The sequence below is a fragment of the Carcharodon carcharias genome, chromosome 3 (genome assembly GCF_017639515.1).
Source record: "Carcharodon carcharias isolate sCarCar2 chromosome 3, sCarCar2.pri, whole genome shotgun sequence".
NCBI classification, from domain to species: Eukaryota; Metazoa; Chordata; class Chondrichthyes; order Lamniformes; family Lamnidae; genus Carcharodon; species Carcharodon carcharias.
This window is the reverse complement of record NC_054469.1, coordinates 163,233,648-163,305,736: the sequence shown is the minus strand read 5'-3', so window position 1 is coordinate 163,305,736 and position 72,089 is coordinate 163,233,648.

The window sequence follows — 72,089 nt, the reverse complement described above, 5'->3', positions numbered from 1 at the left end:
TAATACAATTTCACATAATGTTTCTTGTAAAATTTAGGGAGATGCTTCTTTTGTTGAAGAAGAGGTTAATTCTCCAATCATGATGCCTGATGAACCCTAAACTGGGCTACTAAAATTTCAGTGCAAGTCTGAAGGGATTCCCATAAAGCAATTTCAAGCATCTAAATTGGAACTTAAGCAGTTTAAGTGCTGAATTTTCCATTCATCCATGTGAAACATTATAACGTTTAGCAAAAATGGCACTTCAAAGATGTAGAAAAAATCTATTTCACTGAGCTGTGCATGGAGGTCCTTAGAATTAGAGTTCAAGAAATGTGTGCTGGGAGCAGCCCAAAAGCTCAAGCTAGACACAAAGAACACGACAGCAGGCTGTTGCCAGGTCAACTCAAGGTCGACCATTGGGACAACCTCGGAGAAAGTTTCACGATGAATAAAGTGAAACATGCAATAGAGTGTTGCTCCCATGATATGTTATACAATTCATTTCTGTCTTTATCCTGTTGAAGCTTTAAAATCTTGTTCTTCCCTTGTACAACGAACAGGTCCAAATGAGTGGAATTCAACTCCTATGGCTTATTTCATACGCTGAACTGAATATGTTTCCCTCGATTCTGAGGCACATTTTTTAAGGGACTAACTTTCATACACATACATCAGCCAAAGGTTGAGATATGCATATGTGGTAGAAATTAAAGTAAACTTTTAGCATTTTCCATTACTGTCGCATCATTGTTAATTCCCATCTACTTCATCATTACTGTGGTGCATCTTTTTTTGGCTGTTTTGCCACAAGTCATTTCTATCCAAACAGATGAAAAGGGACATAGGATTCAGTGTTCTCTCCTCAATTCCATTTTTCAGATTATTTCAGCAAAGTATTTGGTGCCTAAATCTCCTCATACAATTTGTTATTATATAGAATTGTATGGAAAATATGGGGTTGAAAATACTGTCCAATGGCAGCATGCAATGGTGAAAGCAAATTGGCAGCACATTTTATTCTACATTCAGTTTTTTTTCCTATTATAGCCAATTGAAAGCAAAACTAAAATGGGCTGCTGTTTCATGATAGCTCATTTCATGCTTTCACCTGAGTCTAATTTCAGGATGGTGCAGTGATATGGAGCAGTGAAGAGGCAGCTAATTGTACTTGCAAGTCCTCATACGGTGAGTTAGCAATTTACCTTTCAGAATCCAGGTTGAATTCCATAGGATAGGAAAACAATAGGGGTAAAATCATGCTACGTCACTTCATCAACTCAAACGATCTTGTTAATTTATTCATTTTCAGTTACTTCATTTTATGACATCCTTTTAAAAAGTACTGCTATTTTCTTTCAGAAGTGATTTATAATTATGCTCAAAAATAAGTAGAGGGTAAGAACATTAAGTAGTCACATGATATCCTATGTAAGTAAGGGCTAGAACTTCACCCCAGACAGTGGCACAAAATGGTTGGCATTGGATAAATCACCCATTCTATGCAGTGCCTTATATTTAAACCTGTTGATTGCAGTGGAACTGAATATAAGGCATTGCATCTAAGGGGCAGCCATTTTGCACCATTTAAAGACAAATTTCTAGTTCATTTTGTTTTCACTCAATCTAGCATGTGCATTTTTTGTTTGGAGGCAATTACCAATCGTGATACAATTGTCACAGATATCTCTCTTAGGGATAATTATTTTTTTTGCTGATTTGCCTAATCATCTTCTACCCTAAATAGGCAGCAAAGTGTAACCAGTGACATAGGAAGGAAGTCAATCTTTGTCCTTTCTTGTTGCTTCATTTACTTAAGGACTTTGAAGTCTAAACTCACCTGCATAAATTTTTGCAGCTAATATTTTCGTATATTGTCCTATGTTTGCACCCAATAATATTCCATGATGACCATTACCTTCGAATGGAAGAGGTAGGGATATTCCCTAATGTGAAACAAACCAGAAAAATAAGTAATAAGGAGAAGAAAGTGGGAGCTGAAGAATGGAACCAGTAAAGATAGACAGGATTTTCCAGCCCCACCTGTTGCAGGATTATTCGATCCTGCTGAAATTCAATGGACTTTTGGCTGGGCCGCTGAATCTCCTGAGGTGAGTTCCACCACGACGGGGCTGAAAAATTCTGGCCCACGGGCAGGAAGTTCCAGTAGGCGAGCGGGGGCGGGGCCTGCTCGCCGACACGTAAAATGATTCAGGATGACATCAGGTGGAACTCTCAACGTCACCCTGCATCACTTCCATTTTCAGGTCAGCGGGGGCACAGCTGAGTCAGCTGATTGTCCACCGGCCTGTCGTCGGCCTATTGAGGCCATTGAAAATCTAATTAAGGTAGTTAATGGACCTGCCTGTCCAACCTTAAAGTTGGCGGGCATGCCGGGAACCCTGGCAGGCTTCACAAAAAGCATGAACGCTCATCCATGGGCGGTGTGAGGTTTCATGAGGGTTTTTAAATTTTTAATACAAGATTTCAATAAAAGTTATGGACATGTCCCAATTCATGTGACAGTGTCACATGAGGGGACATGTCAGGGAAATTTTTCTATCATTTGTATTACAATTTTTAATTCAGAGTCGATCTCCCTGAGGCAGCACTTATCCTCAGGGAGATCTGTGTGCTCTTTCGCGTGCATGTGTGAAAGAGCGCACTCCCGGCTGAGGGGATTATCCCCCGCCTGCACAGGGAGCACAAAGCGTTTCCTGGCGGACGTCATGCTGGACGGGCCTTAATTGGCCCGCCCATGTAAAATGGTGGTGTGCCCCCAATCGGGGGCGCCGATCGGAGGAGTGCCCACTCGTGCCTGCTCCCGCATATCCCCCCCACAGGGGGAAAATTTTTCCCCATGTATTTGGGGCCTTGAAATATAAACCGTGGCTGTTCCATAAAGGACATCTTTGCTTTCATTTTAGAAGCCACAGCACTATTTAATTTCTTTGTTTGTACTTCTCTTGCCCTTTAATGTTTGTTTTTATAATTCAAACCATTTTAAAACTTCCATCTTTCGTGTTTCACTTTTTAATTTTCCTTTTGATGTTTTAATCAAGAAACCAAGGTAATTTTATTGCTCACCCTAATGAATCATCACTGACATACTTATCAATGGGTAAATTTTTCAGTTATTAACAAAAAATAAACTAAAAATAGAAGGTCATTCCCTTTGCAAATATATTTTGGCCACGAAATGGATTTGGGAGATAAATTTTGAGGTGCAATCTCCTGCACCCAATGCCCTGGAAGTGCCTGGCGTACTCATCTAAAGTAGGCTTTAAGCTTCTCATCTATGCTAATGATATGATCCACTTAGAGACCAATAACTTCTTAAAAAATAGGAATCCCCATGATACCAATGGAAAGAAAACCACTGGACAGGAATTCACTTTTTAAAACTTTTACTGTAACAAACTAACTACAATTAACAAATACAAACATTAATTAACAGGTGAAAGACATTTCAAACAAAGATTAACAAGGGGGTTGTTAGGAAAGTAGGGTTGAGGCCACAATCAGATCAGCAACGATCTTATGAAATGGTGGAGCAGGCTCGAAGGGCCAAATGACCTACTCCTGCTCCTAAATCATATGTTCACATATCCCTATCTCACTCGGGTTCACAGCAGCCCTCATGACACAGAATCCCAAGATACTCCCTTCTCCGACCCCTTTAAATGGGTCAACAACAGCGAGGAGTGTTGTCCAATCCACAATCCCTTACTCTTCTATCTTCAGTGTTCTGTCCTTTCCACCTGTGGGCTGGGATTTTCCAGCCTTGGGAGATTCGGTGGCCCAGCCAAAAGTCCTTTGACTTTTGGCAGGACCAGATGATCTCAGCAGTGGGTGGGCCGGAAAATGCCCCCCACACAGTCTCTGCTCTATTTGCTTACCTAATGAAGAACCAGGAGGAGCGGCTGACTGCCATCCCCATCCCTCGACTACACCCCCACCCCTTAATTTCCAGCCTGTGCATTTCCCCTTCACATTCACCTCCCCACTCGCCCCTCAACCTGAGAACTAACCACCAAGCTTGGTTCTCATTTGGAAAGGCACAAGCTATTTCAGAGTGCACAATTAAGGCCCTCAACTTGCCAGTGTTATAGGAAATGAGGTTGGTGTAGGCCACCTGCTCCTCCATAAGCACCTCCTGAAATTTAGGTGCTGCCAGCAAATTTTCTTAGGTACTAGCCAGCGGTGTCCAGGTGTCCAAACTTCTGGTTCTGCTCACTGGTTCTTTCCATGCATTTCAGGCAGACAGTTGACTGGCAGCATGAGGACTGAGAGTTTAAACATCTGGGACTCAAACTCACACCTGTTAGTCCATGCATGATGGAAGATGAGGAATTACAAATGATGTCTATTAAAAAGCAACTAATCTAAAATTTGGTGCCATTCCAGATTTGCGGCTGAAAGAAATCTATTGCTTAGAATAATAGATCATAGGATCATAGAACACAACGCAAGGGTTTTCCCCACAGCCTTGCAATTTTGCCCCCTTCAAGTATGTATCCAATTCCTTTCTGATATTATTGTGGAATTGCCACCACCCTTTTGAGCAGTGCATTTCAGATCATAACTCAGTGTATAAAAAACATTTCTCCTCATCTCACTTATGGGTCTTGTATCAATTATCTTCAAACTGTGTCCTCTGGTTACCAATGCTTCTGCCACTGCAAACAGTTTTTCTTTGTTTACTCTAGCAAAACCTTTTGTGCTTTTGAATACCTCTATTAAAACCCCACTTATCCATCTCTACTCTAAAGAGAACAAGCCCAGCTTCTCCAGTCTCACCACATAACTGAAGTCACACGTAAAGTCACATTCTAGTAAATCTTCTCTTTATTCTCTGTAAGGCTTTGACATACTTCCTAACATATGGCCCCTTAACTTCTGAATTCCAGGGCATCGCACCCAGGGGGTATCCCAAAGATGTGTTGCAGTACCCAACCCTCCAGACATCCCTACATAAGGATTGCATGACAATTGCCCGGGAATTTCAAATCTCCATTGCACAATTGTCCTACACTGGAAATCATCCAATAATACAATTTAAATTGCAAACTTTGGATGGTCCCAGCTGTCTTACAGTAATAATTACCCAGAAGAAGTTAGAAGAATTAAAACTACATCTAACTCCTGGGTAGTTATAGTACCGAACCACCCCCCACCCCCCAACTCCCCATGAGACTCCCTCGAACACCCCACTCCCCTGCCTATCCACAGGTTCTCTGATTAGCCCCCACCCCACCCAATACTCTCTCACCAACCCCAACTAGCCCCCTGCCCCAAACTGGACTACCCCCGTCCCCCAATCACCCATAGGAATCCCTATCTACCCCCCCCCCCCCCACTCATACCCGACTGGCTTCACCATCCCCTGACTACACACCCACCCTACCATCCCTAAACCCCAACTAACCCCCATGCCCTGATCTCCCATGGGAACCCCGAACTACCACCCACCACCTCACCCAACCCCCTCCCCCGACTGCCCTCCCCATTCCTGACTACTCCCCCACTCACCCTGACTACACCCCCACCCCTTAATCCAACTGTGATTGTCACTCCACAGAAGTTACAAGCTGTAGTGCGCAGGATGGGACATGATGCTTCACCTAAGGCCAAGGAATATATTATAAACGTTTACCATAACTTCTTTGCTTTTACAAAGACCAGAATCCTATATGCATTTTTAACAGCCTTCTCAACTTGGCCTGTCACATTCAAAGATTGTGTATGTACCCACCCAAGTTTCTCTGTTCCTGTACCCCCTTTAAAATGCAGTTTATGCATCATTCTTCCTGCCAAAAGACATCACTTTCATTTCTTTGCAATAAATTTCATCTGTCATGTGTCCGTCCATTTCATCATTTCTGTCTTTGTCCTCTGGAGTCCTTGACAGCCCTCCTCAATGGCTACCATAGTTCACACTGCTTATTTAGATTTACTATTGGAGCAACAGCTTGACAATGTAGATGCAATATTGTCCGCAGCACTGTGTTGTAGTATTCCATTGTGGCAGTCGTGTAACACTTTGGAATGGGTTCAGAAAGCTTTCCTTGGGTAGAACACATCAAGTAATACCAAAACAATTTTAAAAATCAAATCCGACTCATAGGGTGGAATTGCCGACCCTCCACCCCGCGATGGGAGTCATCTGCGGTGGGGGCAGATAATCCCACAGGAAGTGTAAAATCAGCTTCCTGATGGCGGGAATTGATGGCTGGAACTTGCGGTCCCAACCTCTTGACGGGATAATGGCAGATTGCCGTTCCCCCCAGAGGCCATTGTGGAGCCCTTTCGCATCCCCTTGTTGGGATGCAAATGAACCCCTGAATGGAACGTCCCCCACCAATAGCCACCGTCCGGCCCCGCGGGTACAATTTCACGTTGGTCCGGAACACGTCCAGGCCACATGGCGTGCTTATGTCGGGACTTACCTAGATGAAGGCCTGTGGCAGCTTGCGGAGAGTGGAAGAGATGGAGACCTCCATTGACCATGGCCACTGGATGATCATGTGAAGCAGTGGATGGGTGGAACTTCTACCATGTGCATCCTCGAGCTGTTGGTGGACAGCTGAATGGGCGGTGATGGTCTGTATTGGTGGTGTTGGAGGCAGCAGCGTTAGACAGGGAAGAGAGCAATGAAGTGGTAGGGTGGTTGTGTAGGCTCAGAGGGAGGAGGGGAAGAGTGTGGGTGGCAAAAGAAAGAGTGGGATGCTATGGAGGTCATGGAATGGATGAGGTGCTTTAAGGAGCAAGAAGGTGGGAAGGACTATATTGGAGTACGTGGGGGTGTTGCAGTGGGGGTGCTCAAGTGTGAATGGGCAGTGGGGGATATGTGCAGGTGTGGAAGGGCAGATGATGTGTGTGTAGGTGTGAATGAGCAATGGGGGGGAGTGCAGGTGTGAATGGGCAGTCGGGGACATGTGCAGATGTGAAAGGGAAGTGGGGGTGTGTGAACGTTTGAATGGGCAGTGGGGGGTGCATAGTGTGAACGGGCAGTCGGGGGTGTGCAGGTGTGAATGGACATTGGGGTTGTATGCAGGTGTGAATGGGCAGCCGGGGGTCTGTGCAGGTGTGAATGGGCAGTGGGTGTTGTGTGCAGGTGTAAATGGGCAGTGGGGGTGTGTGACCGTGTGAATGGGCAGTGGGGAGGGTGCATAGGTGTGAATGGGCAGTGGGGCACATGTGCAGGTGTGAAGTGGCAGTGGCAGTATGTGTACATGTGAATGGGCAGTAGGGGATGTGCAAGTGTGAATGGGCAGTGGAGGGCTGTGCAGGTTTGAATGGGCAGTGGCAGGATGTGCAAGTGTGAATGGGCAGCAGGGTTGTGTGCAGGTGTGAATAGGCAGTGGTGGGATGTGAAGGTCTAAGTGGGCAGTGGGGAGGTGGTGTGCAAGTGCAAATGGGAAGTGGGGGTGTGCAGGTGTGAAAGGGCAGTGGGGGTGTGTGTAGGTGTGAATGGGCAGTAGGGGGGGAGTGCAGGTGTGAATGGGCAGTGGGGTGTGCGCAGGCGTGAATGGGCAGTGGCAGGATGTGCAGGTGTGAATGGGCAGTGGGCGTTGGCGTGCAGGCATGAATGGGCACTGGGTGTGTGTGCTGGTGTGAATGGGCAGTATGGGGGAGTGCAGGTGTGAATGGACAGTGGAGAGGTATCAGGTGTGAATGGGCAGTGGGGGTGCATATAGGTGTGAATGGGCTGTGGAGGTGTGTGTTCAGATGTGAATGGGCAGTGGGTGGTGTGTTCAAGTGTGAATGGGCAGTAGGGACTGTGTGCAGGTGTGGAAGGGCAGAGGGTATGTGTGTAGGTGCGAATGTGCAATGGGGAGAAGAGTGCAGGTACGAATGGGAAGTGGGAGGCATGTACAGGTGAAAGGGCAGTGGGGGTGTGTGTACGTGTGAATGGGCAGTAGGGGGGTTGCATAGATGTGAATGGGCAGCCGGGGGGGTTGTGCAGGTGTGAATGGGCAGTGGGTGGTGTGTACAGGTGTAAAGGGGCAGTGGGGGTGTGTGTACATGTGACTGGGCAGTGGGGGATGTGTAGGTGTGAATGGGCAGTGGAGAGGTGTGCAGGTGTGAATGGGCAGTTGGTGGGGAGTACTAGTGTGAATGGGCATTGGGGGTGTACAGATGTGAATGGGCAGTGGGAGACATGTGCAGGTGTGAAATGGCAGTGGGGGTATGTATACATGTGAATGGGCAGTGGGGGATTTGCAAGTGTGAATGGGTAGTGGAGGCCTGTGCAGGTTTGAATGGGCAGTGGCAGGATGTGCAAGTGTGAATGGGCAGTAGGGTTGTGTGCAGGCGTGAATAGGCAGTGGTGGAATGTGAAGGTCTAAATGGGCAGTAGGGAGGTGGTGTGCAAGTGTGAATGGGCTGTAGGGGTGTGCAGGTGTGAAAGGGCAGTGGGGGTGTGCAGGTGTGAAAGGGCAGTGGGGGGTGTGCGCAGATGTGAATGGGCAGTGGGGTGTGCGCAGGCGTGAATGGGCAGTGGTGGGAAGTGCAGGTGTGAATGTGCAGTGGGGGTGTGTGTACGTGTGAATGGGCACTGTGTGTGTGTGCAGGTGGGAATGGGCAGTGGAGAGCTGTGCAGGTGTTAATGGGCAGTCGGTGGGGAGTACAGGTGTGAATGGGCATTGGAGGTGTACAGGTGTGAATGGGCAGTGGGGGTCTGTACAGGTTTGACTGGGCAGTGGGGGATATGTGCAGGTGTGGAAAGGCAGATGTGTGTGTAGGTGCGAATGAGCAATGGGGGGGGAGTGCAAGTGCGAATAGGCAGTGTGGGACATGTGCAGATGTGAATGGGCAATGGGGGTGTGTGAACGTGTGAATGGGCAGTGGGGGTGCCTGTAGGTGTGAATGGGCTGTGGGGGAGTGTGTTCAGGTGTGAATGGGCAGTGGGTGGGGTGTTCAAATGCGAATGGGCAGTAGGTGCTGTGTGCAGGTGTGGAAGGGCAAAGGGTATGTGTGTAGGTGCGAATGTGCAATGGGGAGGAGAGTGCAGGTGCGAATGGGAAGTGGGGGGCATGTACAGGTGTGAAAGGGCAGTGGGGTTGTGTGTACGAGTGAATGGGCAGTAGGAGGCTGCATAGATATGAATGGGCAGCCGGCGGGCTGTGCAGATGTGAGTGGGCAGTGGGTGGTGTGTACAGGTGTAAATGAGCAGTGGGGATGTGTGTACGTGTGAATGGGCAGTGGCGGATGTGCACGTGTGAATGGGCAGTCGGTGGGGAGTACATGTGTGAATGGGCATTGGGGGTGTACTGGTTTGAATGGGCAGTGGGGTGCATGTGCAGGTGTGAATGGGCAGTGGTGGTCTGTACAGGTGTGAATTGGCAGTGGAGGTCTGTACAGGTGTGAATGGGCAGTGGGGGGTGTGTACAGGGGTAAATGGGCAGTGGGGGTGTGGGTACATGTAATGGGCAGTGGGGTATGTGTAGGTGTGAATGGACAGTGGAGAGGTGTGCAGATGTGAATGGTCAGTCGGTGGGGAGTATTAGTGTGAATGGGCATTGGGGGTGTACAGATGTGAATGGGCAGTGGGCACATGTGCAGGTGTGAAATGGCAGTGGGGGATGTGTAGGTGTGAATGGGCAGTGGAGAGGTGTGCAGGTTTGAATGGGCAGTGGCAGGATGTGCAAGTGTGACTGGGCAGTAGGGTTGTGTGCAAGTGTGAATAGGCAGTGGTGGAATGTGAAGGTCTAAATGGGCAGTAGGGAGGTGGTGTGCAAGTGCGAATGGGCAGTGTGGGCGTGCCAGTGTGAAAGGGCAGTGGGGGTGTGTGTAGGGGTGAATGGGCAGTAGGGGGATGTGCAGGTGTGAATGGGCAGTGGGGGTGTGTGTACGTGTGAATGGGCAGTGGCGGATGTGCACGTGTGAATGGGCAGTCGGTGGGGAGTACAGATGTGAATGGGCATTGGGGGTGTACTCGTCTGAATGGGCAGTGGGGTGCGTGTGCAGGTGTGAATGGGCAGTGGGGGTCTGTACAGATGTGAATGGGCAGTGGGGTCTGTACAGGTGTGAATTGGCAGTGGATGTCTGTACAGGTGTGAATGGGCAGTGGGGGATATGTGCCAGCCTGGAAGGGCAGATGATGTGTGTGTAGGTGCGAATGAGCAATGTGGGGGGGGAGTGCAGGTGCGAATGGGCAGTGGAGGACATGTGCAGATGTGAAAGGGCAGTTGGGGTATGTGAACGTGTGAATGGGCAGTGGGGTTGCATAGTGTGAATGGGCAGTGGGCGGTTTGCAGGTGTGAATGGACATTGGGGTGGTATGCAGTTGTGAATGGGCAGCCAGGGGTCTGTGCAGATATGAATGGGAAGTGGGTGTTGTGTGCAGGTGTAAATGGTCAGTGGGGGACATGTGCGGGTGTGAAATGGCAGAGGCGGTATGTGTACATGTGAATGGGCAGTAGGGGATGTGCAAATGTGAATGGGCAGTGGGGGCTGTGCAGGTTTGAATGGGCAGTGGCAGGATGTGCAAATGTGAATGGGCAGCAGGGTTGTGTGCAGGTGTGAATAGGCAGTGGTGGGATGTGAAGGTTTAAATGGGCAGTGGGGAGGTGGTGTGCAAGTGCGAATGGGCTGTAGGGGTGTGCAGGTATGAAAGGGCAGTGGGGGTGTGTGTAGGTGTGAATGGGCAGTGGGGTGTGCGCAGGCATGAATGGGCAGTGGCGGGATGTGCAGGTGTGAATGGGCAGCGGTGGGGGTGGCGGTGTGTACAGATGTTACTGGGCATAGGCGGGTGTGTGTAGGTGTGAATGGGCAGTGGGGAGGTATGCAGGTGTGAATGGGCAGTGGGTGGGGTGTTCAAGTGTGCATGGGCAGAAGGGGCTGTGTGCAGGTGTGGAAGGGCAGAGGGTATGTGTGTAGGTGCGAATGTGCAATGGGGAGGAGAGTGCAGGTGCGAATGGGAAGTGGGAGACTTGTACAGGTGAAAGGGCAGTGAGGGTGTGTGTACGTGTGAATGGGCTGCCGGGGGTGCTGTGCAGGTGTGAATGGGCAGCCGGGCGGCTGTGCAGGAATGGGCAGTGGGTGGTGTGTACAGGTGTAAATGGGCAGGGGGGTGTGTGTACGTGTGAATGGGCAGTGGGGGACATGTGTAGGTGTGAACTGGCAGTGGGTGTATGTGTACGTGTGAATGGGCAGTGGGGGATGTGTAGGTGTGAATGGGCAGTGGCGAGGTGTGCAAGTTTGAATAGGCAGTGGCAGGATGTGCAAGTGTGAATGGGCAGTATGGTTGTGTGCAGGTGTGAATAGGCAGTGGTGGAATGTGAAAGTCTAAATGGGCAGTGGGGAGGTGGTGCGCAAGTGCGAATGGGCAGTGTGGGTGTGCAGGTGCGAAAGGGCAGTGGTTGTGTGTGGAGGAGTGAATAGGCAGTAGGGGGATGTGCAGGTGTGAATGGGCAGTGGGGGTTGGCGTGCAGGCAAGAATGGGCACTGGGTGTGTGTGCAGGTGTGAATGGGCACCGGGCGTGTGGTGGTGTGTACAGATATTACTGGGCATAGGTGGGTGTGTGTAGGTGTGAATGGACAGTTGGGGGGAGTGTATGTATGAATGGGCAGTGGAGAGGTATGCAGATGTGAATGGGCAGTGGGGGTGCATGTAGGTGTGAATGGGCTGTGGGAGTGTGTATTCACGTGTGAATGGGCAGTGGGTGGGGTGTTCAAGTGTGAATGGGCAGTAGAGGCTCTGTGCAGGTGTGGAAGGGCAGAGGGTATGTGTGTAGGTGCGAATGTGCAATGGGGAGGAGAGTGCAGGTGCGAATGGGAAGTGGGGGGCATGTACAGGTGTGAAAGGGCAGTGGGGGGGTGCATAGATGTGAATGGGCAGCCAGGGGACTGTGCAGGTGTGAATGGGCAGTGGGTGGTGTGTGTGCGTCTGAATGGGGAGTGGGGGATGTGCAGGTGTGAATGGGCATTTGGGAGCTATGCAGGTGTGAATGGGCAGTCGGTGGGGAGTACAGGTGTGAATGGGCAGTCGGTGGGGAGTACAGGTGTGAATGGGCATTGGGGATGTACTGGTGTGAATGGGCAGTGGGAGTGTGCAGGTGTAAATGGGCAGTGGTGGGGTGTTTAAGTGGAATGGGCAGGGGAGTTTGTGTGCAGGTGTGAATGGGCACTGGGGATCTGTACAGGTGTGAATGGGCAGTGGGGGATATGTGCAGGTGTGGAAGGGCTGATGATGTGAGTGTAGGTGCGAATGAGCAATGGGGGGAGTGCAGGTGTGAATGGGCAGTGGGGTCATGTGCAGATGTGAAAGGGCAGTGGGGGTGTGTGAATGTGTGAATGGGCAGTGGGGGGTGCATAGTGTGAATGGGCAGTGGGCAGTTTGCAGGTGTGAATGGGCATTGGGGTGGTATGCAGGTGTGAGTGGGCAGCTGGGGGGCTGTGCAGGTGTGAATGGGCAGTGGGTGTTGTGTGCAGGTGTAAATGGATAGTGGGGGTGTGTGTATGTGTGAATGGGCAGTTGGCGGTGTGCATAGGTGTGAATGGGTAGTGGGGGACATGTGCAGGTGTGAAATGGCAGAGGCGGTATGTGTACATGTGAATGGGCAGTGGGGGATGTGCAAGTGTGAATGGGTAGTGGAGGCCTGTGCAGGTTTGAATGGGCAGTGGCAGGATGTGCAAATGTGAATGGGCTGCAGGGTTGTGTGCAGGTGTGAATAGGCAGTGGTGGGATGTGAAGGTCTAAGTGGGCAGTGGGGAGGTGGAATGCAAGTGCAAATCGGCAATGGGGGTGTGCAGGGGTGAAAGGGCAGTGGGGTTTGCCATGCAGGCGTGAATGGGCACTGGGTGTGTGTGCAGGTGTGAATGGGTGGTGGGGTGTGCTCAGCAGTGAATGGGCACTGGCAGGATGTGCAGGTGTGAATGGGCAGTGGGGGTTGGCATGCAGGCGTGAATGGGCACTGGGTGTGTGTGCTGGTGTGAATGGGCAGCGGGGGTGGCAGTATGTACAGATGTTACTGGGCATAGGCGGGTGTGTGTAGGTGTGAATGGGCAGTAGGGGGTGTGCGCAGGTGTGAATGGGCAGTGGGGTGTGCGCAGGCATGAATGGGCAGTGGTGGGATGTGCAGGTGTGAATGGGCAGTGGGGGTGAGCGTGCAGGCGTGAATGGGCACTGGGTGTGTGTGCAGGTGTGAATGGGCAGCAGGGGGTGGTGGTGTGTACAGATGTTACTGGGCATAGGTGGTTGTGTAGGTGTGAATGGGCAGTGGAGAGGTATGCAGATGTGAATGGGCAGTGGGTGTGATGTTCAGGTGTGAATGGGCAGTGTGGGTGCATGCAGTTGTGAATGGGCTGTGGGGGTGTGTGCTCAGGTGTGAATGGGCAGTGGGTGGGGTGTTCCAGTGTGAATGGGCAGAAGGGGCTGTGTGCAGGTGTGGAAGGGCAGAGGGTATGTGTGTAGGTGCGAATGTGCAATGGGGAGGAGAGTGCAAGTGCGAATGGGAAGTGGGGGGCATGTACAGGTGTAAATGCGCAGTGGGGGTGTGTGTACGTGTGAATGGGCAGTGGGGGATGTGCAGGTGTGAATGGGCAGTCGGTGGGGAGTACATGTGTGAATGGGCATTGGGGGTGTACTGGTGTGAATTGGCAGTGGGGGTGTGCAGGTGTAAATGGGCAGTGGTGGGTGTTTAAGTGGAATGGGCAGTGGGGTGCATGTGCAGGTGTGAATGGGCAGTGGGGGTCTGTGCTGGTTTGAATGGGCAGTGGGGTTTGGTGTGCAGGACTAAATGGGCAGTGAAGGGGTGGTGTGCAGTTGTGAATGGGCAATTGGGGTGTGTTTAGGTGTTAATGGGCAGTGGGGGTGTGTGTAGGAGTATATGGGCAGCGAAGATATGCAGTTGTGAATGGGCAGTAGGGCTTGTGCACATGTGAATGGGCAGTGGGGAAAGCGCATGTGTCAATGAGCAGGGCGGGACATGTGCAGGTGTGAATGGACAGTGGGGAGTGTGCAGGTGTGAATAGGCAGTGGGGGCTGTGCAGGTGTGAATGGGCTGTGGGGAGGTTGCAGGTTTGAATAGGCAGTGCGGGGGTGTGCCGCAGTGAATGGGCAGTGACGGTATGTGTTGGTGTGAATGGGTAGTGGGGGAGATGTGTGCCGATGTGAATAGACAGTGAGGATATGTGTAGGTATGAATGGGCAGTGGTGATTGTGCAGGTGTGAATGGGCAGTGGAGTGGGTATCGGTGTTAATGGGTATTGTGGTCTCTGCAGGTGTGAATGGGCATTGGGGAACTTGTGCAGGTGTGGATAGGCAGTGGTGGTGTGTGTATGTGTGAATGGGCAGTGGGGGTGTGTGCAGGTGTGAATGGGCAGTGAGGGGGTACATAGGTGTCAATGGGCAGTAGGTGGGATGTGCAGGTGTTAATGTGCAGTGGGGGTGTGCGCATGTGTGAATGGGCAGTGGCGGGTTGTGCAGATGTAAATGGGCAGTTTAGGGGTGTGCAGCTGTGAATGGGCAGTGGAGGTTGGTGTGCAGGCATGAATGGGCAGTGAGGATGTATGCAGGTGTGAATGTGCAGCATGGGGTGGCGGTGTGTACAAGTATTGATGGGCACTGGGGGTGCATGTAGGTGTGAATGGGCAGTGTGGGGTGTGTGTGCCGGTGTGGAAGGGCAGAGGGTGTGTGTGTAGGTGCGAATGGGCAATGGGGAGGAGAGTGCAGGTGCGAATGGGCAGTGGGGGACATGTGCAGGTGTGAAAGGGCAGTGGGGGTGTGTGTACGTATGAATGGGCAGTGAGGGGGTGCATAGGTGTGAATAGGCAGTAGGTGGGGATTGCAGGTCTTAATGGGCAGTGGGGATATGTGCATGTGTGAATGGACAGTGGCGGGATGTGCAGATGTAAATGGGCAGTGTAGGGGTGTGTAGCTGTGAATGAGCAGTAGAGGTTGGTGTGCGAGCATGAATGGGCAATGGGGATGTATGCAGGTGTGAACGTGCAGCGGGAGTGGCGGTGTGTACAGGTGTTGATGGGCAGTGGGGGTGCATGTAGGTGTGAATGGGCAGTGTGGGGTGTGTGTGCAGGTGTGAATGGGCAGTGAGTGGGGTGTTCAGGTGTGTATGGGCAGTCGGGGATGTGTGCAGGTGTGAATGGGCAGTGGGGGATATGTGCAGGCGTGGAAGGGCAGAGGGTGTGTGTGTAGGTGCGAATGAGCAATGGGGAGGAGAGTGGAGGTGTAAATGGGCAGTGGGGGACATGTGCAGGTGTGAAAGGGCAGTGGGGGTGTGTGAACGTGTGAATGGGCAGTGGGGGGTGCATAGGTGTGAATGGGCAGTGGGGGGTGTGCAGGTGTAAATGGGCATTGGGGTGGTGTGCAGGTGTGAATGGGCAGCCAGGGGGCTGTGCAGGTTTGAATGGGCAGTGGGTGTTGTGTACAGGTGTAAATGGGCAGCGAGTGTGTGTGTATATGTGAATGGGCAGAGGGGGGGTACATAGGTGTGAATGGGCAGGGGGCGACATGTGCAGGTGAGAAATGGCAATGGCGGTATGTGTACATGTGAATGGGCAGTGGGGGTTGTGCAGGTTTGAATGGGCAGTGGCAGGATGTGCAAGTGTGAATGGGCAGCAGGGTTATGTGCAGGTGTGAATAGGTAGTGGTGGGATGTGAAGGTCTAAATTGGTAGTGGGGAGGTGGTGTGCAGGTGTGAATGGGCAGTGGGGGTGTGCAGATGTGAAAGGGCAGTGGGGGTGTGCAGATGTGAAAGGGCAGTGGGGGTGTGTGTAGGTGTGAATGGGCAGTAGCGGGGGGAGTGCAGGTGTGAATGGGCAGTGGAGAGGTATGCAGGTGTGAACGGGCAGTGTGGGCGCATGTAGGTGTGAATGGGCTGTGGGGGAGTGTGTTCAGGTGTGAATGGGCAGTGGGTGGGGTGTTCAGGTGTGAATGGGCAGTAGGTGCTGTGTGCAGGTGTGGAAGGGCAGAGGGTATGTGTGTAGGTGCGAATGTGCAATGGAGAGGAGAGTGCAGGTGTGAATGGGAAGTGGGAGGCATGTACAGGTGTGAAACGGCAGTGGGGTTGTGTGTACGTGCAAATGGGCAGTAGGGGGGTGCATAGAAGTGAATGGGCAGCCGGGGGGCTGTGCAGGTGTGAATCGGCAATCGTTGGGGAGTACAGGTGTGAGTGGGCATTGGAGGTGTACCGGTGTGAATAGGCAGTGGGGGTGTGCAGGTGTAAATGGGCAGTGGTGGGCTGTTTAAGTGGAATGGGCAGTGGGGTGCGTGTGCAGGTGTGAATGGGCAATGGGGGTCTGTACAGGTGTGAATGGGCAGTGGGGGAGTGTTTAGGTGGAATGGGCAATGGGGTGCATGTGCAGGTGCGAATGTGCAGTGGGGGTCTGTGCTGGTTTGAATGGGCAGTGGCAGTTGGTATACAGGACTAAATGGGCAGTGAAGGGGTGGTGTGCAGTTGTGAATGGGCAATTGGGGTGTGTTTAGGTGTTTATGGGCAGAGCGGGTGTGTGTAGGAGTATATGGGCAGCGAAGGTATGCAGGTGTGAATGGGCAGTGGGGGATGTGCACATGTGAATGGGAAATGTGGGGGGTGTGCAGGTGTGAATGGGCAGCGGGGTGTGGGCAGGTGTGAATGGGAAATGTGGGGGGTGTGCAGGTGTGAATGGGCAGCGGGGGGGTTGCAGGTGTGAATGGGCAGTGTGGGGGAGGTGTGTGCCGGTGTGAATAGCCAGTGAGGGTACATGTAGGTGTGAATGGGCAGTGGTGATTGTGCAGGTGTGAATGGGCAATGGGAGGTGAGTGCAGGTGCAAATGGGCATTGGGGGACTTGTGCAGGTGTGAATAGGAAGTGGGGGTGTGTGTATGTGTGAATGGGCAGTGGGGGTGTGCGCAGGTGTGAATGGGCAGAGGGGGGATTGTGTACATGAGAATGTGCAGTGGGAGGGTGTGCAGGGTTAAATGGGCAGTGTGGTTGTGCAGGTGTTAATGGACAGTGGAGGGGTGTGTAGGTGCGAATGGGCAGTGGTGGTGTGTGCAGGTGTGAATGGGCAACGGATGGAGCTTTCAGGTGTGAATGGGCAGTGGGTGGTCTGCACATGTGAATGGACAGTGGGGAATGCGCAGATGTGAATGGGCAGTAGGTGGGGTGTGCAGGTGAGAATGAGCATTGTGGGGTTTGCAGTTATGAATGTGCAGTAGGAGTCTATGCAGATGCGAATGGACAATGGGGTGGGTGTACCCGTGTAAATGGGCAGTGGGAAATGTGCAGGTGTGAATGGGCAGTGAGGGTGCGTGTAGGTGTGAATGGGCAGTGGTGATTATGCAGGTGTGAATGGGGAGTGGATGGGGTTTTCAGGTGTGAATGGGCAGTGTGTGGTGTGTGCAGGTGTAAATGGGCAGTGGGGGGTGTGTAGGTGTGAATGGGCTGTGCACGGTGTGCAGGTGTGATTGGGCATTGGGAGGCTGTGTAGATGTGAATGGGCAGTGGGGGATATGTGCAGGTGTGCAGCCACATGATTCAGCCCGGAGTGGAAATCCTGGCTATAGTATCAACAGCTGTAATCTCAAAAACAGCATGACAGGATTAGGCCATCAGCTTCATCAAGGAAAAAGTGAACCTTTGACCTCAAAGGAGCGGGTGAACTGATTACTACCTGATCATTTTCCAGCAACAATTTATTCTTGGATCAAATTTTCCACCGAGAAAGACCTGCTTTTAACAATCTCGGCCATTTGCTGCAATTTTTCCTTACTGTACATGCTGCAACTGAATGTGAATTCAGAAATTCATTCTGAGCTCCTCATCACCACTTGATAACATCTGAGCAACCCTCAGAGAATAATGTTGGTTTTATTTATACAGAAGAAGCTGATTCTACCCAAAACAATACTTTAAGATGACTTTATAAACACAGAAGGGCAAAGAAATCATGTTTTGATAAATAGAGAGAATTAAAACAAAACTGAAGTTTAAAGGAGAGGAATATGTTAACTTTGGGTTAACAATACTAAACATAATTATGAGGGATATAGGAAGAGTACAATATAAAATGTATTTTGACGTAATTGGTCTATGTTAGTGTTTATGTTCCACATGAACCTTCTCCTAGCCCTCTTCATCCAACCCTATCAGCATAATCTTTTATTACTTGCTCTCACTTGAGTTTTTCTAGTTCCCCTTTAAATATATCAATGCTATTCACCTCAACTACTCCTTGTGGAAGTGAATATGAACCATGACTAACAATTAGATGGTATATTGCAACATAGATGTATTTTTGATACCATGATTCATCATAAGCTTCTGACTTGCAAAGGTGAATTGACCATTACATTGACCACCATTGTGTAAGGGTTGGCATGTATTATAGTACATTTTCCGTTGGAGAAAGTGACATTATGCATTCAAAAATCTGGGAAAATGTGTTAAAAACTCATCTTGTCATGTTTAGTGCTAGGATTTAAATGTACAGCTCTGACTGTGAAAAATAAATATCCCCTACTTTTAAAAGATAAAAATAATGTAAGCATCTGCTCCTGTCTATTGACTGACAGATGGTCTGCTTTGAAATCTAGAAGACACTATCCGTTCTTTCAATTTCAGCCTTTGGAGTTGAGAAGCTAATGATTTGATAGCTGTGGCCATTGTGAATGCTTTGCTGAGTTCCAAAAGCTGTTGGTTTGTTGACACAGCTGTTCAGGGAATGACTGACAGTTTTATAAGATTGTAATAACATATACTGCCTTTGATGTGTTGTCAGAGTACATACCTTTTTTCACATCTTAATGGCCACTTAAAGGATTAGCCTTTTTGTTTTGCAGTAGCAATGACAGCAGACTGGATTTTCACTCCCAGGGTATGCCGAGCTAGAAATCTCTGGTCTCTCTGCACCTGCCTCAGGAAAAAGTGCCCTGTGTGGTGGGATCTTCATTCCGGGGAGCGGATGCGGGATGGAATCAGGCCTGCTGACCCAGACACAAATTGAAGGCAGCCACAGGGGCTAGTGAGTTGATAGTTGAGGCAGCTAGTCAAAAGACCTGATTTGGTTCTCTGGGATGTCATTCTAATTGCTTTCTTAAACAATAGGCCCTCTAGCCCTCACTTTTTACAGCCTTTAATCTGCCACCCATTCCCCATTCCCATGCACGCTAGCTTATGCCAACCCATGTTCCCCACCCACCCCCAATAGCCTCTCATACCGTCCATGCCATTTTGGATGTGCAACAGAGTCTCCAAGGCTCCACAAAAATCCAGGCCAGAGCGTTTGAATGAGAGTTGTATTCATTGTCACGGATTTATTGTTTTCCAACTGTATTTATAAGAATTCTCATTGCTCTGCATGGCTCCTGAGAACTGTACAGAGTGGATACTAGGTGAGTGACTATGGATGATGCATGAGGGTCATGGAGAGGGCATGGAAATGGGATAGGAGACCTAAGCTGAGGAGGCAGAGGATGGCATGAGGTTTAGGGGGCCTTTACATGATGTTGGGAGCTGGGCTGTTGTCTCTGAGAATGAAGGCAGGCCTTGTAACCATCTCGCCTCCGCGTCCACTCTTCTCCTGCACTCCATCCCGGCTGACAAAATGCACTGCAAACCCAAACCCTGTGTGAAAAGATAAAGATCCTGAGCAAAGTCACACATGGGTTAGGTTTGCATTTCAGAGGGTGGAAAAGTATGCAAGTCAGGTTTTCTGGAGCCCACATGGAAATCTGCGCCCTGGACTCCCAATAAAATTAACACCTAGAAATTGGGCTGGTCCCGATGTAATTGCATCAGAAACCTGCCAATCAAATGTTAATTAGCCCCATGAGTTAAAATGCCCTGGGTTGTATTTTCACAGACTCTGGAAGCCTTTAAAAATAGTGGTGGGAGCTGATTCCTGGATTTCTGTCCCCATTCTGTTGCTGGAAATGTTTGCCAGCAAAGGATAGGGTATGGGTAGCAAGCCTACATCCTACATTCCTGACCTGGCAGTTCAATTGCTGTGTAGGCATCTCATACCAACATACCTCACTCCCACAGTTTTCATGTAGTTGGGTCAACTTCTTGAGGACTCATAGTCCCTCAGAGGAGTTGTGAACAATTGACTGGAGTCAAGGACCTTTTGAAACATGTGTTTAAAAGGTCTTGCCCATGCCCTTCCACAGCTCCATGCTTCCTTCACCTGTGCTATCTGGGAACTGTATCGACAGAGACAGACGGTTAGACATCTATTTCTCCAGTTGGAATCATTATGAATGCTTGGCTGAGCTCAAAGACAGGACATATGGAATTAGCTCATGGAGATTTGTCTAGACAGGCTGAAATGAAGTGTGATATTTGATTGATTAAAATCTTTATGAGGTTATAATAAGTTATTATTTATTTGATCGGTTTCTTTTCAATGGTTGTATGTTTACTTGGACAAGATTAAGAGGTGTGAAGTTGGGATAAAGCTTCTGTGACAAGTTGCACTTGATTGATACTTTTATAAGGTGGTAAGAGCAGCAGGGTTTTTGTTTTTCAAAACAGAGCTCTGAATGGATGTTTCTTTTCACAAAATTCTCAAGGCTGTCCTTTGTTATATATTTTGCTCATTGATTCTGTATATGGTGCACATTGAGTTAATGGACATTCAGAAGCCATGGTGGGGGGTTGCATGTAGGTGGTATGGGGGACATGGAGCGGGCATGGAGAGTGGGTGAGAGGTAAGGGAATGTGAGGGGTGAGTGCCAGAGAGCCTAACAGCCTTTAATATAACTGCTATGAATTCCAGAGAACTGAAGCAGACAGTCTAACCAGTCCACTATGGCACTCACCTGCCTCAGGCCACACCTGAATTGCTCTTGTGGTTGGCATACCCAACCCAATCCTGCGTCTACCTCCACGGAGTGAAAGTCGTGTTTGCAGGCCCATTTATATGGAGATGGGTCTGCCGAGTCAGAAAATTTCCTGACTCAACTTTTGTGCCTCATTAGTGAAAATGTGACCCCTATGTTTCAAATTTATGACAGTGAGCATATTTTGCACATTGCCACCCCCCTCCCTTCTCACCCTCCATGTCCCCACCAGTAACTTTCCTGAAAATCATCCTAGATTAAAATCCATTTCTTTGTCCCAGTGTCAACCTGTTTCAAATCTGTATCGTGTGCAGTTTAACCCAAATTCCAAGCCACTTAGAAGGAATTTTGGCAAGTGGCTTGTGACCACTACCAGGAAGAATCCTCTCATTGTGTCAGGTTTGCCTTAGCTGCAATATTAACTGCAAGTAGCGTGAAGCAAATTTTAAAATGGGCCACCAACAAACTAGTTAAATACCATTTACAAAATGTTTCATATTAGCAAAAGGATATCTGTAGCCCAAAATGCTCAGAGCTCTGTTTTGGCTGGGCAGAAAGCAATACAGAACTGGCATTTAACTTCAGTCTGCTGGCTTGGACTCCGCTAAAGCAGGTACCAGATTTCAAACCATTAGCAGTGTCCTTCAAATCTCTGAAACAAGATGAATTGTGTCCCTCCATGCATATAGCATGGGGATCAGACTTGGATGTGCAAGCATCACAAAATCATCTGCTACTGTAATTTATGTATAAAGTAAATTTAATACCAGAGGTCAACTGAGTGGCAAACCTGTCACTCGTTTATTGTGTCTGAAGTATTTCATTTATACTGATGTGACATTTGACTGGCTTTTGGCATATATATTATTTAAAAAAAACAAACTGAGCCCCTCACTGTCAACCACTTAATATGGATAGCTTTGGGAATATTTTCGAAAAAGAGTAGTGCAGAAAAAATCAAAAATGACAAAAAGGGTTTGCTGATAGTTACTGGATTAAACAGTTGCACAAATTCTTCTGCAATAGTTCCACAATAGCAATATGAGAAGAAGACTTCAGGATGGTTTTGCTAGTGTTGGGTGGAGTTTAATGCCCTCCCCTGAGGTGAGTTCGGAGGTGGGGGCATTTAATCGGTGGGAGTGGGTCAGGTGCGGACACAGTCACCCACCCGCCTTGGCCTCGATTAAGCCCAGGGTGAGAAGGCTCGTGGACTCCTCCTTTGCTGCTAGTTGAGGCCCTTAAGTAGATATTCAACCAAGGGCGGGTGGGAACCCCAAAAAGCAAACCCCAGTTTACCCTGGTTTCTTGCTTGCAGGCTCCCAGGGGTTAGGGGGGGGTGGGAGTGGTCTCTTGTTTACAGGCATTCAGTGCTCACTCAAAGTCGTGGCATCAGGACTGGAGGGGTCTGTTGAGAGCCACTCCCTTGACCTTGCCTCCAGCCCCATCTCCCCCACCTCCATCTCACCCTCTCTCCTCTGTGGCCTGGGTCCCTCTGGTGGGTTGATTTGTGGCAGCTACCAGCACTCCCCAGTGACGCTGCCTGCAGTGAAGAACTGCCGGCCTCTGATGGGTCAGCAGCTCTCAGTCTGTGAGATTTTTGCGCCTGGATCCCATGGAAGACCTGCTATTGGCTACTTAAGTGCTTGACTAGCACTTAATACAATGAGCTATCCCCAAAGGAGGCAATGTAGGACTCTAGCCAGCAGGCAAGACCTCCATTGTCTGGATAAAATTCTGCCCCTTATTTCAAAGACAAAAGACATCCTTCTCTAAGTTTGTCAACAGCACCCCACAGCCCGTTTCATTTCAGTAGCTCTCTTTTTGTGAAAAAATTTTTCTTATTGACCAAAGTCATGTTCTGGTGCAGGTTAAAATCAGTAATTGAAACAAGTCATCTTTCATTCTTAATAATAAGAAAAAAAGAGGAAAATATAATGTTCAACAAATTAAAAAATTGCATTTATGAATCAATATGCTGTGATCAATTGCCACATTATCAAATTAAGTTTAAAGCCTTTCTTTTCAAGGATTTGCTTTTTAACCTGTCTAACAGGGAACTGTATTCATAAGCATATCATAATTAATTTTCAAACTACTAAGTTAACAGACATTGCATGCCAAAAGAAAAATGCTTTGGAAAGAATGATTACTGACTTTGCAAGGTTCAGTGGCTGTTACCTGCCAGAAGAGGAAATGCCACTGAAGTAGAAGGAACACAGATTGCTTATACACAGAAAAAAGAGAAGCGAACAGGCTATAGGTCACAGCCATTCACAGTAACATCCTGCCAGGGGAGTCTCCTAAGAGTGAGCCATGTTATGTTTGCTGTGCTGCTATTTCACCCCTTATTAGTTCACTTCATGCATCAGTAGCTACAGAGACATGACGTAAAGATTTACTGAGCATTCCTTTGGTCTCTACAATGTGGAGCCAGGGGAATTGGAAAGGTAGGCTGCAACTCTCGGTCACAGAGAGCACCTTGTACTCAAAAATGAAAGCCTTAAACTACAGCAACAATTTTAAGTTAGTACTGAACGTTGTACTCACTGCTACTTTTCTCAAAACCACACACAGACCTCATTACAAAGGCTATAATTTGACTTCATGATATTTCCACTTTTGTCAGTGGAGTCACTAATATATAAATTCCATCACTAAGTTATCCACAGTATTCCTTTTTAACCAACTTCACAAGGGATTAACACTCTTGCAGCCACACCAGGCGTGCAATTTTATATCTCTGTGGCTAAGCAAACTGCAACTGCAAGTTCCTGCCGTCCTGGGTTCACATTTGCAACTTCACTGATTTGGAAGGAAATAAAAGCTGGGTTCAAGGAGTACTGGAGTAACTGATTTTTTGCAAGGAGCATTCAGGGGTTTGATAGTACATTTCACTCATATTAAGCATCGGCCAAAATCGGCACAGCTGCCATCATCTACCGATTTATACATTCAGAGGAGAGATGTTCAATTCAAAATTTACATATTGTGATAGCCCATGTGTTTTTTTTGGAGAAAAGAAAACTATATTGGGGTGGTAGCCCCTTTAAGAATTAGAATCTGCTTTCAGGTTAAAAAAAAGCTGGGTTCCAGTAAATGATCATGTGACCAGGTTGCCTTTAAAATGAACAATCAGGAAAAGTGTCAACAAGTTAATTATAGGGGTGAGTAAGTTCCTAAGTGCGGTTCTCAGTTCAAGTAGTTTAGTTTTGAACAAGCTGGAGTGAAGGAAACATCTCTTTCAACAGAATTTGGTTGAAATTCTGTATTTTGACAGAAAGAGTCAAACCCTTCTTAATTGAAGAACTCTATTAACAGTAAGCTGAATTTCTGGTGCAGCCAAGCTGAGGAGAGAGCAAGAGAGTTTCAGATATAAAACACCACAGTTAAAGAATAACAGGACCAGGAGAGTTCTGACTTGAACTGGCTATGATTAAGATCCCAGAGATGCCTATTTTGAACAGGGAGTTTGCAAACTTAGGATGCTTAGAGGAGACTTGAAGGGAAAACTTTGCTAGAAGTAAAAAAAAATGCCCAAGAAATTTACAGCTTATATCTGAATCATTGACACAATACACAGACCAAATGATTAATCTTCCAATTTTTGGTAAATATTGCATTTGAGGGTTTTGGGGTATAAGTCTCAATGGTGTGGAAGGAAAGTGGAGTTAAGACATTTGATTTGGAGTATAAGTAATTGCATTTAATTTATTTTTATTATTTTTAACGTACCTGACTAAGATAGAGTACAATTATTATAGTTCACGTCCTTTGATTTTTTTGTGGTAAAATTCTTTGGTTTAAACAGTGAACCTTATGGTTTCATTCTTTTAATAAATACCTAGTTTTCAGATTCTTAAAAATAACATATTCCTGGTCTTTGCCAAGATTATAACAATTTATATATACACATATATACACACTATTGCAAAAGCTGAGTTATGTTCAAGCTGAGTAAGAGAGCATGGAACAACAGCAACTTGACTGAGAACACCAAACTGTGAGCCTATCAAGCCTGCATCCTGAGCATGCTCCTCTACAGTAATGAGACCTGGACAACATGTGCTAGGCAGGAGAAAAGGCTGAACAATTTTCACCTTTGCTATCTCAGACATACCCTCAGCATCTCTTGGCAGGGCAAAGTCACCAACTCAACGATCCAGGAACGTGCTGATTCAATCAGCATGCACTCATTGCTTAGCCAACCATGTCTGCACTGGCTCGGCCACATCAGATAGGTATTGTGGATTGGTCACTGGGTCATAATTAGTTGGTTATCCATAGCTCTCTACAAGGACACCTGCAATTGAGATATGAAGATGGCAGACATTGACAATAACCTCAACTGTAACGGTAATCAAACCCACACTGTTAGTTTTATTCTGAACCACATGCCAGCCATCTAGTCAACTGAGCTATATAAAATATATAAAGTGACCTTCTGGTTTTTGAGCTATTTAAGGGTTGCACCTACCTCCTCAACAAATGCAATGGCTGTATTACCTGACTAAGTCTGTTGAGGTCCTTTGTCAAATGGCTTTTGAAAGTCCATATATAGAGCACCTATCGCGCCACCATCATCAACCCTCTTTCTTGTTTCTTCAAATAAATCAATTAGATTACTCAGACACAATTTGCCTTTAATAAATCCACCCTGGCTATCCCTTCTTAACCCATGCTTCTCCAAAATGCATATATTTGCACTGTATGTGCCAAGTTTTGATGGGATTATTTTAACTAGTGTGAAAATAGCATTAAGGACAAGGTAAATATGTTTATCACTATGCTTGTTCTGCTCTTGTTTTATTAGATTCCTAAAACCCTCATCCATTCCTTTGTTACTTCCAGACTTGATTACTCCAATGGTTTCATGGCCGGCTTCCCATCTTCTAACCTACATAAACTTGAGCTCTGCTGCCAGCATCCCTAAACTCACACCAAGCCGCCTTTATCTATCATACTTGCTGACCTCCAATGGCACCTGACCAGCAATGCCTCAAGTACTTTTCGATTCCTCCATGGCCTCCCTCGCCCCTATCTCTGTAAACTCCACAAGCCCAACAACATTTCAAGATCTCTGCGCTCCTCCAATTCAGGCCTCTTGAGTGCCCCCAATTTTAATTGTTTCATCATTGATGGTCTCAGCCCTAAATCCTGGAATTCCCTTTTTAAACGTCTGTGCTCCCCAGGTGCATCTTCAGTCTTAAGGCAGTCCTTAAAACCTACCTCTTTGACCAAGCTTTCGGTCATACCTCTTAATATGTTCTTAAGTGGCTTAGTTCAAATTTTGTTTGATAAAAGCCCTATGAACTGTCATGGCATCTTTTGCTACATTGAAGGCACAATATAAATGCAAGTTTTTTTTATTCATTTGAGGGATGTGGGCATTGCTGGAAATGCTAATATTTATTGTCCATCCCTAGTTGCCCTTGAGAAGGTGTTGTGGGCCACATTCTTTCACCAATGCAGTTCCTGTGGTGAAGGTATTCCTGCAATGCTATTAGGTGAAGAGGTGAAGAAATTTTGACACAGCGATAATGAAGGAATGGTGAAATAGAAACATAGGGTGGAACTTTCCATTTATGAGGCTAAGTGCAGTGGCCAGTGGTTTCAATGGGGCCCACCCAGCTGATCGGAATGGCAGGAACACGTGCCCGATTCTGCATTTGGAGGGTCATTAATTATGTATGCGCGAGTATCAGGCTGAATCACCTGGTGGATCGGGAGCTGATTCGTCTGCCCGCTGCTAGCTGGTGGGGTCGAAGGTCTGGGCACCATATTTAAAGGCCACAATCTCATTCTCTTCAGCCCATCTGTCTTCCGGAAACATGCAGAGATGTCTTGCAACCAGAAGAAAATGGCCAAGAGCCTCAAGAAGCAAGCAGCACCCTGTTGCGCCTACCAGGCCCTCCAGGCCTTGATCAAAGAAGCGTAGATGCACAGGCAAGTCCTGTATACCAGGGATGGCAGCAGGAAGCAAAGCAGCCTCACCTCTCCAGCCTGGGAGGCCATCGCAGAGCAGATCAGCGCGGCTGGCAACTGCCCCCGAAATGCCACCCATTTGATCTCATCAGCTCCACCAGGGTAAGTCATCCTTCAACTCCCTCCAATATCAAACTCTCATCATGGCATCATGCACTCAAACAGCTACTCTCTTCAGGGACCTCACACAACCATTAGCAGGGAACACAGATCAACACTCATTCTCTCACTGAGACTTTCACATCACCACCATTCCATCTATCGTGTTGCTCACACTCCATCATCTGGCCCTTCTGGGGAGGACTCACCACATATAGGGAACACACATCTCACCCAATCTCTGCTCCACCCCTTCTCATCGCATGCCTTTCTTCTGTACACAGGCCAAGCTGGCACACAACAGGCACGAGAGATCACAGCCAAGGCAGGGACAGCTGACATTATTGCCCTCACTGAGTTTGAGGAGGCTGCAGCTGAGCTGGCTGGGGAGGACAGGGGTCGCTCCTGTGGGGAGGGGGATATCGGCCTCTCCCAGGAACCTAGTACGGATCACAGCTCCATCACCTCAGCCTGACAATCACAGTGAGTCGTGTGCAATCTTGATGATGCCCACCAGGGTGTGTGTCCATGGAGTGCAGAGCCAAGCACAAATCCGACAAGACCTGCTGAGCTCGTGCTCATTAACTGAAACTCTATTTTCTATTTTCTCGGCACCAGCAGATCGAGGCCCCCAAGCTTGTTGAGCACCAGTGCAAGTCCCCAGACCACTTCCAAAGAGGAAGATCTGGGAGAACCATTACTGCACTCAGACACCCTCCGCCAGCTCAGGGGCACACAGGTTGGAGGGGCACAGCTGTAGATTAGACACAGGCTCAGAATCTTGAGAACACCTCACTGACACATCCCCGCAGCAGTCAGAAGCAGGGATAGCCCAGGTCTCCGGCACTCAGGGCTGCTGGAGACCAGCCACCTTTGCAGTCTGAGTAAGGTGATGAGCCTTAAGGTGACAGGCAGCAGAACATCAGGCAGAGATTCAACAGTCACTCAGCAGATTAGAGTGAATGATGGAGCAGCATGTCCACGTTCTGTCTGATGTTGTGGCTCCAATATACGAGCACCTTGACGTCACCATGGGAAGGCTGGCGACCACCATGGAGACCTTAGATTAGCAGGTCTTACCGGATTTGTGCACAGCCCTGCACTCCATGGCCACACACCCTGCTGGGCATCGTCAGGGTGTAGGCGACATGGGGACAAAGCACCTTGATCTCCCTCTGGGTGCACCATCTCCTGCAGGAGTCAGGGCGGGCCCTCAGGCACCCACAGGGAGGATGGGTGTCAGTCAGACACCCCTGGGGTCCCCTCTCAGAACACTGCAAGGTTGTGCAGTCACTCACAGCCCCCTTTGCCTGTGATCCAATCCACTCCAGCTTGTCAGGCCACCGAGGGCACTTCTGCCCCTGAGCAGGTGACCCTTATCAATCCAGGGCCCTCCAGGCCTCGGGCCACCAGAGGACGTCCACCAAGGTTGTAGCAGACATCAGGAGGTAGCAGTCAGCAGACTGCCTCCACCTCTGCTGCGGATGTTGGGGCTGCTCCCAGGCGTAGTGCTAGAGTTAGGAATGTTAAGAAAAATTGATGTAACTTTCGAGCCACTGGTTTAAAGAAATTGTTTTGTTGTTAACACATTTGATGGCTATGTGAATGTTTTGGGCAACTGAAAGCATTGTGATTTTGTACTTTGGAATCCTCTTATTTTGAGGTTTAGTCCTCCTCCCACTCAGTGATAGTGCCCCACTGTGAGATTCACATTCCTGTGATGTCAACCTCAGTTTAACTAGTCTCTGCACCCTTGTGTGATGTCAGGGAGATGTATTTAAATCATTGTTTGAAGTGTGTGATGTAAGCATTTCTAACCCTTCTTCCTCAAGGAACACCTTTGAGTGAGGGCAGCTCATCAGCATTGATATTTTAGCGGCATTTGTATCTCCTCAGTGGTAGTGGCAGAAGACAAGACATCCACGGGAGGAGGAGATCCCTCGGCATGTCCACATCTCAGCCACAGCAGTGTTTACATCATTAGATGGCGGCGAAGGCTTCAAGTCTTCTCTCACATCGATCTTGTTCCTAAGTGGACTCTCAGTTCCCAGAGTGAGCTCACTCGCAGTCCCCCTGGACCAAAGCAATGATCGTGGCCTGGCGATTCATGAGGCCAGAATGCGCAACGTGGGGATTCATTCTCACTGCAAGTGAGTGGGCATCCCCTGAATAAAATTAAATGGCGTTGAGGGCTAGAAGGGATGTGACCATATTTTTATTTTGTTCATTTTATGGATGTGGGCATTGCCCTTGAGAGAGTGGTGGTGAGCTGCGTTCTTCAACTGCTGCAGTCCATGTGGTGTAGGTACACCCACAGTGCTATTAGGAATGGAGTTCCAGGAGTTTGCCCCAGCATGCAGGAACAGCGATATAGTTCCAAGTCAGGATGGTGAGTGGATTGGAGGGGCGCTTCCAGATGGTGGTGTACTAGTGCTGGAATATTGTCAGGAACTCACTTAACTTTACTCTTCCTAGAACTTGTCAGCAGTTAATGTATCACGGGCATGTCTCCCACATCTTCCTCCCTCCATCATGTGATTGCACTCATACTGACCCTTCTGAGGTTCCTGGGCCTTCAGAGCTTCATCCTCCACTGACCTCACATCCTCCACCAGTTCATCGTCTGGCAGGTGTTCACTGCTTTGCATAATCAGAGTGTGAAGGGCGCAACAAACTGCAATGGTGCGGGAAACCCTGTCGGGAGTGTACTGGAGTGAGCCACCTGAGCAGTACAAACATCTGAAGTACATCTTCAGAAGCCCTGTTGTCTGCTCTATAAGGGAGTGTCTGGAGCTGTGAGCAGCACTGTACCTCTCCTCGGAATGACTCTGAAGGTGATGCACCAGTGTCATCAGCCAGCATTTCAGTGGATACCCCTTATCCCCAAGTAGCCATCCCTGCAGACGTAAAGGCCCTTAGAAAATCTCAGGCACTTGGGAGTGACTCAGGATGTATGAGTCATGGTAATTCCCAGGCTACCGTACACAAACACATGTGCTTCCAGTGATCACACACCAGTTGTACATTGATGGTTTATAGACATTAGGTGCTGCTGCCATGGAACCCATATAACCATATGGGTGCAGCCTATTGCACCCTGCAATCTTAGGAAGCCTGAGATGGCAGCAAAGCTGGTGAATCTTGCATCCTGGCTATCATCCAGATTAAACCTGACATAATGATGAGCCTTCCTGTAAAGGGCATCTGTGAGCTCCTTCATGTATCGATGTGTTGTAGACTGAGAGATGCCACGCAGGTCACCTGTTGGTCCTTGGAAAGAACCGGGGCAAAGAAATTGAACGCATCAGACTCCTTCAAAGCCACTGGCAGGGGATACCCTCCAACTCCACGTGGAATCAGGTCTTCACAAAGAATGTGGCGTATATGATGTTCCAGATCTCAGGACAAGCACAGACATGCACTGCATTGCCTCTCATTCATTTGTAAATAGGAAACACTTCTACGATAAACCCTAGCTTTGGTGAGTCGTTCCCATTGTTTGGGTTTGTCTTCCTGTTCATGCTGTGGTTCCACTTGCATGTTGTTCCTGCTGGAGTTGCATGCGTAGTCACCTCTCCCTCCTCACCTCCTCCATTGCATTAGGACACCGACAAAGGCAGCATTGAGCCCTGGATCCACATGTGCTTTTGCCTTCTCTCTGAAAGGAATATTGAAGACATTAATTATTCAAGGGGCAAGAAAGATGAAATGTATGTAAACTGTAAGGGTCCATAGTTTTTCCTGCCCTACTTGCATGGTGGCTGATGCTTCCTTGTCCCTGAGACACTACCACACACATCGAGGTGACCAAGCTGGCATCACAAATATGTAACACCTTGAGCCCTGCATGAGATGTTAAAGTTTAATTGAGATGAGTGATCCAACCTAGTTTTATGCTCCAATCTCTGATGTGGCATATTAATGACCAATCAGTTTATTTTAATTCATTCATGGGATGTGGGCTTCACTGGCTAGGCCAGCATTTATTGCCCAATCCTAACTGCCCTTGAAAAGGTGGTGGTGAGCTGCCTTCTTGAACCTCTGCAGCCCATGTGGTGTAGGCACACCCACAGTGCTGCCAGGAAGGGAGTTTCAGGACTTTGACCCAGCGACAGTGAAGGAATGGCGATATATTGCCAAGTCAGGATGGTGAGTGACTTGGAGGGGAACCTCCAGGTGGTGGTGTTCCCATCTATCTGTTGCCCTTGTCCTTCAAGGTGGTAGTGGTCATGGGTTTAGAAAGTGCTATCGAAGGAGCTTTGATGAATTCCTGCAATGCATCTTGTAGGTGGCACACACTGCTGCTACTGTGTGTCGGTGGTGGAGGGAGTGAATGTTGGTGGATGGGTTGCCAAACAAGTAGGCTGGTTTGTCCTTCACCTTGTCAAGTTTCTTGAGTGTTGTGGAAGCTGCACTCATCCAGGCAAGTGGAGAGTATTCCATCACATTCCTGACTTATGCCTTGTAGAAGGTGGATAGGCTTTGGGGAGTCAGGAGGTGAGTTACTCATCACATGTTTCCTAGTCTTTGACCTGTTCTTGTAGCCACAGCATTTATATGGCTAGGCCAGTTCAGTTTCTGGTCAATGGTAACCCCATTAATGTCGATAGTGGGGGATTCAGTGATGGTAATGCCATTGAACATCAAGGGGCGATGGCTGAATTTTCTCTTGTTGGAAATGGTCATTGTCTGGTACTTGTGTGGCGCAAATGTTACTTGGTATTTGTCGGCCCAGGCCTGGATATTGTCCAGGTCTTGTTGCATTTGGACATGGACTGCTTCAGTATCTGAGGAGTCATGAATGGTGCTGAAGATTGTGCAATCATCAGTGAACATCCCCACTTCTGACCTTATGATGGAAGGAAGGTCATTGATGAAGCAGCTGAAGATGGTTGGGCCAAAGACACTATCCTGAGGAACTCCTGCAGTGATGTTCCTGGAGCAGAGATGACTGATCTCCAACAACCACAACTATCTTCCTTTGTGCTAGGTATGGCTCCAACTAGCTGAGAGTTTTCCCCCTGATTCCCATTGACTCCAGTTTTGCTAGGGCTCCTTGATCCCACACTCGGTCAAATGCTACCTTGATGTCAAGGGCTGTCACCTTCACCTCCCCTCGGGAGTTCAGCTCTTTCGTCCATGTTTGAAGCAAGGCTGTAATGAGCTGAGTGACCCTGGCGGAACCCAATCTGGGCATCAGTGAGCAGGTTATGGCTAAGCAAGCGCTGCTTGATAGCACTGTTGATGACCCCTTCCATTACTTTACTGAAGATCAAGAATAGGCTGATGGGGCTTTTTGTGTACAGGACATAACTGGGGAATTATCCACATGGCCGGATAGATGCCAGTGTTGTAGCTGTACTGGTGCAGCTTGGCTAGGGGTGCGGCAAATTCTGGAGCACAAGTTTTCAGTACTATTGCTGGAATATTGTCAGGGCCCATAGCCTTTGCAGAATCCAGTGCTTTCAGCCTTTTCTTCATATCATGTGGAGTGGATCGAATTGGCTGAAGACTGGCATCTGTGATGCTGGGGACCTCTGGTCGAGGCCGAGCTGGATCACCCACTTGGCACTTCTGGCTGAAGATTGTAGCAAGTGCTTCAGCCTTATCTTTTGCACTGATGTGCTGGGCTCATTCATCATTGAGCTTGGGGATATTTGTGGAGCCTCCTCTTCCAGAGAGTTGTTTAATTGTCCACCATCATTCACAACAGGACTGTAGAGCTTAGATCTGATCCATTGGGTGTGGGATCACTTAGCTCTGTCTATCACTTGCTTCTTATGCTGTTTGGCACACAAGTAGTCCTGTGTTATAGCTTCACCAGGTTGACACCTCATTTTTAAGTATACCTGGTGTTCTTCTTGGCATGCCCTCCTGTGCTCTTCATTGAAACAGGGTCGATCCCCTTGCTTGATGGTAATGGTAGAGTGGGGAATGTGCCAGGCCATAAAGTCACAGATTGTCTTCAAGTACAATTCTGCTGCTGATGATGATGCACAGTGCCTCATGGATGCCCAGTCTTGAGTTGTTAGACCTGTTGGAAATCGATCCCATTTAGCTCAATGGTAGTGCCACACAACATGAAGGAGGGTATCCTCAGTGTGAAGGCTGGACTTTGTCTCCACAATGATTGTACAGTGGTCACCCCTACCGATACTGTCATGGACAGATGTATCTCTTTCAGGCAGGTTGGTGAGGATGAGGTCAAGTATGTTTTTCCCTCTTGTTGGTTCCCTCACCTGCCACAGTCCCAGTCTAGCAGCTATTTCATTTAGGACTCGGCCAGTTCGGTCAGTAGTGGTACTACAGAGCCACTCTTGGTGATGGACATTGAAGTTCCCCACCCGGAGTACATTCTGCACTCTTGTCATCCTTAGTAGTTCCTCCAACATGGTGTTCAATATGGAGGAACACACGCTCAATGATTGATCTTCCACAACCCTCTGGGGAAGGGAATTGTAATGATTCACTATCCTTTGAGGGGAGAAATTCCTCCTCATCTCAGTGCGAGGGGCTAAGACCTGACTCTTTTTTTTTATAAAATATATAAAGATATACTCATTGCTATCTCTAAAAATTTCAAACTGGACAAAGACCTAAAATGGCTGAGCCTATATTCTGTCTGTGACCCGCCAAAATAAAAAGACCTGGCAGTATTGGGGAAACTCACAGATCATTATTCCCAAAAAGCCACAAACGATCCCTTGTGGGCTGCACAGACCAAATTCAAAGAGAGCTATACAAAGGCCTACATTTCATAACCCAGGCTGGCCAATAGGAGTCTGCTTGTCTGCTAAGACAAAGGGCCCTATCAACTTCCTTCCAAATCTTAATAGCTGAGACATTTAACAATTTCTGGGACCCAGACAATGGATTGATGTCCTTTGGCAAAGACAGCGTGGAGAGGTGGGAATCATGTGACATCGATCTCTGGCTTGTGGAACCAGTAATATTGCCTTGCTGCATTGCAAAGTCTCAGCCTGTTTTAGTACCATCTGACTCGCAGCCTCACAGACAAGGAGCTCTGGCCCAGGTCAAACACCTGGCCCAACCTAAGCCATTCCTGCTAGAAATTCTGTACCATCGCCTACATGACTGATTCATCTCAGCATGTCTATTTCATTGTATGAACTCAACACCAACAGAAAGTGAATTATCCAGCATCAGTTTTCAGTTCACTGAGCTCCTTGAAGGAATATCTCAGTGGACTTTGATTCTGGAATCAGGAACCCACATAAAACAGTATTTCTTTTTCCTGTGGTCTCTGCACTGTAAATCTTTCTTTTCTTACCCCTCTTTTACTGTATGAATGCAAAGGAGGCATTGTTGCGAACTCCTCCCACATTTGAATGTGTGCAAACAAACTAACCTTCTGAGTTCATCCTATCTCGAGTTTGCTGTGGAGTTATTAATAAAAAATTGATTGCACCAAAACTGAGGGGTTGGGAAGTACGCCACTGCTTATAAAAGGGGAAACAAACCAAAACATCTTTCTGTTTATGGGCAGGTGGTGAGAGGGGAAATTCATGCTGCTTAAATTAATTCCCCTCCTGTCCGTCACATCAGTCTTAAATGGCCCAACCTTATCCTGGGACCATGTCTCCTGGTTTTAGACTCACCAGCCAGGGAAACATCTTATCTACATCCACCATTTCATGCCCTGTAAGATTTTTGTACGCTTCAATTAGGTCACCCCTCATTCTTAGAAATTCTAGGGAATACAGTCTCCTCAATCTAACCTCGTATGATAATCGCCATCCCACGGATTATTCTGCTGAACCCCCGTTGCACTCCCTCTATGACAAGTATATCCTTCTTTCAATAAGGGGACCAAAACTGTGAACAATACTCCAGGTGAGGTCTCACCAAGGCTTTATATAACTGCAGCAAGGCATCTTTACTCCTGTACACAAAGCTCTTCGCAATGAAAGCCAATGTACCCTTTTCCTAATTGTTTGCTGCACCTGCATGCTAGCTTTTAGTGACTTTTTTTCCAAGATGTAACTTTCGAGAGAACTTGCAAGTGATAATGTGCCCATCTGCCTGCCATCCTTGTACTTCTAGAGGTAGCAGGATTAGAAAGTACATTGAAGTCTTTGCAAGTTGCTGCAGCGCATCTTGTAGATGGTATACACTGCTGCCACTGTGCGCCACTGGTGGAGGAAGCGCAAGATGAAGTGTTGGCTGTGGTGTCAATCAAATGGGTTTCTCTGTACCGAATGATGTCAAGATTTTTGGGTGTCGTTGGAACTTGATTGATTTAGGCAAGTGGTGAGCATTCCATGACATTGCTGACTTGTACCTTGAAGATGGTGGAGAGACACTGGGTAATCAGGAGGTTAGTCACTTGCTGTAGAATACCCAGCCTCTGACCTGCTCTTGTAGCCATAGTTATTTATGAGGCTGGTCCAGTTAAGATCCTAGTTAATGGTGGTGCCAGGATGTTGTTGAACAGGGAATTGATGATGGTAATTTCATTGAATGTCAAAGGGAGGTGGTTAGACTTTCTTTTGTTGGAGATGGTCATTCCCTGGCTCAAGCATGGCATAAATGTTACTTGGTACTTATCAACCCAAGCCTTACTGTTATCCAGGTCTTGCTGTGTGTGGGCATGGGCGGCTTCTTTATCAGAGGAGTTGCAAGTAGAACTGAACACTTGTTGCTTACAAAGATTGTACATCTCAAACTATGCCAACAAATTTAGTTCAAGGAAAAGTAGCAGCAGCCTGTTGTTTATCATAAGATTATAGCTGAATGCACTGATATGTAAACATTGGCCTGGATTTTGTCATTGCAATTATGGCAAAACTGTCAGAGTTTGTTGTTATTACCCCGTGAAATTGACAGCAACATCTCGCAGGCACACATGCATAAATGCAGAAATGCAGAAGCTGCTGTCAGCAGTTCCCTGCTCTCCACAGGGGGTACTGTTGAAGGTCCCACAGATGGCAAAAGTGCTGAACTAATGGGATTTGTTTCTTACATGCTGTAGTATCAGTGTTAAAAACTCGTGAGAAAATTATGCCTTGTTAATGAGGTGTAACTGGGTTTTAATGGTGCACTAAGTCATAATCATTGCTGAATAGCCTCCTGGCCCCAGAAAACCAATTTTATTTTAAATTTAGAAGAGTCACCCGGACTTAAAACATTAACTGTTTCTCTCTCCACAGATGCTGGCAGACCTGCTGAGTTTTTCCAACATTTTTTGTTTTTAAACCAATTTTATATTTGTGTGATATAAATTTCTTCCATTATGATAAAAATTCCAAGCTTTTTAACATGATAAAAATATTAATTTTATAGCTTTTTAATGTGACATTTGAGCTCCTAATGTATATGCCACAATCTTTATTTTACTGTCTATAGAGTTTATAAAAAGTGAAGGACAATCACTGCATTCTATGTCCTGGTTTTTTCCCAATGACAATTTTTCAATGTAATTGGCTGCTTACCCTGTTTGATGACATCACTGTTGCTGGATGCCTAGATATTATCTTGGCATGGTGCCAGATTAAAATTGATGCCAGAAAAGGTGAAATCCACAAAGGTCATTACGGCTGCAGTTATCTTCAAGATCAGCGGCAAGTACTGTCACTTCGCTGCTGACTGCAAGTCCAGGCCATTATATCAATATCAACATCATCATGTTTATTATCACTTTTGTTGCTAATATGAAAATAACTAATTCCAGGTCTTTAAACACCTAAAAACAGATAAAGAAAACGATAATTAAACAACGTTTCACAGAATCACAGAGTCAGAGGACTTTAACGGTACAGAAGGAGGCCATTCAGCCCATTGTGCCTGCCTTAGCTCTCCAAATGAGCATTATGACCTAGTGCCATTGCCCTGCCTTTTCCCTGTACCCCTGCACATCGTTTCTATTCAGATAATCACTTAATGCCCTCTTGAATGCCTTGATTGAACCTGCCTCCACTACACTTCCAGGCAGTGCATTCCAGACCCAAAACACTCGTTGCATGAAAAAGTTTCAGTATATGAATGCTCACATTATCTGCTAAATGGCACAACCTTGTGTACCATCTTCTCCAGTTATTTGTAATTGTAGCTCTTGGAGGAAAGCAAAAGAAACTTGCAGCCAATTATAGGAAACTCTAAGAAATAGTCACAGCCCCATTATTTGCAATCTTCAAGACCTGTCTGTAGATTATTTCCATTTATAAATTTTCATTATCAGGACTACTGTTTCAACAGGTCCTGCCTGGTTTAGCTAGCGCAACCTGTATAAATGTTCGTGGAATATGGATGTTAACCTGTGATGCTGATACAACTAAAGCAGAAGCAAGAAGCAGAGCTTCAGTACATGTTCTGTCAAGTTCATCTCTGACACCCAAAAGCAATCAAGCTGGCTCCAGAAGACCATAGCTACCCATATCACTAGATATATTTAACTCTGCAACATCCTCATTATAGGCTGTGCTGAAATTATGGTGGATTTGACCTCGGTGACTAGATCATGATTATTACCAGTCTCAGACTCGAAAGTTTCACAAGTTTTGTTTAGATTTACTGAGGAAAGTAAAACTGTCCAGGAAACTAATTTCTTCTGACGTTACATTCCTTTTAATTCAAATTATTTGTTAATTTGAATTATTTATCAAGGTCAAAAAAGGTAAATATTGTTTTAATTAAGTCTCAACTCAAATTACTGGATAACCTGCTTCGTTTCCATTCATAAATAACTTTGAAATAATAGGAACAGACTGTATTTGTCTAACACCTGGTGAGTCAAAGAGACACTATCAATAGCAACCGTGTGGATTCCCATGGCTGGGAACTGCACTGAACTCCTGACCTATCATTTAATGAGTAGCTCAAGTTTAAGTATGCCTCCTGGATAGCAGGTCATCATTTTGTAAATAAAAGTGGCCTGAGTTTTGATAGCCAGTGTCAGCCTCGGCTCAGCTGATAGCATACCCTCCTCTGAGTCAAAAAGTTCTCAGTTCATAACCCCACTCCAGATACTTGAGCACAGAATTCAGGCTGACACACCAGTGCCATACTGTCAGATGTGTTGTTTGAACCAAGGTCCCATCTGCATTCTCAGGATGAAGTAATACATTATTGTGGCACCATTTCAAAGAAGAGTAGTGGAGTTCTTTTGGTGCCCTTGTTAGTCTTTATCCATACAAATGGAACTCGAAATTATGAAAATTTATAAATCTTTGTCCTGAAATTTTGCAGGGGTTTTTCAATATCCCACTGGATATACTGGTTGGAACCCTGCGGAATATCAAGACCCTATCTATTCTGTATCACTTAATGGACAGATGACATTTACCTTTCAGTTTGCAAATATTTAGTTCCTCTTTTGTGAAAGGAATATAGGTCATTCATTATGTAATACCATTAAAAAACTTGCTTTACTGTGGTGCTTGACTACCGGCAGAATCCTGAAAGCTGCCAGTGTGAGTACGGATTAGGTTTTACAACATTTCTCTTCTGATTGTGTTGAGTTAAGATTGGCATCACTCCCAGCTGTTCCTTCTGGCTGCCAGAAAAATAATTCTTAAACAGTAACATGCTTCTCATTGCATTGGATGGCGAGTTTCCATTTAAACAAAAGCAAAACAATGAAACTGTCAAATATACACATAGAATAATGGATATGTACCAAGGAGTTAGACAGCTATAACACAATTGAGGGATTCAGACAACACCATAAACCATAATAGTGATTTATTAATGTCATCTGAACCTCAAGATTATGTTACATCCTTGAACTGCTTACCCTGGTCTCTGTTACTTTGCATGCTGTGGGATGCACAAAGTACTTTTATTTCTGTCCTCTGGTGGAGAAATTGAAAAATAATATATTAATATTTCTTTGGTTTCCCCCTAGTTTTTATTCTATAATGTACATGACTGTAAGGAAATATGTGATAAAAATGATAGGTTCCTGAGAGGAGACATGTCAAGTTTACATGGCACAACCCATTGTTCCCAACCAGCCAAACTCTCACTCACTATAGGGAATGGAGGATTGCTGCAATATAAAGGCATCATGGCAGCTACCAGGAAAGTGAGCATAGATCTGCATTATCCACTGTGATAATGCACATAAACAATAAACAACCTGGAAACCAAAGCAATCCAAGAAGGCAGTAGGACCATTGAAAAAACCCATAGGATGACACAGGATTGCCAATGAGGCCTTGGATTTGACAGAAACCCACAGTACGTGAGCATCCGAGACCTGCTAAGTGTATACTTTAGTGATATCACGTGGTAGCCGAGAAAGGCCTTGAGGCAAAGAGTTTGAGGGCTGATGTTACCTTTCACAGGGGTAAGGTCATGAAGGGATTTAAAACCAAAGTTGAGAATGTTTAAATTGAGGTATTGTTTAACCTGGAGCCAATGTAGGTCAACAAGCACAGAGATGATGGATGAACATGAGTTAGAGCACAAGCAGCAGAGATTCGTGACTTGACAGTAAGATGTCGGTGACAAAGCAGGATTGGAATAGTCAAGTCTAAAGGTAACAAAGGCATGGGTGAGGGTTTCAACAACAGATCTGAGCTGAGGCAGGATTCAGGTAACATTATGGGGTGAAAGCAGGCAGTCTTAGTGTTGGTATGAATATGTGGTAGGAGCTCATCTTGGAGTCAAATATGATATCAAGCTTGTAGATAGTTTGGTTCAGCCTCAGACAGTTGCCAAGGAGAGGGATGGAGTTGATAACTAAGGAGTGGAGTTTGTGGTAGGAACTGAAGACAATGGCTTTGCTCTTCCCAATACCTTAATGGAGGATATTTCTGTTCATTCAGCACTGAATGTCAGACAAGCAGTCTGATAATTTAGAGACAGGGACATAGTTGAGAGAAGCGATAGTTGAGATAGAGCTGGCTGTTGTCAGTATGCATTTGAAAACTGACACTGTGTTTTCCAATGATGTTGTCAACTGCCTTTGAGGAGCACCTTAAAAGTTCAGAACATTGTCCAGTTGCAACAAGCCCTTTGAAATTATAAAATACAAACAAACTGGCTTTGCCATTACTTTCCTGATCCCCATGATGGGCCAAGTAGGGTATCTTGCTCACAGTCTATTTCCCCACTGTAGGTTGCCAACCTCCCCCGTCAGCCTTGTTCATCAACCTCCAACACCCCACCCCCATTACTGACCTTCTATCTTCCCTAAAGAGGGGGGCCATCCCCAAGCATCCCTGGCTGAGGCCAGGATGTTAGTTTGTCTGACTGTGGGACAGGAAACAGAACAAAAAGATGTCAATGAGGTCCTGCCACTAAGTTCCACAATACCTCCATATCCCATGGTCTTGCTGGGTTCATTGGCTTTTTTTTGGCTTCCACTGCACCCTCCCCATAACAGGGCCATTACCCTCCAAACCCTTTACAATTTTATAACTTGAATAGCTGAGGATCTCTTTGAATATCAGTGTGAAAGTGACCTTTGCAACCTGTGACCCCGTGGTTTGTTAGTGGGCTGATGAGCTATTGCTAACAATGCAGAGATGTTGAAAATGATGTTTATATCCTGATAATGTCATTTGACCCTAATTTATAGGCATTAATGGCAACTCCACCTATTTCCACTAGGAGTTTTAACCATCTAAATTGGTATCTACTTGAAAAATAGAATGGACACCAATGGTAGATCAGCAGTTCATTCTTTTCGTCTGGGAGGTTGGTCTAATTATTGTTCATTTTTAGACATAAACCAGAAACTTGTGAAATGAAAATTGTTTCTACATGTTTTAATCCTGGACATTTCATATCGTTTCCATTGGTTTAAGTGGAGATGAAGTAATATTAATAGGCCTGTAGCTGCTTGTGCCTGATTTGCCACCCTTTTGGAATTATGGAGGTAACATAACCTGTTCCAACCAACTGGTATCTACCTGGTGGACTATTTTTTCCCTCATAACAATTGTCAATGTTTCACAAACCTCCTCACCTTTCTCTATAAATATGGTCTAACTTGAGGGATTTATTCATTGTATTCCCTTTCAACTTGTCTGGAGCTTTCAACTCATTTATTTCCAATTCCTGGAGGAGAATTTTCCCCATGTCGGGCTGGCTGAGCAGAAGCGGGCATGGGTGGGCATGGACCCAATCGCTGCCCGTGATCAGGTCCTCGCTGCCATTTTACGCTGGCGGGCCAATAACAGCCTGCCCAGCGTCTTTCTCGGTTCCTGAGGATAGCGGGAGTGGGCAGCTGGCAGCAGACGTGCACAGACCGCTGGGTCCAATGGTGACCCGGCAGCCTCTTTAAATGAAGGCCTGGCAGCCTTTGCAAGGCTGCTCACAATGACTGGGAGAAGGACTCAGCTGAGGGCTACTATTCAGCACGCAAGACCAGAGGGTAGGGCAGCGGGGCAGGCCAGGCCGGAGGGTAGGGCAGCGGAGCAGTGTGCCCTTCCATTCTTGGATGAGTGCCTAGCTGCCCCCCTGGAGGAGGTGGCAGCGTGGCGGGAGGCCCTGCTTCCAAGGGATGGGAGGCGGAGGCCTCCCCACCTGACCAATCGTGCATAGGAGGAGGTGGCCAAGAGGATGAGCTCCCATGATGTGGTGTGTTGCACATGGGTCCAGTGCCGAAAAGGATTCAATGACCTCCTGTGATCGGGAAGAGTGAGTACCATGTTGGCTGAGTTCCCTTAATGCAGCCGTCACCCTTTCTCCCCAACACCCACAGACCCCCTGCCACCCCACCCACCAACTTTGAATACAGTAATGGCATTGAATCTTTCATGGCATGTATCCCTCACTGGGTGTGACAGCAGATATTGCCCATGCCTCGTTTACCCTGAGAGGGTTGAGCTAAGGTGGGTCCTGCATCCGCAGCATGTGTGACACTGACACCCAGAATATAGAATGGAGGTGAAACTCAAGGATCTGCACTTAGGCAGAGTGCTGGAACTGGGAAGCATGTCGAAGTCAGGATGCTCACATGCTGGGAGGGGAGCTTCCAGGTGGCGAGGCACCAATCTATCTGTTGGTCTTTGCGTTCCATGTGCTTGTGCCCCCTTGCTTGGTAAAATTACACCATGTGGTGCCACATGTGAAAGAGGCAGCATTTGGGCAGTGGGGGTTGTGGGTCAGCCCTGGCTTTTTTGCGTGAGTGTGCGGCAGCTGCGAGGTAATAAAGAATTAGAGTCCTGCAATGTCCCACTCTGGCTGGGTTGGCAGGGATGCGATGGGAATCCAGGTACAGGCTGGACTAACTAATGCTCTTCTCTCCTTTTCAGGAGAAGACCGTTCACAATTCTGCAGAGCAGATGTGGACTGGCGGAGGCCAGGCCCAGTTGGCCATCTAGATACCTTTTGAAGAGCAGACCATAGACCTGGAATGGTGCCATGTGCCCAGGTCTACCGGTGGCGGTGAGGCTGGGGTGCCACGGGGAGATATGTTTGCCAAGCACTCAGGTCCCATATGTGTCCCAGCAGCCATGGCACTGCTAAATGCACAGTGATTGAAGTTAGCAACATTGGTTGACCATTGATTCTGGAAGGATGAGCGCACAATGATCCGGGGGACCAGCATGCAAATTGACGTTGTCTGCACTGTAACTAATCAAATGTCCTTGTTCTTCCTTTCAGCATCATAGGAGCAGGGACGGGAGGAGGAGGCAGAGGAGCCGCCTCTCACACCTGTGGGCACAAAGGAAATCCACTCACCAGCGTCACACCATCTCTGCCAGGCAGGCACCAGCGCAGATATTAGCGCCTCGGTGAGAATTAGCTCTTTGGCTAATGTCCCAGGGCACGTTGGTGAGGGCACTTCACACTGGCTTGAGGTGTGGGCAGAGACTGAGAGTGCCCAGGGCGCCGGCAGTCGGAGGACTGCTGGGGACCAGGCACATGATCGGTCGGTGGCTGATGATGTGCCTTTGGAGTCATCCATGAGGCAGAAAATGCTGGAAGAGCAGCAAGATATGCGGGAGGATCTGGCAGAGATACACGAGGCTATGCTTGGCATGGTGTCCGTGCTGGAGGAGTCCACGTGAAGCCTCGCTGATGCACTGAGCCTCATGGCTGAGCACCATGCTTTCTCCATGGAGAGAGTGGCGACTCTCGTGGAGAGGCTCCTCGAGGAGAACAATCAGGGCCTCCTGGGGTTGTGCTCAGACCTCCAAGCCCTCACAGTGCCATTGACCTCAGCTGGTCATTGCCCGTGTGGGAGATGGTTTGGTCACCAAGTATCCCAGCTCGGTGCCCATCAATCTGCGGTGAGTAGGGAGGTCCAAAGCGATCTCATGTTGATGCAGTAGCTGCCTGTAGTCTCTGCGGGCTCCTCTCAGGGTGCCCCAGATGAGGGCAGCAGCTCCTCCGCCCCTCTGCCAGTGACTGTGGCATTCGATGAGGCTCCAGCGACTGGGGAGATACCAGCTGTGGAACTGGCAGCTCCCTCCCAGGCAGGGCCACCAAAGGCACCATGGGCCAGAGGACGGCCACCAAGGTCATCCAGGCCAACAAGGTAGCACATTAGCAGACTGTCTCAGATGCTAGTGTCAGCAAGGGGGGGCACCAAGATGTAGCACCCGAAAATGTAAATTTAAGGCACATTAGGCACACCATGGATTTCTCACTGGTGCTTTCATGTTGCCCCATATTAGTTCATTTAAGACTTTGTGTGATGTGAACCACCTCTTTTTTTGGTTTCTGAAGTTACCTTTGTAATGTCATTAAAATTTTTATATGTTGCCATGCCACAGGGTGATTCCTTACTTCCGTAGGTGGGCGGAACCCATGATGTTATGAATGAGTTATTCAACATTGAGCTTTATTGACAAGGGCCTTAGTTAATGTTCCTATCCAGGCTGATATAGCACTCAGGTATCAAGTAAGGAGCCTACAGCCCTGGCGTGTGTTGAAGGTCCATTTGTGGTGGATCAGCTGAAGGTTCTTTGGATTGAAGCCTCCCGGATTTCCCTGCCTCCCTGGAGTATGCCTGGGTCAGCATCTACCCCCTCAGCATTCTCCTATGTGTGCTCATCCCTGGACTCACTGTTGGATTCACTGTGTGCATCCGGAGCAACTGTGTCCATGTCTTCTTCATTCACTATGTCGCCCCTTCCCAGCATCAGATTGTGGAGAGTGCAGCATGTAATCACTATCAGTGACACATGATCTGGGGGGTATTGGAGTGCGCCCCCTGAACGGTCCAGGCATTGGAAGTGCATCTTGAGAAGACCGATGGCTCTCTCCACCACAAACCTTCTGGAGGCGTGGCTCCTATTGTACCGCTGCTCAGCTTCTGTTCCTGGATGGCAGAGAGGCATCATGAGCCACCTTCTGAGGGGATAGCCCTTGTCACCCAGCAGCCATCCATTCAGCTGGGCTAGACCCTCGGCACCTGGGAGTCTCTGAGTGTGTAAGTGTCATGGGAGCTGCCTGGGTTCATTGCACAGATTTGCAGAATCTGCAGCTTGTGATCACACACTATCTGCACATTCATGGAGTGGAAGCCCTTCCTGTTGACTAAGGCACCGGGTTAACCTGCTAGTGCCTTGATGGCCACATGTGTACAGTCTATTGCACCTGGACACGGGGGAAGCCAGCAATGGCTGCAAAACCTCTGGCTCGCTCTGTCTGGCTGGCCTCGTTCCAGCGTACAGGATGAAAGTCAATGCACATCTGAACAGAGCATCTGTCACCAGCTTGACACAAGTGTGGACAGCTGATTGGGAGACTCTGCAGAGATCACCTACCAATCTGGTGTGGAAAGAACCGGTGGCATAGAAGTTGAGGGCAGCTGTGACCTTTAGCGCCACTGACATGGGGTGCCCACCCATACAGTTGACGCAGATCTTAGGGCCTATCATCTGACAGATGGAGGTGACTGTCTCCCTTGAGAGACGGAGCCTCCTTCGGCACTGCACCACAGACATGTTGAGGTTTCTGCTTCACCGCCTGTATACCCTGGCAGCAGGATAGTGGTGTCTTCTGCGGCCCTTTCCGCCTTGGACTTCCTGTTGGTCCTGCGCCCCTTGTGCCTGTGCCTCACCTCCCAAAGGTGGCTCACCTGGAGGCTGAATGTGGACTCCTGGCCTCCTCTCCCTTGTGGCCCTCCCTCCTCAGAGGGGGTGCCTCCAGTGGAGAGCACAACTCCCATTCCCAGGCTAAGGGATGGCTTCCTGAAACCAGCAAGGCCCCAAAAATGATGTTTATTCCAGACTAATGACCTGAAGCCTGTCACTCCTGTCCAAGCAGCTGTGAAGAGTATTGAAGTATTCCTGCTCACACAGACAAGCATAAGTAACTTTCACAATTAAATATCTAACAGATAGCATTCGCGACCCCACTCACCCCTCTTATCCCGCCCATGGATGAGGTTTATACAAATGTCTCCTACTCACCTGCCCATTGCGCCCATGCGATGTCCTGAAGATCGCACGGGCCGTTAAAAATTGCAGTCAATAACTGCCTCAAGGGCCTTAACCTGGTGATTAATTAATGGCAGGCACACATCCGAGAACATCGCATGCATGCCCAGTTAAATATCACAATGGCGCGCAGTGACATCAGGACTATCACCCGATGTCACCGAGTGTCATTTTACACGTCAGCTTGCGGGGCCAACCCCCACATGCCAACGGGAAAATTCTGGCCCTGAATTTCCCCTACATTCTAATTTTGACGGAGGCCCATGTTGTTCAGGTCTTCCCTTGTGAATAATTTGAAGAAACAATCATTCAGAACATTTACTTTATTCTATTTATTCATAGTTTAAAGTCTGTTTGCATCTTTTAATGTTCTCACCACTTCTCTGCCTGTCTTCTCACTATTGCAGCATTGAATTTTTTTCTGTTATGCTTCTGCCTCGGCAGCTGTGATTTTCTTCCGAGATTTCTTTGTCCCTCTTATCGCCCTTTCATGTGTTTCTGTGTGAGTATACTTTCACCCCAGTGATACCCTTCTCCTTTCCTGTAGGGTTTGTAGAGGTAATTTTTCCACTTTATTTCATTTTTAATTAAAGTTATGTGTAATTATAATAATGAGCTGGCCACAAGAATTAAGTGGAAACAGCACACTACCACTTGACTGGCTGTAAGACCCATTTCAAACTGTCTTTCAGATCTAAACTATAGCTATTTTGTAAAGTGATCACAAAAGAACTCATTTCCATTATTCCCTGATCATATTAAGTTTTTGTTTTAATTATTCTCTTATGGGATGTAGGCATCACTGGCAAAGCCAGCATTTGGTGCCCATCCATAATTGCCCTTGAATTTAATGGCTTGCTAGGCCTTTTCAGAAGACAGTTAAGAGTCAACCATTGTTGTGGCTCTGGAGTCACATATAGACCAGGTAAGGATGGCAGATTTCCTTCCCCAAAGAATGTTATTGAGCCAGATGGACTTTTATGACAATCGATAATAGTTTCATGGTCACTATTGCTGAGACTAGCTTTTAATGTCAGATTTATTAATTGAATTTAAATCCCAACAGCAGCCTTGGTGGGATTTGAACCCATGTCCCCAGAGGATTGGCCTGGGCCTCTGGATTACTAGTCCAGTGGCATGCACCACCATTTCTCCAACTAAGGGAGCAATATTCATTTTAGTAATTGTAGCTGAATGGTCACTGAAATAAAACATAAAAAATGGATGACTTTTAGTTCCATTAGGCTTTTCTTTCAAGCTATTTCCAGAAAAAGTAATGATAGGGAAATTTTACTAAGGAAATCTATTCTACATCTCCTCCACTATCACCCTTGTAACCCTGTTTCAGGAATAAGATATCTCCATTGTCCTGCAGATTACTTTTTCCATATGCTGACAGTTAAATAATTTTTCATTGTAATTAGAAATATCTTGTTCGAAACACTTAAACAATTATACTATTTTTGTTGGCTATATGGACTAAGTGCAAAAGGCATTTTGTAAAAATCTAAATTCGTGCTAAAGCATGGAGACCAAGAAGGCCCAAAGTTCAATCCTTCATCTATGCTCCCTGCTAAACCAGGGTATCTAGGGGAATGCTTGTAGCAGCTTTGTCTTACATCCACACACAGATATTTCACAGCGAAGATCACTGGAAAACAATAAGATGCCAGGACTCTAGCCGAACTGATAATCAATCAGAATACTTGCTCCTTATTATTGGATTTTGGGCAAGGATTGGAAGAATGCTCATACCTATGGAAAAATGCCCAAGCTAAAGTGAAAGTTGGGAGGGGAATGGAAAAGGAAGGCAAAATGGGAGTAGCAGATCCACCACACATTATGCACTCTATCTTCCAGGTGATAAGAGAGAAATAAGGTGGCATCTGATAAGATGCTGTAATAAAGTTATTGCTGAAAATAAAGCTTATGGTGTAGGGGGTAACATATTAACCTGGGTAGAAGATTGGCTGGCTAGTAGGTGCAGACAATCTGGATAAATGGGTCTTTGTCTGATTGGCAGGATGTGACTAGTGGAGCCCTGCAAGGGTCTGTGCTAGTGAGCCACAACTTTTTACAATTTGCATCAATGACATAGATGAGGGGAGCGAAGGCATGATAGTTAAATTTCCAGATGACACAAAGATAGGTAGGAAAATATGTTGAGAAGACATAAGGGGCAGGATTTTTACCTCGTCGGGCGGGCAGGCCTGGGAGTGCCCACAAAACCAACCGTCGCCAGTGATTGGGCCCCAACCATGATTTCACACTGGCTGGTCAATTAACAGGCAGCCAGCGTGAATCGCGCACTGAAAGGCTTAGCGATGCCGGGGTGGGGCGGGAGGAGGGTGAGTGAGGAAGTCCAAGCGGGTATGGGGGAGTGTGCACTGAAAGCTTCCTGAAGGCAGAGAGCTGGCTCAGGGAGCTGAAGATTTCTAACATTCAAAATAAAGATTTTAAAATTAAGATAAACACGTCCCCTCATGTCACTCTGTCACATGAGCAGGGACATGTAAAAAATAAGATTTAAAATTTTTTATTTTATTTTTAATTAACATCAGAAACCTCATCCCGTCTGTGGATGAGGCTTCCTCAAAAGTCCAAAAGCCTGCTCGCTAGCCGTAAGGTTGGATAGGCAGGGAAAAATTCAATTTAATTAATTTATTAATAGGCTTAAATATCACATGAATGCGCAATAACATCGGGACACTCGCCCGACATCATCGCACGCTATTTCATGCTAGTGCTTGTCCGGAATGTGCCTGCATGCCGAGTTGAAAATACAGCCCAAGGAGTTTGCAGATGGACATAGATAAGTTGAGTGTGTGGGCAAAAACCTGGCAGCAGGAGTGTAATGTGGGAAAATGTGAAGCTGTTCACTTTGGCAGGAAGAATAAAAAAGCAGAGTATTACTTAAATGGAGAATGACTGCAGAATTCCAAGGTGCAGAGGGATCTAGGAGTCACAAAAGATTACTGGGCTTGTTTCCACTGTAGTTTAGAAGAGTGAGGGGTGACTTGATTGAAGTATATAAGATCCTGAGTGGTCTTGACAAGGTGGACTTGGAAAGGAATTTTTCTCTTGAGGGTGAGCCCAAAACTAGGGGGCACTGTTTTAAAATTAGGGGCTGCCCTTATAGGACGGAGATGAGGAGAATTTTTTTCTCTCAGAGGGTTATACGACTTTGGGTCACTGAATATTTTTAAGGTGGAGGTAGATAGATTCTTGTGAGGCAAAGGAATCAAAGGTTATCGGGGCTAGGTGGGAATGTAGATCTCGAAACACAAATAGACCATCCATGATCTTATTAAATGGTGGAGCAGGCTAGAGGGGCCAAATGGCCTACTTCTCCTATTTCATATGTTCATATGTTCGTAAATGGTTCATCAGCCACCACCATCAAAATGAACCTTAAAAAAAACCTTATTAACTGGTGGAGATGGAGTAGGGGTGATTTTTCAATTCCAGGAAATCAGGAATTACAGGGAATGTGGATGTCCTGCAAATTTAATGACAGGACCTCATTTGAATTGTTTTTTCTCCATTTCGCTCCAAGCAGTCAGCCAAATTGACAGGCTGGTTATCTGTTGGGTAGGAAAGCCTGCAGTAGAGGGCCGCAACTGGGGACCTGAGAAGCACGTGGGAGGGCTGGAGGGAAAGATCCTCAGGACAAAGCACAGGGGGGTAGAGATTGCAGGGAAGATCGCAGGGGAAGAAACCATTGAGGGTAGTAGGTAGCAGTTGGCATTGGATCCCCAGAAGCATTGGATTGCAGGCTGGATTGGACTGTGGGGGGAAGGTCATCATTGGATCACAGGGATGGAGACAGATTACCACTCCTGCTTCCCCTGCCCCACAAGCAGCGCTAGAAAAGTATCTGCTGACTGGATCCGGCAACTATCACCTCCTTCAGCTCTTGAGTTTCCGCAGCACTGGGAAACCCCAGCCTTGGTTATCAAATCTATATGGGTGCTAAAGCCTGAAGCAGTCTCCTTTCCCCCCCACCTTATCACAACCGCCATCAGTCCACTTCACTTAAACCAGAAGTAGTGAACTTTACAGGTTGAATATGAGGTTCCGATTTTTAAGAATTTAATCACATCCCCAACCCCCTTCCCAGCAATTTTTGTGGTTGCGCTGGGTGGGGTGGAGGGGAGCGGTGCTTAAGACTCTAATGTCTTTCAATTAGGCTCTGGCTAAAACACTTTTTTATGCAGTTTGCTCCTCTGCTATTTTAATGGAGACTCCAAGCCATTTAAAACAGGTAGGCAAACATCGAAATGGCAGATGCTGAAGATAAAACTCTATCACATATTCCAAAACAGGTGACAGAAATATATTTTACAAGGTCGATAGAGGAAAATGTAGTTATGTCACTTAAAAGGGGAATTTAAGTGAATGATAATATTCATTCAGCATTTTTCATTATGGAGACTTTAAAATTCTCTTCTTCAACATGGCAGGACTCATATGGATTCTCTCTCTTTAAACTGATATCAAATCAGTGATGATGAATAATGCACAACTAACCTGTTTCACTTAAACAATACGCATGGCATCTTAAATTCAGATAGGAAATAGGATCAGAAAAGCAGTAGCATAGAACTACATTTTTAATTTGAAGATAACAAGTGTTACACTTTAATGTCCTTTACAGAAGGAATCCATTGACGGTGCATTTGGACTAGGCAGGGGTCGGAAAACTTTAGGACAGAAAATTCCTGCCAGCAGACTGGAACTAAATTTTTACATGTAACCAATCAGTCACAGCAAACAGTGTTAACATCATTATGGCGGCATGAGCTCAAGTATCTTGTAGATAGCTTTTACTTCAGATTTTCCAGTGAGGATTACAAAACATTTCCATGGCAACGGAAGAATAAACTAGACCAGAACTTTGAAAATACATTGTTAGATATTAATGTCTGAAGGATTAGGACAGGACTTTTGCTCTATATCCAAAAATGTTAAGTCTCCCTGACAAATTAGCCACATGGGTTTAGCCTTAAAAATGTAATAAGTAAAAATAATAAGATCATGATAACAATTAATAGTGTTGTTCTAACTAAAACATTTGCAGCTTTCCTAACCTGTCCATAGCATTGTTATATTGCTTATGTACAATGATGATTCTTCATTTTTACACTTCCTATTTAGTGTCAAATCAACCCAACTCAGAGACTTTTTTTTGTTTAACCCCTGAGAGTTTCCATTAGACAGCTGAAATATTTCAACTGATCCTTCAGCTGTATTGTTGTAGGAAGCCAAATACTGCATGGTCTTTTTTTTTAAATGGAAGTCGACATGAAACCAAAAGGATAAGATTACAAAGTCTTTGCCCACTGCCTTTTGTGGCAGTCTGGATTATTCAGTTCCAGAGGCCACATCACAGAAAATAGTTATTTTCTCAGACTGTTCTGATGAAGATTTCTTTTACTAAATGGAAAAGAGCTATAATTATACCATAATCTTGCTCAGGAGATGAGAGAGAGTGTGAGAGAGAGAGAGAGCTTAAATGAGTGTGACCCTGGAACCATTCTGTAACACTGATGATGTCCAGCTTTATTTAATTTGAATCAGTCAGCAATATTCCCAGTTGCTACAGAATTAATTTAACCTATAATAGCATGCAGTGACTATAATAAAGGCAAATTTTCCCACATAAATATTCTGTAACAAGAGTGTTGTCAATGGTTTAGTGGTTGAGGGCATCGTGTGCTCATGGTACTGAGTCATATTGACCATGAAAGCTGTAGGTTTAATTCCTAGACTGTGCTGACTTGGCTTATTTCAGCCAGGGTGGCTACAGCAGTGTCAGATTTGACCTAAGCATCCCAAAGCTAGGGAGGAGAACATTATTGAGGATTCCAGCTCCGAATGCCAATTGGAATATTTAAAATCAGGCTGGGTTGTGATTCTCAGAGTCATGAGCTGACTGATACCCATTAGCTAAGCTCACAAGCAAGGAAAGCAACAGGGTATCAGTCATAAAATAAAAACAGAAAATGCTGGAGAAACTCAGCAGGTCTGGCAGCACCTGGAGAGAGAAACAGAGTTAATGTTTCAAGTCCATATGACTCTTCTTCAGAGCTAAAATGGGTACATGACTGCACCCCAGCAAGAATCATCACAGTCATAAGAGGAGGGACAAAAATGGAGGGAGAAATTGTTTGTCTGTTCTGCTATACAGTAATGCTGACTTGTCTTTTATCTCTACAGCAGTTTTTCAGATTTCCAGTAGAACTGGCATAGATTCTGCCAGTTTTTCCCAAAAATGGTTTTAAATGGGCAGGTTTTCCCTTGCTCGTCAATGCGTCAAATGACACAGGAATACATCCGACATGCATCCCGATGTCACCCCGCCTTGTTTACATTTTCAGTTCTGCGGGCGTACAGCCAAATCGGCTGCGTGTCCGCAAAACTATCAACGGCCTAGGAAGACAATTAAAAAACTAGTTAACTTGATTGATGGACCTGCCTGTCCAGCTTTAGGGCTGGTGGGCAGGCCAGGAGCCCAGACGGGCCTTGGAAAAAGTGTGAAACCTCATCCACGGGCGGGATGAGTTTTCATGAGAGCTTTTAAATGTTTATCAAATGTTTAAATAAAAGCTAAGGACATGTCCCAACTCATGTGTCAGTGTCACATGAGGGGGCATGTCAGGGAAAATTTTTTATTACCTTTCTGTCAACTTTTTATTTTGAGCTGATCTCCCTGAGGCAGCTCTTTGCCTCAGGAAGATCTGTGCCCTCTTTCACACGCATGTGCGGAAGAGCGCACTCCCGGCTAAGGGAATCCCCCCCTTGACTGCACACTTCATGGTGGATGTCATGCTGAACAGGCTTTATTGGCCCGCCCACGTAAAATGGTGCCCCCCCCCCCCCCCCCCCCCCCCCCCCCCCCCCACCACCGACTGGGGGTGCCGATCGGAATGCCAGCCACCGGTGCCCACTCCTGCACTCCCCCCCAATGGGGGGGAGGGGGGGGAATGTTCCCCATTGTTACATTGGCATCTGTCATTAATTTTGCCACAAAATCACCACTTTGTGGATGCACAAGGTATCCATGCATTATTCTGTAAGCACGTGTGGCAATTTGACTGCTCAAAAAATCAGCATATCTTATGTGCAAAAAAATCAAGCAAAAACATTCAAACATGAAATGTCACTTAATAACTAGCAGCTTACAAAGACTTATCTAAAGGCTGCTCATAATTTTTGGTCCAAATGACGGTAAACAACTCAAATCAAGTTACCGACGAAACTGAATCTGTTTGGAACTGACTCCTATGCATGTCCTTCAGACACCACCTCCTCCCAAGCCACATACCATCCTGACAGTGGGGAGGCAGTAGTGTGGTGGTGCTGCCACTAGAGTGGTGATCCAGAGACCCAGGGTAATGCTTTGGGGACTCAAGTTTGAATCCCACCATGGCAGATGGTGGGATTTGAATTCAATAAATATCTGGAATTAAAAGTCTATGAAACCATTGTTGATTATCATTAAAAACCCATCTGGTTTACTAATGTCCTTTAGGGAAGGAAATCTGCTGTCCTTATCTGGTCTGGCCTACATGTGACTCTAGACCCACAGCAATGCCCTCTAAAAAGGGCAATTAGGTATGGGCTATAAATGCTAGCCTAGACAGCAACATCCACATCCTATGAACAGATTGAAAACACAGTGGTTCCACCTGATTATGGAGAAAACAAGTTAAAGTTACCTATCACATATTTTCAATTGGACTCTATCATGTGTTTAGAACTGTTGAGCTTAAAAGTATTGGTCAGGTGGAAAGGTTTCTTTGTCAGCTATGTAAAGAGCAGGAGTCTAAACAAGGACAGTTCTGGTTGATGACTGCTACTCCATGATAAACGTAAGTCTATGTGCCACATGCTGTGAATTTACTAGCCATTTGGTGCACATGCCATGAATAATTATGGGATAAGTGGAGGCTGATTCCTTTATAGATGCGGTAGATATTTATGATTTATTTTAGTCTTTCACCTGGGTGAAAGGGTGTCTGGTGAGATAGTCTGGGTTATCAGTGGGGTGGTTATGAATTAAGTGACATAATTACATGGTACAGTCACCCAAAACTGGATCAAGGATGGATAACTTTGACTCCGGTTGCGCTAAGAGCACAAAAGACCTAAAAAAAAATTGTACCCCTTATTTATAGGCGAATTGCATGCTCAGCAGCCCTTGTCCTGATGACTAACAACATGTGCAAGTCTGCCTGGAAGGTTTGGAAATCCAAGAAAGTCTTCTGACAAAGGAAGGTAAGCATTTGAAGAAATAACATGAAAACTTGTATTTGTGTAGTGAAGTTAATGTAGTAAAATGTCCCAAGGCTGCACAAGACCATTATCAAAAGGGGCTTTGGGGAGTTAGAAATCACTCACTGCAAAGTACCCAACCTTGAAGCTGCTCTTATAGTCAAGGTGTTACGTGGTTAGCCCAGTAAAGTTTCTGGTCAATAGTGACCTCCAGGAGTTGGTGACAGAGAATTTGGCGATGGTAATGATATTGAATATCAAGGAGAGGCATTAGTTACTCGCTTACTGGAGTTGGTCATTGCCTGGCACAGATGTTGCCAGTTATCAGCCCAGCCTCAATGCTATGAACATGGACTGCTACGTTACCTGATTTATATTTATAAAACCAAGGATTCTGGTGTATGTTGGTTTTGCAGCCTACTCAACTTCTCCTTTCACCTTCAAAGACTTGTGTACGAACGCCCCTAGGTCTCTCTGTTCCTGCACCCCCATTAAAACTGCACCATTTTGTTAGCCATGGCTCAGTGAGTAAGACTTACTTCTGAGTCAGAAGGTTGTGGGTTCAAGTATCATTCCAGAGACTTGAGCATAAACCCTGGGCTAATATACCAGTGCAGACGTGAGTGAGTGCTGACTATCAGAGGTGCTAACTTTTGGATGGGATATTAAACCAAAGCCCTATCTGCTCTCTCAGGTGGGCATAAGTGATCCATGGTACTATTTTGAAGCAGAGCAGTGAAGTTCTCCCTGATGTCCTGGCCAATATTTATCATCACTGAAAGAAGATATTGGGTGGAATTGTCCTAGATTTGCACTAAGTGCAGTCGTCGCCAGAAAAAAAGACGTTTTAACCACCGGCTGCAATGGCAGGTTTTCGCACTGTATCACCTGTTCCCTTCCGAGCAATCAATAATGCATTCATGGGAAACATTCCGGATTGCTTGGATTTGCCCGCCACACCATGATCTCAGCGCTTCCTCACTCTGGGCATCATATTTAAAATGCACCAGAGCACATGGGCAGAATTTTACGAGTTGGCAAGAGGGGTCATGGGGGGGGAGCTCCTGATGTCACAGAATCACAGTGCAGAAGCGGCCCTTCGGCCCATCGAGTCTGCACCAACACATGAGAAACACCTGACCTACCTACCTAATCCCATTTACCAGCACTTGGCCCATAGCCTTGAATGTTATGATGGGACAAGTGCTCATCCAAGTACTTTTTAAAGGATGTAAGGCAACCCGCCTCCACCACCCTCCCAGGCAGTGCATTCCAGACCGTCACCACCCTCTGGGTAAAAAAGGTTTTCCTCACATCCCCCCTAAACCTCCTGCCTCTCACTTGAACTTATGCCCCCTTGTAACTGACCCTTCAACCAAGGGGAACAGCTGCCCCCTATCCACCCTGTCCGTGCCCCTCATAATCTTGTACACCTCGATCAGGTCACCCCTCAGTCTTCTCTGCTCCAATGAACACAACCTCTCTTCATAACTTAAATGTTTCATCCCGGGCAACATCCTGGTGAATCTCCTCTGCACCCCTCCAGTGCAATCACATCCTTCCTATAATGTGGTGACCAGAACTGAACACAGTACTTCAGCTACGGCCTCACCAAGGTTCTATACAACTCCAACCTGACCTTCCTACTTTTGTAATCTATGTCTTGATTGATAAAGGCAAGTGTCCCATATGCCTTTTTCACCACCCCACTAACATGCCCCTCTGCCTTCAAGATCTATGGACACACACACCAAGGTCCATTTATTCCTCAGAACTTCCTAGTGTCATGCCTTTCATTGAATACTTCCTTGTCAAATTACTCCTTCCAAAGTGTATTAGCTCACAATTTTCAGGGTTAAATTCCATCTGCCACTTATCTGCCACATCACCGCCTGATTTAAATTTTCAGGAAGGTGGGAGCGCAGCAAAATCAGCTGTGCGCCCGCCGACCTGTCAATGGCCAATTGAGGCCATTGACAGGGTCAATTAAGCAATTGAAGGATCTGGCCGTCCAACCTTAAGGATGGTGGGCAGGCCAGGAGCCCTGGCGAATACTAGAAAAACATGAAACCTCATTCATGGGCGGGGTGAGGTTTCATGTAGGCTTTAAAAAATTTTAATAAAGGTTTTGTAAAAATTATGGACATGTCCCAACTCATGTGGCATTGTCACATGAGGGGACATGTAAAGGAAATTTTATTTTTCTATTTTTATCTTTTTTACATGTACAGCCGATCTCCCTGAGGCTGCCCCTAGCCTCAAGGAGATGAATGTGCTCTTGCGTGCGTATGCGCGAAAGAGCACACTCTCGATTTTGGGATTCCCCCCCCCCCCCCGCCTGCACAGGGAGCGCATAGCACTTCTGTGCAGACGTCACGCTGGGGCGGGGCTTAATTGGCCCCCCGACATAAAATGGCGCCGTGCCTCCAATCGAGGGCGCTGATCGGAAGTCTGCCCGTATGCACCTGCCCACCAACTTACTCCCCAATGGGGATAAAATTCAACCCCATGCCTCCTTCATGTCTATAGACCGAGACTGCTCCAGGCAAAATATGGCGCGAAAGAAAGGAAAATGGCAGCTCCCAAACTTATTGACATCTGTCTGGGGTGCCTGCTGGGCACAGTGGAAGGCTGCTGCAATGTCCTCTACCCTCATTTCTGCAGAAGGTCCACCTGAGTCACCAATCCAGCCTGGGAGGCATTGGCAGTGGTGATCAGCACCACCAGAGCACAGAGGAGGCCAGTACCCAGTGCATCCAGCATCTCATCTGTTCTGCCAGGGTGAGTCAGCCACCTTATCACCCTCAACTCACATTCTCACAAACCCATCACACATCCACAGGGATCTCACACACTAACTCTCACAGACACCCTCAGATCTCCATCAGGCTCATATCCTCGCGTCCTCAACCCACCCATGGCACCGCTCACCACACAAACATTCCACGCAGTCCCACGTGTCCTGCTTGCCCTCTCTCCATCTGTTTTCTTGCAGGTGAAGCTGGCTCACAGCAGCAGGGAGAGGTCCCTGGCCAGGGTCAGAGTGACCCACATCAGGCCCCTCACTCACTTTCAGGAGCGTGCCATCATGCTGACTGGTGAGGATGTGGACCCTGCCTGCTACGATAATGAGGTCAGCGGCGAATACCCACGTGAAGATCCTGCACTATATCATCCTCCTCTCAACGCAGCTGTGAGTGCTCTCACTCCTGCTTTTGACTCTGCTGACATGCACTAATTATCTCTACTTTGGTTCACAGGGAACTCTGCCAAAGGACCAACACCCTCAGCCAGCCAATCCTTCAGTTCCATTCATGTCCTCACCTCCAGCCAAGAGGACACCTCCTCCATTGAAGAGCTGGAAATAAGCAGCCTGGAAGACCCATCACAGCGCTTACCCACACTCTCCACCAGCGCAGAGACACACGCCTCGGTGGGACCTAGATCTAGAGCAATCTGTCACTGCACGGACAAGTATCCACAGCTGGAGGAAGCAGGTTCAGCCGAGCTCCCCAGAACTCGGAGGACTGCTGGGGATCAGGCATCTGTGAGGTCCGAGTCAGATGACGAGCCTCCCGATTCAGCCTTCCAACTCACCCTGGAGAGTCAGCAGAAGGTGGGAGAACATCATACAGAGCTGCTGGAAGCCCACAACAGAGTGGCACATGAGCTGGAGGAGTGCGTCTCCCTGCTCCCCGATGAAGTGGTGCCTACATGTACACGTCTGGAAGTCTCCATGGGAAGGATGGCAGACGCCATGGAGACCCTGGTCCAGCAGAATGGGGAGATGTGCGCAGACCTGCACTCTATCGCTGTAACCATGGATGAGTTCCTGCAGTGGCAACACAAGAAGCAAACGGGTTCCTCAAAGTCCCTCCAGGTGGTTCTTCCCCTCAAGGGCCCTTGGACACCCAAAGAGAGGAAGAGCAGCAGCTGGACACCCTTGGGTCACCCATTCAGGAATCTCAGAGGCTGTCCGCTCCGTTAGAATCCCCTTTGCCTGTGAGCCCCTCAACCTGGTCCTCCGTCAGTGCAGAGGGAGCAACTGGCCCACAGGAGGACAGCAAAAGCAAACCACGGCCCCCAAGGCCTTGGCCCTCCAGAGGACACATGCCAAAGTCATCGGAGGCAACAGGGCCAATCATTGCACAGGCCGTCTCCACTTCAGATGTCACAGCAGCACTTAGAAGAAGTGGTAGGCGTAGAAAAGTTAAGAAATTCTGATCACAAATGGTTGCAGTTCTGAACACTTTTTGTCACTTTATAACCTAAAAATATATTAACTTTCACTGAATAATGTGTAATGTTGTCCGTAAGATTCATTAACAGGCTTCACGAGTCCTCAGTCTGCATACCCCCCACTAGCATTTCAGCTGCGCACAGCCAGACCATGAGCGATTCTGGAGGGAGAAGTGTGTGTGCGTGTGTGGCAGGGTCTTTCAGAGCCTTGTGCAAGCATTGTCCCATGCACACAGACCCTTCATCCATCTGTCATGAAGCTATTAATATATGTAATGTTGTTAAATTATTATTTTTTAAATAGAGGTTTAGTCTGTGGGTGTGTCTTAATTGGATTAAAGCCAGCTAGTCTGGAAGCTTTGATGTATAGTAGCTTTGAGATGCAAGAGAGGTAGAGTGCATTTGCATTTTGTTGAATAGAGCATTCAAGAAGGGGAGTTAAATCTGTCACCTAGCTAGCAGAGAGCAAGCAATGTTTATATTACTAATAAAAGTGGTACTGCGAAAGGGGTTTCATTGTTAGAAGAGGTGGAGTTCAAGGGGCTGGTGATACAATGAGGATTTATATTCAAAGAGATGTATTGGGTATAACAGAAGGGTAGTTTTGTGTATCCAGGGCAAAGGCATGTAACATCAAAGCCTGTAAGCCTACCACTATGTCTGCAAAGGAGCCAAAGTGAAAGGAACCTCCTTTTGAATTTGTAAGATGAAAATGCTTTGTCTGGTGTCTGCTTAAAGTCTATGGGTTGTTGTAGCCTTAATGGAGATTAGTTTGGGAATTTGTTAAAAGTTATGATAGTAGTAATTTGTAACTATGTCCATATGTTTAACTTGTGAAAATTAATAAATGTCTCATGTAGTTTAATATAGAAACCGCCCAAGAACTGATGGCTTTGTGCCTGAATTAGGAGTTGCATCTCAAACATACCAAATGAAAATTTAGGTTATGACAGTTGTTTAAAGTATCTCTCTGGGATTTCTAAGTAACTCAGCTTTACCAACTGCTGTGTCATACCATCACACTCATCTGACTGTCCTGGGCATTTTGAATGCTGCCTGCTGAGGTTCTTTTTCAGTTGTCCATCTGAGCTGACCTGCATCTCCGCCCACCCACTGACCACACTCCCATGCAGCATCTGTGCCCGTCCAACAAGACGCTCCGCTTACTTTCAATTTGAACACCATGGTCATAGTGAAGTTTTTGATCAGCTCCCCCATCCTTTCCCCTTCCCCAGTCACCCATGTCCTTTCCCATCACTGTTGACCACCCCTCCCACCCCCCACAGCATCACCTTCCACCTCTTCACTTCCCAACGCGCACGCTTGTCATTCCAGGCTGACCAGGTGAACATGTATGTTCCCTACCTTCCTGAAAATCCCACCCCCATCCACAATGACCTCCTTGACCTCTCCTTCCCATCCCCAGGGTCCATCACTGATTCTGAGTCCAAACCAACCACCCTCGCCATCCCTTCTATCGTTACTGACACACCCTCACTCTTCAGTCCTACTGGCTCCCTCTGCCCTCTCTCACACTCACCATTACCTCATACCATGCCCACCCTCAGTTCACTCCCCAGGAGGGAGTCATTGACTCCACAGACCCCTCCCTTGCCCATTCACCTGGACACCCCTCCCTTACTCCCTCCTCCACCCTTACTCCTTCCTCCACCCTTACTCCCTCCTTCCCCCAGACACCACCTCCTCTCCAAACTATTTCCTCCCCCTGGACAACTTCCACGCCCTGAACCCCTTCCCTTATACCTACCTCCCCACTTGCAGCCTTCTCCCCCATTAAACCCCCATCCCCCGGTACTCCCTCCTCCCCAAACCACCTCTTCTTCCTGGATACCCTCCTTCTCTCTTTCAACCTCGCAACCTGGCCCTTCATTTCCCCCCCCAAAAGCTCACTCCCCCCCCGAGACCTCGTTCCCCTCTCCTCCCAACCTCACGACTGCACCCCCCGCACCCCCCAGCCCCCCCGACACCTTCATCCAACCCCTCCCAACCTTGGCCCCTGGTAAACCTTCCTCTCCTGGTCACACCTAGACCTTCCTCTCCCCACCACCCATTTGCCAAACATCCGTAGCAGCCGATGGCCAAAAGTGTGATGTCCCGGAGCAGACCCAAGACATCAATGGAGACCTCCCACCTTTTGAAAGCTGCTGCACGGCGGAGTCATGTGCATGAGGATCCACCCAGCCTGCAATGCACGTGTTCCTCCAGGGTCCGGAGCTGTAGGTCTCCAGCACCTTCTTCTCCTTGGATGTCAGCGATCTGAGCAAGGCCCTAAAGGTGAATCCTGACTTCAGAATGTCAACTTGTCCAGCCACGTTCTGGGGTGCCGGTGGGTTTTCCCACCAGCATAATGGTAAATTGGGCTGGGGTCGAGGGTGTGGGGGGTGTGGGGCCCCATTCCTGTCGGGCCTTACTTTGCATCCCATTACCAGGCTGCAAATTGTGTTCTCTCCGGCCTCGAGTGGGATGAGATAACAACCAGATAATCTGTTTTTGAGGTACTGATTGAGGGACGACCACTAGCCAGGGCACCAGGGATAACTCCCGTGCTCTTCTTCGAAATAGCACCATGGGACCCTTTATATCAACCTGAGAAGGCAGGAGGGGTTTAAAATCTCATCTGAATGATGACATATTCAATGTGTAACACTCCCTTCAGTACCACACTGGAGTGTGAGCCTAGATTTTTGTGCTCAAGCCCTGAAGTGTGACTTGAACCCAAAACGTTCTGACTCGTGACAAGAGTTACCAACTAAGCCACAGCTGACATATTGACATGTATCTGTCAAAAATAGCAGTGGTCCCAACAGCAGCCCATGGGGCACATTATTGTAAACCTTTCCTTTGTGAAGAACTATTCACTGTGATTTCTTCCTATAGCTATTTTTGTATCTACGCAGCCATTGCCCCTTTAATTCAATAGGCTTCAATATGGCTAACCAATCTCTTGTGTGGCACTTCATTAAGCACAATTTTGAAAGAAATATGCAAAATACACAAACAGCATCATTCATACTACCCACATCATCCCCTTTCCATCATCATAGAACCCATTCAATTTCCCTTTAGCAAAACCATTGTGATTTTTCCAAGGGTTAATTAATTGTCTCCTGGATTAAGGTATTTAAAAGATTCCTCAGCACCAACATTAGCCTGAGTAGTCTGTAATTGTTGGGTTTATCCCTCTCACCTTTTTTCACGCAGAGGTGTAACATTTGCAAACTCGGCTCCTCTGGCATGACTCCCAATTCTAAGGACCATTAGAAGATTGTGACCAGAGTCTCTGCAATTTCCACCCTTAGTTCTTTCAGTAGCCTAGGACACATCCCAAAAGGACCAAGTGTTCTTTCTTACTTTGAGAGCTGTATTTATATCTCAATTACTTCCTCCTTACATGGAATTGGTGGTGTTCCCTCCTTTAATGAAAACATAGGGGATGTACTCCTTTAGGGCTGGGTTTTATGGTCCTCTGGGGGTGTGATGGCAGGTGGGGATGGGGTTAAAATTGTTACAGCATCAAACCCATTGTCTGCACACCCCGTCGTGGGGGAGACATGGGGCGCCCCATCCACCTTTTGGGCCAATTGAGGTGCTTAGGAGGCCACTTAATGGGCCTCTTACCACTGCCACTGGGATTTTCTCTGTGGAGGGTGAGGTCAGTGCCAAATGGCCAGGCCACCAGATGAAACCTGAAGGTGTTGTGATAACGCTGGGGTAGGGGAAGGAGTTGTCTGCTGATCAAGCACCTTATGCCCATCGGAGGCCCACTGCATGAATTCCACTCCGCATATTTCTCCTCCCACCTCCTTGTCAATCCCAGTCCCACCTCTCTTGCTGGGGTCCACCAGCCTGGCTCTGGCAAGACTCCAGATTTAACTAAAAATCCACTTTCATAGCGCCTTCATGTCGAAACCACCTGTAGTTCCAGCAGAGGCCACAGTTCGTAGTGGTACTGCTGGAACAAGAGAGCTGCCAGCCATTTAATAGGCCGGCAGCTCTCAGAGGCAGGACTTCCTCTCCAAAGGGGTTGAAGGTCCACCCCAAGCCAGTTAACAGCCTGGTATCTGTAAAATGGCTGGAGGGGGTGGGGATTGGGGGTGGTGGGTGCAGGGTGTTGCGAGCCGGCCAAGTGCAGACAGGTTTGGCTCTGATTTCTACGTTGGTGGGTTGGGACCCCATGCACTGTGTAAATTTCAGCCCACCGTACCTCAGCCATGCCCTCATCCTTCAGAAGAAATACTCTTTTTGGTCCCTAAGCAGCTCTGTCCTTCTTTTGACCACTCTTTTACTATTTATATGTTTGTTTTTAAAAGACTTTTGCATTCTCTTATATGTTACCTGCTAATGTACTCTCATATATTCTCCTCTTCCCTCTTCCTTCAGTTTTCAGCTCTCCACTATAGTTTTTGCACCCAGTTTTTCTGAATATGAGTCCAATAATTATCTTTCTATCACCAATGCACTGTTACCTCTGGAGTCCTACAAGAAATTACTCTTGGCCCTCTCTTCCTCATCTACATGCTGCCCCTTGGCAACTTTAACCAAAGACATGGAATCATTTTCCACATCTGGAAAAGTTCCGCCAAAGGAATATCTCACACATGAGTACTAAATACAAATCATGTTACAATGCAACAGCATAGGTTGGTACCTGTATGAAAGTTGTGGTAGTACATGTGCAACTTTGGTGGGTCAGACATGTCCCAGCAGATTCAGTCGTGAACCAAACTGAGTACTGATTCCATGCCTCCTCTATGGCCATTGCCTCAAGCCAAACCAGACACTTAACAATCCCTACATCCTATTTGAATCCAACTAAACATCTCATTCAATATCCTCTCCACACAAAGACTTCCTACTTGTACTCCCACAACATTGCCTCAATCCAGTTGAAACACTTTTTAAAATAAAAACAGAACATGCTGGAAAAACTCAGCAGGTCTGACAGCATCTGTGGAGAGAGAAACAGAGTTAACGTTTTAAGTCCTTATGGCTCTTCATCAGAGCTAAAGAGAAGTAGAAATGTGATTAAACTTATACTGTTTAAGGGGGTGGAGCAGGTAAAGCAGAATAGAAGGTGAGTGATAGGTGGGGGCTAAAGAGAGATTGACAAAGATGTCATAGACACAAGACAAAGGGAGAGTTAATGGTAGGGGTGAAGACTAAAGAAGGTGCTGTTAGTGGCATAAAGGTAAGACAGCAGAATGTGTTAATAGCAGAGCAAGGGTCAGCAATCTGTGAAAACACCTTGTCAAACACCAGGAGGGAAATGGAAAGTAATAAAGGCAAACAGGATGAAAGAGACAAACGGAAATCCTGACGGAGGGAAGAGCAGTACTTCTTCAAGGTAGGCACTCCTGGAAGAGAAGTGGCAGTGAATTAAACACTAAGATAAAAGCAAAATACTGTGGATGCTGGAAATCTGATATAATAACAGGAAATACTGGAAAAACTCAGCAGGTCTGACGGCATCTGTGAAGAGAGAAACAGATTTAACGTTTCGAGTCCATATGACTCTTCTTCAGGACTAAAAAGAAGTAGAACTGTGTTGGAATTTGTATATATAACTCTTATTTATATACTATATATGTAAACTCTACATATACACACCCACATATATATACACATACACACATATACATATTATAAGATATATAAATAACTTTAACTCTATATATAGCTATATAACTCATATATATAACTGTTATCTGTTTATTTGAACACCTTCCCTGAAGTAATCGTGGGATGGAAGCACTGAGATATGTGCGCGCGGCTGGACTTTAAATATGGCGCCTGGCATGATGAAGCAGCGAGGTGATGGCATGGCAGGCGAATGAGAGCCCAGCTGCCATGGAAACAGTGTGTTTCCTGGGAATGCATAAGTAATTCGGCGGGTTTGGGATGACATGGTGTTTTACCCACCCGCTACCGCACAGACTTTATTGTTCCAGTGCTCTGCTCTGGTCTCACACCCTTCAAGGATCTGTAAACTTCTGCGCCCCTAAAATTCTGTTGTCAGTATCTTAACACACACAAAGGCCCACTCACCCATCCCTCATGCCCTTGTTGACTCACTGTCCCCCAATGCCTTAGAATTTAAACATAAGGACAAGAATTTTAAATTTATCATGGCTACACCCCTCCCTATCTCTTTTAACATTTCTCATTCCCTATAAATGCTTCCACTTAGAATTCTGCATTCCTTCAACTCTGACCTCTTAAATAATGTGTACTCTATTTGTTACACCTTCATGGTCATACATTCATTTATTTAAGCCCAAAGCTTGGCAATTACTCCCAATTGCTTACACCCCTCTTGCTTCCTTTCAAACCCTCCTCCTTATACCTTACTTCTTTGACCAAGCACTTAGTCACCCCTCCTAATAGTTTCTTCTTTGGATCAGCATCTGTTTTTTTTTTATTTTGCTTCTGTGAAGTGACTTAGATGTTTGCTCTGTGACAGGTGTTATATAAATGCAAACTGTTGTAGCTGCTGTGGTTGCACAGCTACATGTATTGTTCATGTTCTGTAAGCTAAATCTGAAAACAGGGCAGCACAAGATAGAAATTAACACAGAAAACCACTATAAACGTAATTGCTCCCAACATTGAACTTCATGTCAGAAGCATATATATGGAGCTCATGTGCACCAGGCTTGCTATCAGTGAATGATGCCAGTTTACTTGGCATTAGCTGGTTGCAGATATGGCTTTGGGAAGTTACTTATTCAACATGTGGACAGGTCTGACCCATCAAAGTTGCACCTGTATCACCACAACTTTGACACCAGCCTCTGCTGGCATTGTAACACTGGGCAGAATTGTCCCAGATTTGTACTAAGTGCGGTCACGGGTGGGTAAAACACCATGTCACCCCAAACCCGCTGCATTACTTATGCATCCCCAGGAAACACGCTGTTTCCATGGTGGGCGGGCTCTCATTCGCCTGCCATGCCATCAGCTTGCTGCTTCATCATGCCAGGTGCCATATTTAAAGTCCAGCCACACGCACATATCTCAGTGCTTCCATCCAAAGACTACTTCAGGGAAGGTGTTCACAAAAGGCAAAAAGACTGCAGCCCCCAGGTTTAATGACACATCACTGGAATGCCATTTGGATGTGGTGGAGGCCTGCCATAATGTCCTTTGCCCTGGCTCTGGCTGCAGGACGGGCAACGGCATCACCAATCCAGCATGGCAGGCAGTGGCAGCGTTGGTCAGTGCCAATGGTGCAGAGAAGAGATTGGCCATCCAATGCAGATAGAGGGTGAATGACCTCATCTGTACAGCCAAGGCATGGCAATCATCTTATCTCTCTAAACTCACACACTCAAGCCATCACACATTCACTGGCATCTCACTCACTGCCAGCTCAAGGGACATCGCCACCCATCCTCATGCACACACCCTCGCATGTCCATCTGGCCTCATCTCCTTTGGAGACTGCCTCCTCAGCCCTCACCATCTCGAGACCACTTGCATTGATCAACGTGTGTCCCCACACACACCCTGGGATACCCTCCTTCCCCAGTACAGACCCCATCCTGCAGCCTGAGGCCACTTCTCCCCCATCCCCAAGCAAGACTTTGCCCTGCAGCCATTCAGAAGCCACCCACATATGGCTGATCTGGTAGGCAGACACCTACCCGTGAGCTCCCCTAAAACTGACGTGGTGCTAAATGTGAAGCCTGGCACTGATGTCTGCGAATGCTTACCAAAGCAGGGTAGGCAAACAAACCTTGAGTCCCGAGCAACGTGCAGCCCACAAGTTCCACGCCGCTTATGTGCTGTTGTGAAACACATCGGCATATTTTCCCGCCGAAGTGGGCAGACGATCCAGTGGGCGGGGATGATTCCGGCGGGATGGCCTCATGATGATATGCTGATATATTACAATGAGGTTCCCAATGTTCAACGGCAGGAACCCGGCCCGCCATCAGCGATCACAAACTGGTTTCACGCTATAGTGAAACCGATCGCATCATATTGTCCACTCAGCCACCGAGCACGCCCAACGCCAGTGGACATGGAAAATCCCAGCCACTGTAATGCTTTCTATTAATTTTCATGAGTGAGATATTCCTTTTGCAGAATTTTTTTTCAATGCTTTATGTGATAATAGCAAAGTGCTCAGTGCACAGCTGTACTGTGCACACAAAGCTTTGTCTTTTACTTCAGACAGCATTGGTTCTATGTCTGGTACCAATGGACTGCATTGATGTAGTAGTTCCTTTCTGGGTCTAAATGCACATTTCCTAGATAAGGACAGCTGTGCAAGTCGGACCGTAAAAGAACCTGCACAATTTTCCCCTGCATCTATAAAGGACAAAATTGCTGGCTTGTCAAAATGTCTGACTTGTTGCATGATTGACTCACTGGAGCGGGCTTTTGCTTAGGACAGACATTGGATAGGTGGCAAGAGCAGCACTCATGTCGCCAACCCTTAAGTTCCCATGGAGAGGTCTGAACTAGTTTGAGCACTATCCAGTATTCCATAACAGCTCATCAATTCTGGCATTTTGGCAGAATTCCAACAGTTCCACCATGGAGCTAAGCCAGCAATTTTGTCCTTTATAGATGCAGGGGAAAATTGTGCAGGTTCTTTTACGGTCCGACTTGCACAATCTTGTGTTATTCACTCAACCCAGACAATCCATTGCACTAGGAAACAAACTCAGGAAAATCCCCTCTAATATCTGACTGGGACAATAATTGAAGTACATGAAATACATAAGTTAATGGTGGTCCACAATTAGACAGTGCATACTTTTATCAGTGCTCCTGTGTTTGAATCTTGTCTCGCAGCCCACATATCCAGAAGACAATAGGGATTCATGAGCATGCTTGAGGGCAGCCCAGTCAGGAGTCCAGATGAAATACCCATTTGAGCCTTATTCAGTAAGAGAATGAGGAGTGTATTTTATAGACAGGTATCAGCAAAACAAAAGTGTGTGAACTACTCCAGAAAAACAGAAAGTAAGATATAGAGATATACTGATAAAATAAGATATCAATAGAAGAGACAAAACATTGGTGAATAAACATATGACCATACAAACTAGGAGGAGCTGTAGGCCATTTGGCCCCTCAAGCCTGTTCCACCATTTAATACGATCATGGCTGATCTGATTGTGGCCTCAGCTCCACTTTCCCATCTACCTCTAATAATATTTGATTCTGTTGTTAGTCAAGAATCTATCTACCTCTGCCTTAAAAATATTCAATGACCCTGCCTCTACCACCCTCTGGGGAAGAGAGTTCCAAAGACTCACAAACCTCGGAGGGGAAATATTTCTCCTCATCTCCATCTTAAGTGGGAGACCCCTTAATTTTAAATTGCATCCCCTAGTTCTGTCCTTTGCCCAAGGGGAAACATCCTTTCAGTATCCTCCCTGCCAGGTCTCCTCGAAATCTTATGTTCCAATAATATAACCTCTCGTTCTTCTAAACTCCAATGGATACAGGCCCAGCCTATCCAACCTTTCCTCATAAAAAACACCCGCCCCCACAATCCCAGGTATCAGTCAAGTAAGCCTTCTCTGAACTGCTTCTGATGCATTTATATCCTTTCTTAAATAAGGAGCCAAAGCTGTAGAGAGTACTCCTGATGTGGTCTCACCAATGCCCTATACAACTAACTTTTTGTGATTCATGTACTAGTATAGTCAGATCCCTCTGTATTGGGTTCTGCAATCTCTCTCCATTTAAATCATATGCTGCTTTTCTATGCTTTCTGCCAAAGTAGACAATTTCACAATTTCACACATTATACTCCATCTTCCTATTTTTGCCCACCCACTTAACCTATTGATATCTCTTTATAAATCCCTTACGTCCTCTTCACAATTTACTTTCCAATATATCTCTGTATCATCAGCAAATTTAGCAATCATACATTCAGTCCCTTCATCCAAGTCAATTATATCGATTGTAAATGGTTGAGGCTCTTGTATTGATCCCAGTGACACTCTTGCCAACTGAAAAATGACCCATTTATGCCTACTCTGTTTCCTATGTGCTAAGCAATCTTCTATCCATACTAATATGTTACCTCCTACACCATGAGCATAGTAATCTTTGATGTGGCACCTTGACAAGTGTCTTCTAGAAATCTAAGTACAGCACATCCACAGGTTCCTCTTTATCCAAGTGGCTTGTAACTTCCTTAAAAAACTCCGATAAATTAGTCGAACATGATTTCTCTTTCACAAACAAATGTTGACTCTGCCTAATTGCATTGAAATTTTGTAAGTGCCCTGCTATAGCCTTTTTTATAATAGATTCCAGCATTAAGAAATGCACTATCTTATTACAAACCATAAACATACAAGGAAAGTGTACAGTAGTGTTCCCCAAAGATCAGACGATTGGTCTTTTTTGAAATATATTAATGAGCTGGGCTTGTGTATATAATATCTAAGTTTGCAGATAACACCAAACTTGGCAATGTAGTAAGTAATGAGGCAGATAGTAACATACTTCAGGAGGACATAGAATGATGAAGTGGGCAGACAGAAGGTAGGATGTGACCACACAAAGAAGTGCAAGGTGATACATTGATACATTTCAGTAGGGAGAGTGAGGAGAGGCAATATAAACTTAATATTAACATCAATTTTAAAGGGGGTGCAGGAACAGAGAGACTTGTGTGCAATTACACATATCTTCAAAGGTGGCAGGACAAGTTGAAAAGGCTGTTAAAAAAGCTAATGGGATTTTTGGCTTTATAGGAATAGAGTATGAAACAAGGAAGTCATGCTAAACCTTTATAAAACCAGCTAGGCCTCAGCTGGATGATTGCATTAAATTCTGAGCATTACACTTCCAGAAGGATGTCAAGGCCTTGCAGAGGGTACAGAGAGATTTATTAGAAAGGTACCAAGGATGAGGGACTTCAGTTATGTGGAGAGATTGGATAAATTGGGGGTTGTTGTTCTCAGAACAAAGCAAGTTAAAAGGGATTTGATAGAAGTCTTCAAAATCTTGGAGGATTGGAGTAAATAAAGAGAAACTGTTTCCAGTGGCAAAATGTCAGGTAGCCAGAGAAGAGGAATTTAAACTTATTGGCAAAATAACCAGAGGCGACATGAGGAAACATTTTGTATACTGTGAGTTGTTGTGATCAGAAATACATAATCTGAAAGGGTAGTGATTGAATAGCAGCATTCAAAAGAGAAATTGATAATTACTCAAAGGAAAGAAAAATTACCAAGTTATGGGGAAAAAGCAGTGAGGTCAGTTGAACAGCTCCACCAAAGAGATATCAAATAATGGGCTTAATTGTTTCATTCTATGGCTTCTATGAACCTATGATATACCATGATTATATAAGAAGTCAACTGAGGCTGCAGCCAAAGAGCGGGAGATTTTGTGGCCCCTCACTTGGAAGAAACAGAGCACCCGGAAAATGGTGATGAGTGACTTACCACTCCATTCCTGTTACTGTGGTTGCCCCAGTCCTCTTCCGTACCTATCAATGGGCAGTCAGAGTCAGATGGTGAGTCCTTTTAATATGCAAGATGGGATCCTCTGACATACATAGGACTTGACAGTGCTGGGCATTGTCCAGTATCAGCTGGCTGCCCTGCTGAACAGGAGCCCACAGATAAGCTTTACTGTATATTTGTGGGGCTGGGAGGGACAGTATTGCTCCTCTAAAGATCACAAAACAGCCTTGGACACTGCTGCTCTAGGCTCCACCCCCAAACCTCACCACCACTCCTGAGGTTGGACATCCCATGTCATCTCTCCTTGCTGGATCTACCCTCTTATGGCCCAGAATCTCAGTGGGATGCTCAATACTGTAGCTGTACAGAACCAGGGAACTACCCTACAGCACCAGTTTATTTCCCAATGCTATTGTGGCCCAGTCCTCAAAATGTACTGGGCCTCCCACCAGATTTATTGGGCAGTCAGTGGGTTTCAATCATCAGTTGGCTCTGCAAAGTCTGCCTCAAGGTTGGGAAAATCTACTTCCCATAGTCATATAGTTTGAAGGAGCATATTTTATTAAAAGAGAGTTATACCTGAAATGTTTCACTTGTGTGATTTTGAGAATGAGCATGAAATTCCACTGACTTATCAGAATAGAGAGGTTCTATCTCGAATCGCCAAGGATCAACTTTGGTTAGATTTCCAATAAAAATTGCGATGAATAAAAATTTTAACAGATTGCCTAATACAACATTTAATAAATGGCATTGTGACTAGAGTATAATTCACAAGTTAATATGTTTGGAAGCTAAGTATCTGTTGTCACTGAATATTTACCTTTGAAGGGAGGGACGGCATACACATGATGGGCTGAATTGCCTCCTTCCATGCTGTAACCATTCTACAGTCCATGCCATGATGAACATAATCATGTAATTACACATCTGTCCAGCAGAGGGAACTTTGTTCTGGGGATGATGCAATCACTGATTTAGGCCCAGATCTTCCGGTCTTCAGATCATTACAATAATCTCTGCGGGAATTGCCTGGAAGTTTGAACTTCCAATGGACAATTCCTCTGCTCCCTGAGACCTGCCAAAAAAAGGTTCCGAGTTAGAGTTGGAAATTTTGGGCAGTTCCGATTTACTTACCTGGAGTGATCCAGCTATGCTAAACAGAAAAATACTAGTCTCACACCTGTGTAATTACAGAACAGACCTCCCACCCCAGCCACTCACTCTGACACCCCTCTGCACCGACTCTCCCCTCAATGCCCCCCAACTACCCCCTCCCCGACTGCACAAATATTATCCCAACCGAACCTGACTACACCCCACCAAATGACTAGCCCCCCCCGGCAACAACCTGACCTTACTACCCCTCCCGACCACACTGGACGCCAACCACCTGACCACCCACCAAACAGACCTGACTAAAGCCATCATCCAACTAATCCCAAAACGGATTAGACCAGCACCTGACCTGACTATCCCTCCTGACCTGATCCGACTACTCCCCCCTACCCACCTCACCCACTTGCCACCTCACCCACCTGTTTCTTCACCCACCCTGCCCACCTTCCCCCCTATCCACCAGCTAACCCCACCCACCCCACTCACCAGCTGCCCTACACACCTGCCACTCTACCCACTTGCCACCCTACCCACCTGCCATCCTGCCCTCTCCTAATCCTACCCACCAGCTACCTTGCCCAACTTCAACCCTACCCAGCTGCTGCCTTACCCACGTAGCAGCTCACCTATCTGCTACACTACCTAACTGCAACTCTACCCACCTGCCATCCTATCACTCGACCTACCTACCAAGTGTACTACCCTACCTGCCTGCAACCCTACACACCTGCCACCGTACCACATGCCATGCTACCCACCTTCTAACCTACTTCCTTGATCCATTCTCCAATGCACTAACATTCACACTGGATATTTAAAGTTACCTTATGGCAGCTAGTGTTATGTCTTCATTCTAATGTGGAGGTTCAATAATTTAGAATGTGGCTGATGAGCAAACACAAAGGCACATTGGAGTAATGTTAATCTCAATCATCACACAGGAAACACATAGAATTGGACAGAACATCAGTTCTCTGCAACCCTCTCCCCAGACTGCCCCCCAAACAATACTACTGTCCACTTCAATGGCAAATAAGTTCTGAGTGTAAAAATAATGTTGCACTGATCCTGTCAGCTTCCAGGCAAGTTACGTTAAAAGTTTCCCCATTGATCTTGTGACTGGAATGGTTTCTTTAGTTAAATAAACCCAGGGCCAGACACACAACAGTTGCTGTGGGTAATAATCTTTGTGGTGGAGGATGCTCTTGTGAGGTTATGGTGCACACATTCACTGTTGTTAAGTCTAAACTTCACACAAAATCTCAAAACTAAAGAGGAGAACAGACAAAAAGAATTTGCAACTGCAGTTCTTATACCGTCCAGCATCATCTGACTGAAATTTCATAACACTATACTACATGCTAGTATCTTCTACCTTGTGTCACATCTTGTTCGAACATTGGTGATTGCATTATTTTACAAACCAAAGTATAATTTTAAGGTAGCAATGGCTGAAAGTCACAGGGTCATGTTTTGTGCTCTCAATTCCTTGAGCCATTAATTGAACCAGATCACTAACTGAAACCCCTCCAAACAGCCTCACAAAGTCCTAATTGTGTTTGGATTGCTGTACTGCCAAAACTAACTCTGGCATGTCCCACACTGCAGTGGAATATTGTAATCATGAGTAAATTTACACCAGGTTAAACCACTGCAGTAATTTCTTCCTGACACTAGATCCCAGCTCCCGTTACATAGCTGCAAAGAGTAAAATATGGAGGAGTCATAAGTGTTGAAGTAATGTATAACTCCATGCCGTAGCGTCTTATATACTAGATT